The sequence below is a fragment of the Mustela nivalis genome, assembly GCF_964662115.1.
Source record: "Mustela nivalis genome assembly, chromosome: 11".
NCBI classification, from domain to species: Eukaryota; Metazoa; Chordata; class Mammalia; order Carnivora; family Mustelidae; genus Mustela; species Mustela nivalis.
The window spans coordinates 81,708,327-81,780,415 of NC_139030.1; the positions used below are offsets into that span (position 1 = coordinate 81,708,327).

Here is a 72,089-nt window from a genome sequence, read left to right on the forward strand (position 1 = left end):
ATCTCTGGGTACTGTGCTGGTTTTGAATTCCACCCAGGGAATTCCTGAAGGTGTGAAACAATAGTTTGCTAAGGAAATAAGATCTCAGTTGAGTTCTGAAGAAATGGAAAGGGCTCGCCAAACAGAGACGAACCAAGGGCACGTAAAGCCATAGGAACTGTGTGGGCTTCCAAGTCAGTTACTTATTTTAGGGGTTTTTCTTAATACCGAGAGGCATTTTGTGAACCAGAGATTTCCTGGAGAATGTCCCTCAGCCTGACTTGTATTTGTTTTATCAGCTCATTTCCCTCTTTTTTTTTTTTTTTTTTTTAAAATATTTTATTTATTTATTTGTCAGAGAGAGAGGGAGAGAGAGCGAGCACAGGCGGACAGAATGGCAGACAGAGGCAGAGGGAGAAGCAGGCTCCTTGCCACGAAAGGAGCCCGATGTGGGACTCCATCCCAGGACTCTGGGATCATGACCTGAGCCGAAGGCAGCGGCTTAACCCACTGAGCCACGCAGGCGTCCCAGCTCATTTCCCTCTTTACTACTTTTTCTCCCCCACCTCCCATGACAGCAAGTACTTAACACAAAAGCTCCTTAAAATGTTTTCCCCCTGTGCATTTCATTTTTTGTGATAAGATCTCTGCAGGTAAAATGGCTCCTGGTGTCTTCTGTACACTGGAAAGGGGAAAGGACCCCAGGACAGGTACTGTTCTCATTCCCCACCTCCCCCTATGGCTGCAGTCTCTTAGAGTACTCTGAGACTCTCTTGGTTGTTTGACCACCCCCAGTGCCTGCTCCTTTTGAGTGTGCTGCCTGTGATTCCTGTCTCCTGAATCTGTTGTTTGCATTGACCGAAGTCCAGCATTGAGTTTTGAGGATTTAAAAAATGGGTTTGCCCTCTTCCTAGGTCATTCCTCTTTTAGGAATTCTTTTCCCTTCCCATTTGGTGGAGTTGCATTCATCCAATCAATATGCAAATTCATTCTGTTTGTTCTCCAGGGTCCACAGCAACTGCAAGCAAGTCTTGCTTTGTTAATTAGAGGTTAGATTGCATCTCTCTGTCAAAGACACACAATTCTCTGTTTTAAAGGAATATGACTCCATGTTCATAGCAGTTACAGCTAGGAATTCTGAGCCAAACTCAGCCAGTAGTCCAGTAACAGGGTTGCGGGGGCTGCTGATGTCTTTCAGAAACCAAAAGAAGATTAGTGGAATGTGCTTTCTAAGCTGTGCTCTTCCTTCCGATAGGTGTCTCAGCACTGATTTGAATGGCAGTTGACTTCTCTGTGAAGACATTCTTAGTCCTTCATTTGGTGGAGTCTCTATCACATTTTTTTTTTTTAAGAATTTATTTATTTATTTGACAGACAGAGATCACAAGCAGGAAGAGAGGCAGGCAGAGAGAGAGAGGAGGAAGCAGGCTCCGTGCTGAGCAGAGAGCCTGATGTGGGGCTGGATCCCAGGACCCTGAGATCATGACCTGAGCCGAAGGCAGCGGCCCAACCACTGAGCCACCCAGGCGCCCCTCTCTATCACATTTTTTATACACAACGCATGTAAAGAGGGGGCTTCATGTTGTGCTCAAGATGACACATCTTGTGCAAAGTGAGCAAGTTGTGACCTTGGGATAGATATTTAACTCTCCTTGCATCTGTTTCCTGATCAATAACGTGGGAACAAAAATAGTACCTATCTTACATGGTCATTCAGCTTAGATAACCATATCTATTGGAGAAATCTAGATTGTTCCCTAGGATCTGATCACACTGTTTTGGGAGGACTAGGGGATGTCTCATAAGACCATCTTATCAAGCTCAAGTGCTTTGGAAGGTGTGGTTGGAATATGTTGTGTTATCTTGTGTTCAAACAGATATGCCCCCATTCTTAACCAGCTTGGTTGGGGAAAAAAAGTTAATTAAGCCAGTGTTTGGAATAATGTTGATTCATACTAATTTTCTTCAAGAGAGTAACTGGAACATTTAATCAAACCCACAGTGGATTTTGTTATAAAAATGGTTGGGAAGGGGTACTCCTGTGCTTGAGGAGAGGAGACACTCAACAGATGTGCACTGAGGTAAAGTGAAGACTTCAGGGAGAGTCACTGGCTTCCCTGCTCATTGTAAGACATTGCTGAATGAGAGTCTAACCCTGGGCAGTTTACCTACTAACCAGTCAGCATGGATCGATTACATGATCGGTTTTTATTTAGATATGAAACCAGCCATACGCAGGGTTTTGTAATAGTTCTTGTCCTTCTCACTATGTCCACGAAATCTTGTACACTTCTGCCTTTGCATTTTGGCTCAGGCATCTAAGAAGTGTAAATTTAAAAATATGCTCAAGTCAGGTTATTTAGGTTCATGACTAATTTTCTACTGAGATTGAGGTAGATATTAGTAGCAGAAGAGTGATCAGATTTATTGGAACGATTCACTTACAAATGATCAACAATCTCTGCTTAAAGTTAGATCTTTAAAAGTGACTTACGTTTCATATTTTGTTTATGTATGTGTGAAGTCTTTTACTCTAAGGGTTACAAAATGTCATAATGAAAGAAATTCTTTTCTTGTTAATTGCAGAATTCATCTACCTGGTGTAAATAAGGCTAGGCTACAATAAATATTTTTATTCCTAGGTGCCTTAGTACACACCCATTAGAGCAGCCTAAAAAATGCAAAAGTTCTGTAACTTCTAAAGAGAAAGCCAAGTTCTATTTCTTTTTGTCTTCGTCAAAAACTTGACTCATTTTATAACCTTGCTACTGTATCTATTACCACCTAGAATAATATTCTCTGGTTCAGAAGGCCAATAATTAAATTCTATGATAATCAATCCAAATATCCCCTTTAAGGAAACATTGAACAGTTTGGTTTTGACTGATTGCAGCCCTCCCTAAGAATTCTTGAAAAACCAATCCTTTATCTCATGTCCTTAGCTATTTTCCCAGTGTTAATTCAGACCTTGACTGGTAGGTAAGTGATGGCAAAGATCTGCTAAGTCGCCCTAGTATTTACCTCTTTCAAACTCAAGTTGCCTGATACACCCTGTAATGAAACAGGTGTTTTTTCTTATTTACCACCGTGTACCCAACACCTAGAATGGTCATGTACCTAGGGGCACTCAGCATGTTTTTTTGAGTAAAAGGATTTCTAGTCATGATAGTCCCTCACTTACCCCTCCCCTTCTCAAATACCAAATTTTAATGTTTCCCCATTACATTTGTATAATTACTTGTTTCAGAATTCAAGGCTAACCCTTACCTTACTCCATCTAAATACTTAGTCTCATTCTCATCTGTCGTATTCTCTCTCTGCTTCTTTCTCCATGTTCCAGCTGAACATCACCCTCATACCCTTCTCCCTTCCTCTTTCCCGAACATACTCCTCTACTGCCCTGACTTTTGCTCATGTCCTTTTCATTGCTTGGAATACTTTTTATCCTGAATCCCCAAGTTAAATGTTACCAACTTTTCAAGGCTCAGCCCACATAGCACTTCTGTGTTCCATTGCTGTCTTTTACTTCTTCTGGCCTTTTCACCTCACAGCACACCTGCTCACATACATACAACTCTCTTCCCTAGGCTGCAAACCCCACACCTTGTGTATCTCTGCCTCTGTCTAACTGGCTCATGAAGTCAATGAAGACCTCGAAGTTGCTCAGATCAATGTTGTTGAAAGGAGTATCTCTCACCAATCTTTCCAAAAAATCTCTCCATTAAATTCAAATCTTACAGGGGGCGTTTGGAGACAGTGGCTTTAATTAGACAGTGGCTTTAATTAGTGGCACCATGTTGTTTTAGATTCCCTGGGAAGCGTGTCATAACGAATGCATTAATATATCACTTGGGATTCGTCAGTTTGATTGAACAATTCTACATTTGGAAACACTCATGTGGAAACCAGATCTTCCTGGGATTATCTGCAGTAGGGAGTTTCCATACGAGGTAATTATCAAAATCACTTAAGATATGTTGAAAATCTAACTTCCTGGAGGTTCTTATTTGGGAGGTCTACAGACAGGACCAAGAAACTGTGTTTATAAAAAGATCGCTAGGGATGTTGGTGCTAAACTGGTTTGGGAATGAAAAGGAAACCAGATTTGATGAAAGGAACACTTCTCAGAGTGTTTGGGTAGGAGCAACCTAAGAGAACTGAGTATGTGGATTTTAGGGATGGAAAGGAGGCAGGAGAAAGATCAAAGAGAAGGTGAAGGGGATTTCACTCACTCATTGGACAAATCCTCTGAATTGCCCAACCCAGTGGGAAAGGCTGGGGATATCATGGGGAGCAAGGACTTTGTTCTCACTGATGTTGCTGTGTGAGGAGGAAAAATGATTCAAGCACTACAGAAGGAGCCATAGTATGTGGTGCTTTTGCAGCAAGTGGCATGATCATCTCAGTGTGTGTCTGAGCAAGATGTGGGGTGAGGGAGGACACCCAGAAGACATGGGACCTAGGGGACATGTGAAGTAAGAGTCAGCATGAGACAAGGGCTGAGGAGGGAGAAGAGTGTCAAGCTAGTCAAGGAGGCCATAACAAGTCAGGTGTACTTGAGAAACAAAAAAATTCATAAATGCTAGAAGTTCGGGGAGAGCGGGAAGGGGCAAGGAAGAAAGGGGGTGTAAGAATTGCTTAGGGTAACATGATATGAACATTCTGGCTTTGAAGTAGATGGGCAGAGGGTGAAAAAACAATCTGAAAAGCCGGTGATGCCATGAAATACAAAATCAGAGCGTTTCGTTGAGGTAGGAGTCAAGAGTGATGTACCCAGTGACACCAAGAGTCAAGGTAGGAGAGAGATTGGAAGGTGGCCCCAATGAAGTGATGAGGGATGTAATTTGTGAGCATGCCCAGAGTGCTTTAGTGAGCCCTGGGAGAAAAGGCCAGAGTTAATGGTCTGGGCTGTGAGTGGAGGCAAGGAGGAGGTGACAGGAAACTAGTCTTTCAAGAAGTTTGCCTGTGAAGGGGAGAACAGAAGGAACATGGAAGTGGGTGAGGATGTAGGGTAAAGGAGGTATTTTTTCCTTAAAAATTTTTTTTAGCTATGGGCGCCTGGGTGGCTCAGTGGGTTAAGCCGCTGCCTTCGGCTCAGGTCATGATCTCAGGGTCCTGGGATCGAGTCCCGCATCGGGCTCTCTGCTCAGCAGGGAGCCTGCTTCCCTTCCTCTCTCTCTACCTGCCTCTCCGTCTACTTGTGATTTCTCTCTGTCAAATAAATAAATAAAATCTTAAAAAAAAAAAATTTTTTTTTAGCTAAAGTTGAGCAGGCTGATAGAATCATATTTTATTAGAGTTACATTGGTGGTAAAGAAGAGTTTGAAAACCGAATAGAGAGAAGGATCCTGGAAAAGAGAAAAAGGACAGGATTCATAATAGAGGTAAAAGGATTTACTGTATGTAGGATGAGGAGCAATTTTTTTTTTTTCCATCATCACAGAAAGGAAGAAGAAATAGCTTGGGGCAGATGTTTGTAGAGCTGATTTAGAAAATTCCCAGAGCTCTTGTCTGATGATCACCAATTTTCACTGTAATTTTTAGGTAGTGAGGGGGGATGTGTCAGGGAATGGAGCAATGTAGAAGTTTAAAATACCCTTTCCCCTTTGGGCAGACATGACTACATGAATTGTCAGGAGGTGTTAGCATCCTAATTGTCAAATTGTCATTAGTGAGCCCCCCTGAGAAGAGCCAGCAGAGCCTAGCGGTCAGGCCGAAGGAAAGATAGATGGTTAGGTTAAGCAATCAAAATGATTGATTGCTTACATCATCCTCACCACATTTTCCCCTTCTTCCTTCCTGGTAGAACCCCGTTTTCGTTTTGGTCACCACTCTCCTCAAATTAGACATGCTCTTCAATGGTCACTGGTCCACCCACTGTCTAGGGAGGCTGGCCCTGATTCGTCTAAGCCAACCAAAATGGTCCCCTTACCAATGATTGATTTGCCCAAGGGTGTGAGTGCCTGATACAATTCCAGACAATGAGGGGGATTCCACAGACAGGGCAATGTCTTCTTGCTTCACAGAAGAGACAGAAAGAAGAGATGGTCTATTTTCCACCTTGGGATGCTGTCCTGCTGGCAGGTGAGGATTGGTGAACTAGTCCAAAGACAAGGTGAGGAGCGCCTGGGTGACTCAGTGGGTTAAAGCCCCTGCCTTTGGCGCAGGTCATGGTCCTGAGGTCCTGGGCTCGAGCCCCCCATTGGGCTCTCTGCTCCGTGGAGAGCCTGCTTCCTCCTCTCTCTCTGCCTGCCTCTCTGCTTACTTGTGATCTCTCTCTGTCAAATAAATAAATAAAATGTAAAAAAAAAAAAAAAAGACAAGGTGAGATAGAAGGATTCAGGGTTGAAAGACAGAACTTGGCTCTTGACCACATAATTGAACTAGTGGTCTTGCTTGGTGGCAGAATTACCTTATTGCTTATGTCATTTTCGGTAGGTGTTTTGCTATTTAAATCGGAAAACACTCTACCTGATACATTAAAGGAGCACAATGGAAAGATAATGGCAAAAAAAAAAAAAAAAGGCTTTGGGGATATTGGTTAAATCCAGCTTAAGGTGATTGACCCTCCAGTTTAAGATGGAGAGGGAAGGAACTGATGACAGGAGGGGGGTGGCTCAGAGAGCAAGTGGAGGGCTCTTGGCCGGGAAATCACAAAGAAGTCAAAGGAATAATGTCTGGGGAGCAGCTGAGTAAGAAAAAGGGAGAAACTGGCAGGAGGGGAAGAACTGAACTTGTTCAGAATCTTTGGGATTTTCCTAGCATTGTCATTTTTAGGATCTGTTTGACTCTCTCGTTCAGCAGCTGTGAGTATCTCTCCAAAGGAATTAATATAGATTCCTGTCAGCAGAAGGAGGAGAGGCAGGAGCATCTTGGCATTTTTTAAATATGTTTTAGAATTTCAGAGAACATTGGCGCTTTTAATAGGGAGCTGCAAGTTGTATTTTCTCCCACCCCAGGCTCCATGCCAAGTGGAGGAGATAGTAATTAGCAGGACACACTGTTGTCTATTCTTATGCATTTAATAACCTCAGCTTGATTCACAGAAGCTGCAACACAGAGTAGTTACTGTGAACAGAACATTTTTATGTGGGGCATTTATTTTGAATGGAAAACTTTGTGCTACAGCATTCACCGTATAGCTGCCTGACGGTCCCTGCCTCCCCCATTTCTTTCACTCATGGCATGGTTATAGCAGGTTATTCTTCTGGAAATAGCGCCCAATGGTTTTTTATTTTATTTTATTTTTTATTTTTTCAGCGTAACAGTATTCATTGTTTTTTGCACCACACCCAGTGCTCCATGCAATCCGTGCCCTCTCCAATACCCACCAACTGGTTCCCCCAACCTCGCACCCCCCGCCCCTTCAAAACCCTCATTGTTTTTCAGAGTCCATAGTCTCTCATGGTTCACCTCCCCTTCCCATTTCCCTCAACTCCCTTCTCTCCAGTGCCCAGTGTTTTATTCATCCTTTAGCTGAAACAAGGAATGCTGAGTTCAGAAGGAAGTTGTGTTGTGCTTCTGATGTGGGTCCTGTAATTGTACCTTGTGACACAGAACAACCTTTTCTGTCTTCCCACTGCCATTTGGTTGCTTCCTTATAACTGGCATATCTGACGCCCTGTTTCTTCCTCTGGACTTTTCTGATTTGCAAGATGGATAAATAAGACTGGTAATATTCCATAGACAAAAAGAAAAAAAAAAGCATTTGGTGCACTCTTTTGGACAGAGTTTGGAATCTTTCTTAACATTGTAACATTGTGAAGGTATTTTGGCTTTCTTCTTTTTAATTCACCTTTCACTTATTTATTTATTTATTTTTTTATTCCCAGAATATTCATATCCTGATTGTCCCAAATCCACCTATTTAAGCTACCCACCCAAGGACCTTTCTTGTCTCCTTAACCACAAAGAATTCAGTAATTTAGCAATAAAGGAGCCCAGAATGTACTCATGTTAAGCTACTCCTGATAAAAAAAGTTTATAATGAGTTATTCTTCTTAGAAGTATGGACATTTAGCAAGAGAATAAATGGAGATATCTATGATCAAAGAAAAAATTATCAATAATTGAAGAGTAGCATAATAAGTGTTTGGGGTGGGGAGACTTTCTGGTGCTCATTGATGCCCTAAGGTAGATTATAAATGACATGATTTAATTCCCTAAGGTAGATTATAAATGATATGATTTAATTTGTCCAAAGTACAGTCTAAGTTTATTCAAAAGAGGATGTTTAAATTTTAAAAAGTATATATATATTATATATTACATACACATATATGTATAATATTTGAGTATGTAATATATAATATATTATGTTTCTAATATAATATAATATAATATAATATAATATAATATAATATATTATATTATATTATATTTCTGGCTTAGAGGCTATATCAAGCAAAACAGTCAGGCCATGCTGCAATAATAAATAACTACCTCAGTAATAGATCTATTTCTCTATCAATGGCCACTGAGCAAAAGTCTCTACCAATCATAATCACTCAATGACCCTACATGATGGAAACCATGTCAACAACATGTACCTTAATGATCACCCCAGTTGGGGAAGAGAGAATGAGGTTTATCGTGGTTGGGCTCTTTTCTGTGGCCACATATAGTCTCAAGGTCATATCTAACTTCAAAGGAAATAAAATCATACAATTCTGTATGTGCTCAGAAGACAGAAAGCCAGAAATGTTTAATGAACAGAACTAAGAAGAAAAATAGGGGTGCCTGGTTGGCTCAGTCAGTTAAGCATCTGCCTTCCGCTCAGGTCATGATCCTGGCTGGGGTCCTGGGATGGAGCTCTGTGTTCCTTGCTCAGTGGGGTGTCTGCTTCTCCTTCTCCCTTTGTTCCCTCCTCATCCCGCTCCACAGCCCTGGGTTGGTGCTTTCTCTCATTCTCAAATAAATGGGTAAAATCTTTTTAAAAAGCCTAGAAAGAAGAAAAACAGGTAAAAACAAATTGTCTTTGTCTGCTTGGACTGCCAAAACCAAATATCATACACTGGGTGACTTAAACAAAAGACATTTATTGTCTCACAATTATCAAGTCTGGGAAGTCCAAGTTCAAGGTATAGGTCAATTTGGCTCCTGAGGAGAGAGGTCTTTCTGGCTTGCAGAGAGCCACCTCTTGCTATGTCCTTACCTGGTCTTCCTCAGTGCATGTATGAGGTAGGAGAGAGGAGAGACAATGAGCTATCTGCAAGCTCTTCTTATATGGACACTAATCCTATCAGATCAGAGCTCTTACCCCTATGACCTCATTTAACCTGATATCATCCATAAAAACTCAAAATCAATTAAACACTTGAACTTAAGCCCTGAAACCTTAAAACTTTTAGAAAAATACATAGGAGATAATCTTGATACTGATCTTAGAAATGAATTTTTTTTTTGAATTGACACCAAAAGCAGAGGCAGAGGTAAAAAATAGGAAAATGAACAAGTGGGACTACATCAAACTAAAAAGCTTCTGTGCAGCAAAGGAAACCATCAGCAAAATGAAAAGGCAAACTATGGACTGGGAGAAAATGTTTGCAAACCACATATCTGATAAAGGGTTACTATCCAAAATATAGCAGGAACTCAAACAACTCAATAGCATAAAATACAAGTCACCTAATTAAAAGATGGGCAAAGGATCTGAATAGTTATTTTTCTAAAGAAGACCTACGGATGGCCAGCAGGTACATGAGAAAGTGCTCAACATTATTAACTATCAGGGACAAGCAAATCAAAACCAGAACGAGACAATATCTCAGATTAGTTAGGATGGATGTTTGTTATGAAAAAGACAAGAAATAACAAATGCTGGCAAGTTTGTACATTACTGATCACATAATTAAGTACATTATACTTTTGCCAGTTATACCTCAAAAAGCTGAACAAGAGGGTAGAGAATTCAAGACGAAAGGGGAAGCTTGAAGAGAAAGTGGTTTCTCAGACATGGTATCAGCCTTGGAGGTGACCCTAGGGCTGGAGTTTGGTATTCAGTGCCTGCTGGAGAACAGAAGACAAGGATTAAAGGTAGAGCTGTAAATGAGTCCATCTGTGAAACGAAGACAGAAAATCTTTAGCTATCAGACTTGAGAAGTGATGAGGAAACTAGCTATCCACATGGCAGATGGGGAAAGTAGTTTGCTCTAACAAATGGAAACTTACCTCTGCACTCCTGGCTGCTGTGTGATCAGATCTTATCCTCTTGGTTCAGGACTCTAATCATAGAAATTAACGTAAAAACTGGTCTAAGTCACAGAATTCTGGGTACCCAACAGAGGGATGTGTAAATTACTCTAAGAGACCTGGCCTAATTACCTGGGGAGGCCTATTGAAATCTCATCACCCAAAGACAACATTGGTTCATATATTGCTAACATAGTCACTAAGGACTTTTCTACATACAGATTTTGGCTCTTACATAGTTGCAACCCTAATATTTTGTGTAACAGAAAGCAAAGTTTGTTTTTTTTTCTTTTTCAAAGGAACGTAAGTCATTGAACATCACTGAGTTACTCTAGTCAATGTTTTCTCCGAGTTGCAGCATTCCCTCCTGACACGGGAAGTGTTTTGTTTCTCCTCTATGCCTCAAACATTTGGCTCTCTCCTGCTGTCAAAAAGGGGCAATGAAGAATTCAAAGCAAGAGAAGGGTGGATGAATCTGCACTGCCCACAAGAGCTAACTCTGCCTTTCGTTCCCCCTTTAGGCCAGACATTCAGCACTCTCCCCCCACACCAGTGGGTTCTAACCAACTGAAGGCATGCCCAAGGAGCCAAGAAGAGATTAAAATGCAGGATCTACTTTTTAAATAGTAAAGCTGGTCTGAAGAATTCCACAGAGCCCCTTCTGTCTCCAAATCAGGGTTCCAGACTCACAGGGCTCTGATCTCCCTACCCAGTTACCAAAAGAGAAATGAGAATAGAAACTGCAGATTGCTTTCGGGGCCACCAAGTCAGCTTATTACACCGTGGTGGACATTCCTGGTGCTCAGGACTTCCCCTTCTTCTTCTCTTCCTTATCACGTAGGAGGCAGTGTTGGTTCACCTTCTCTGAAGTTGGGCAGAACGGTGTGACCGGCTCTGGCCAATGGATTGTCCATCGCAGGAGCTGAAATATGTCATTTCTGGGCTGAAGCAGGAAAAGTACAATCCTCTACGCTCTCTGTGGAGTCCCCTTCAGCCCGCAAGCCCACACATGACAATTTGGCCCAGTCCCTGGTAATCACAGAGGCTTTTCTTGGGCAGGCTTTGTGGTGGGGGGTGGGAGGGAAAGCTGTGCTCCTCATCTTAACTTTAGTGCACACACAGCGAAGGCACTGTGGTCTCCGGAGGCAGTAGTATTCTAAGAGTAAGCCCCCTCCCCGCCCCACCCCCACCCCAGCCTCCAGGTGGCCTGCTTGTAGGCAAATCTGTGTTCCCAGCCTAGGCACCTCCTTTTGAAAGCCTCTCCAAAAGAGGTCAGAGTTTGAGGATACTTTTCTCCACTCTGACTAGATAATTTTCCACTTCTAGCCCTTCCCCTCCCTCTGCCTAGCCCCTGAGCCCAAAAGGTAGTGGTAGTCTTCTGCTGAAGGGTCTTCTTTCCCTCACCTCCCCCACTAACCGTCTGTGATGTCTGTCATCTCTCCCCAGCCTGGTGCTGTTCCCCATGGAAAAAAGGAAGGTGGCAGGCTTTCCTATTTGGCCTTATAGTCTCTCAGAGAGTGAAATCAAGTCTTAACTGTTACTTTCAGTTTGGCTTATTGTAAAACCTCTGTTAACTGAAACACCCAGGGTGTGCAGTGTTCTGTTTACTAACCTTCAGTTTACTACTAAAATCTTCCTCAAGTTCATGTGGATAAAAGCATGCGTCCACTTTTCTGCTCTAGTTTTAATATAATGTCATCATTCCAATTAAATCTTTCTGTGATGATTCAGAGCTGTATCTCAAAGTGCCCTTTATTTTCATTGAACAACTGTGTAAATGTCGGTGTAAAAAAACCCAGGATGAATGAATACAACCTGCTAGAAGAGAGTCCCTGAAATCTATCTTAAAGAAATATGTAATAACATTTTTACCTGTTACTTTACCTTAAAAATAGCATTTAGGAAACAAAACAAAATTCACCTGTCTTTAGATGACTTGAGATATAAACATGAAAAAAAAATTTCCCCAAATGGAGCTGGCTGGAGATCTGGGTGTGAGGCATCCTTTTTAAAATAATCTTTTCTTCCCTTCCTCTCCCCTTCTTTATTAAATATACAGATACATTTTAACTCCTCACTTGCAGATTTTGGTAAGCCTGTTTTCAGAGAGCCACAACTTCTGGTGTATTTCTCTTGTTAATGATTGTTTTTCTTTTTTATCTTGGTCACTGTCAATTTCCTCTGGACACATGTAGGGCTGTTTCAGTTCAAATGCAGAACGTGTTCTGTGTTTTCGCAGTAAGCGCTCTTATAGTTAGGAAACTGCTTTGGGGGCCTACCTGTGGAGCTCCTAAAAAGAAAGAACAAGATTTAAGAAACTGACAGATGTTTTCTTTTTCAAGGGGGAATTCGATTCTATGAATATTTAATAGATTCCAAAGCGATTGATAAAGTTTATGGAGAATTTATTCTTTTAACTTTAAATCTTTTGCATTTCTTAAAACAAACCAAGTATTTTGCTCAATACACACTTTTATAAAAGGTGAAATAACATTGATAAGGAAAGATCAATAAGAAGAGCTATTAAGGGGCACCTGAGTGGCCTAGTAGGTTAAAGCCTCTTCAGCTTAGGTCATAATCCCAGGGTCCTGGGATGGAGCCCTGCATCAGGCTCTCTGCTCAGCGGGAGCTTGCTCCCCCCCCCCCCCACACCTGCCTCTCTATCTGTCAAATAAATAAATAAATAATCTAAAAAAAAAAAAAAGAAGGTATTAAGGTATTAAGGTATGACTTATTTGAGAAACAAAAAATGTAAGGACAGGTCAGCTCTGAGCACTGTAGACTTCTACCACAGGCAGCTAGCCACCCCCTTGACTTATCTTTAGAAATCTCTTGATTTATCTTCTTTTATTTTAGGGGTTTATTTAGGGATTTCTTCTGAGGCCATTTTGGCTTTCTCTGAAGTTCTCTTAGACCAAAGCCCCAGCCTCCGCTGAAAACCCTTGGCTCCCAATGCAGCCTTCTGAATCATTTTTGAAAAGTAACTATTTTGCATCTGAACACCCTCTGGAAATGCCACTGAGGGTTGACTATGGTTTTCAGAATTCCTTTCCCTGTTAGAAGGGAGCATTTGAGTTTGCAACTCCTGTGTCTTAGTATGGGATAAGCTATTTCTGGCACATCTTAAAACGTGGAGCATATGGAATATTAGAGGGAGGAGGGATCTTGACAGAGTGACTGGTGAGTTGGGATCTGTGAGGGAATCAGCAGAAAGAGAAGAGAGAAATGAGATGGAGTAAGCAAATTAATACCAGCCTATTTAGAAACTTGGTTTTCACAAGAAATAAACTCATTGCACCAGGCAGCTTCCATGCCTAGGACATATACAGTGAACTCAAGCGTCTGTGGCCTGGTGTGCTTGTGCAGTGCGTAACAGTGGTTAAGTGCATGGATTTCCGTGCCAGCTTGTTTGGTTAAAATACAGTTCCATCACTTACTATGGGTGTGCATTTCCTGATCCGACAGATGGAAATAATAGCGCTACTTGCCCCATAAGCTTCTTGCAAGTACAGAGTTAACAGTTTAAAAGTCTCTGGGGGCGCCTGGGTGGCTCAGTGGGTTAAAGCCTCTGCTTTCGGCTCAGGTCATGATCTCAGGGTCCTGGGATCGAGCCCCACATTGGGCTCTCTGCTCAGCGGGGAGCCTGCTTCCCTTCCCCTCTCTCTGCCTGCCTCTGTGCCTACTTGTGATCTCTGTCTGTCAAATAAATAAATAAAATCTTTAAAAAAAAAGTTTCTGGCACTTAGGAAGTACTAAGTGTTGACTCTTATTCACTCATTCAATCATCCAACCATTTATCAAGCTTAAAAGAAAATTTTCTATGTCCTAGGCACTGTGGTTAAGTCCTGAGTATTCAGCTTTGAGCCAAACTCAGCACCATTCTCCCAGAAGCTCTAAATCTCATAGTATGGGCACCTGAGGCTACCAAAACTCAATGCAAAGGCTAGTCTGAGCACTGGAATGGGAGCCTCATCTCTTCATACTCGGTGCCATTTCTTTAAAAAGCAAAAAACAAAAACAAAACCAAACTGTAAAGGGTTAAACTGGCAAACATGTTTGTTTTAGTAATGAAATGTATTTTTCTGTGTGTCTGATAAAATAGTTAAAACTGAAGGGATTTTTTGAGAAAATCACCTGACCACTCACTGTGAGTACAGACTTGATGAAGCTTCTATTTCTAAGGACATGGCCTACTTCCCATATGGAAATGTGAAGGACAGTGAGTGCCTGCTATTTTTTTTTTTTTAAAGCTATATCCCTTTTTGGTGCAAAGCTGAAATGCGTTTAATTCCAGGTTGTCATATGCAGTTAGGTAATGTGGGATGGCACAGAGACAGTGCTACGAAGAGCTTACAGCCTGAGGTCCTTGTTTCTTCGCACAGCAGACAGAAAGCTCCCCTGGCCCAATGCTTAGCACAGACTGGCCACATGACTCCAGACAGGCCAGTTGGGGCTAATGGGATTCGATTCTGGGAACTGGTATGTATTAGCCGAAAGACCCTGTGTCTATAGGACTGAAAGTTGGAGCCTGCTCTGTTATGTGAGTCAACGTATTCCGGGTCTGTAAGCTTAGGAGGCTTGGGTTTGATGCTTTTGTAACCAACTTTGGCAGACTCCCTGAACTTTTTTTTTTTTTTTTTTTAAGATTGTATTTGTTTATTTGAGAGAGAAAGCATAAAAGGGGAGAGGTCAGAGGGATTAGCAGACTCCCCACGGAGATGGGAGTCCGATGCGGGACCCGATCCTAGGAGTCTGGGATCATGACATGAGCCAAAGGCAATTGCTTAACCAGCTGAGCCACCCACGCGCCCAGACTCCCTGATCTTACTAGGTTCAAACAAATGTTTTAAAAATAAACGTCTAGTGGCTCAAAGATAGAAACCCATCCATTTGCCAGCAGTCAGACTCACTGGTGAACACCTGCACAGACGCTGTCCTATCCAGAGAATAATTTGAATCATTGGCTTCAACTTGAGTTAAGGAGGATAAATGAAAACTGTTTCTATTATGAGGCCTGCTTGAGTAGGCTTGAAGGTGCTGCAAGAAATTCAGCTTGGAAGGAGATGATGGAGTATGACTAAATCTTCCTTCATAGAAGCCTTGTGCTGTGGCCATGATGGCCTGGGGACACACTGCCTGGGGGTGATTCCTGTACCGCCACTTAGCACTTCCAAGACTTTGGACACATGATTTCACTTTCCTGTGCCTCAGTCTCTCTATTTGTAAAGCAGGATAATAATAGTGATACTATAATAATAGTGATACTAACTCTAATACTGATAAGGGTTTTCACAAACCACATTGGCAGAATGCCTCCTAGGTACCATATTCTTTTACAAATTACAAATATAGATGGTAATGTATTGGACTATAAGTGCCCACGTAGCGCTTCCCCGACTGGAAACTACTTGGCCTGCGATGGAACGTGAAGCCGTGAGCCCACAGTTCTGTGTTCCTCTGACTCTTCCTTCAGAGGACCTGGGCTACTGAAAATATTAAAGTTTATGCATTCAAGAGCCCAGTCAATTCACATCACTGCATCATGTGATCTCTGAAGCCAACATTTTGCAAGGCTTGTGTGCTGGTTAATTACTAAGAAACAGTGAAAGCACCCACAGTTGAGACCACTGGTCATTTTTACCTGGGCCAGTCATGGTGGCCTGACTTGGCTCAAAAGGAATAGAGTCAAGGCTCAAAAAAAAAAAAAAAAAAGTTTGAAAAGAATATTTTAATAAACTCAAAGATTTGTTTTTAAATTCTGCTTAGAGTGTCTTAGGGAATAATAGATGTTTTTATTATCATATGCAGGTTTTCAGCATGCTTTGACATTTTGATTTCATTCAAAGAATGAAGAACCCATTTGGCATTGATAGTTAGACTCTCTTATCTTTCTTTTTACAGGTGTCATTTCCCTTTGTGGGTGTCAGATCCCATTTTGTTTTAACCATTGAAAGAAAACAAAGCATTGGTGACCATGAAAAGCAGCCTGAAGTTATTTTCAACAGTGTGTTTTGTTCCTGGATTATAATCAAGGTAAACAAAACTCAACAAGTACAATAGTATCAGAAAGCATCTCACAAGATCAGCTTCTTGCTGGAGCAACCTACAGATTTAAAAACTCTTTACAAAGTGCATAAAATAAATGCATTTGCCATTAGGTTTTTGTATTAGACACTTAACATCCATATTTATACTTAAAAGAGCTATCAGTTTATAAACTGAGAAACTGTCAAGGAAAATGGAAGTAGATAGTATGTTTTTATTGTTAATAAATGGTTTCAGCTATGGGGTCAAGATAGTCTCTTCGTCAAAGTGACTAAGGTTATTTTTTTCTGGTTATTTAGACTGGCTTTCCTGGACTTTATTTTATACTCCATTTACAGAGGTTAGAAAGCCGAAATATGACGTCACCCTGACTGTCTTTGCATTTAGGGTCCTGAATGCGGAATAGATTCAGTCATTTGAAGGACTTTGGTGAGATCTGACAGGCAGGAGGATGGGGTAGGTCATCTGTCAGCAGAGTGTACAGGGACAATTAGATCTAACAGAAATACATTTTAGCAATAATGGGATTTCACAACCCACCTTGGTCACTGGCTTTGAAATTAACACCTGTGGTGACGGCTATAGCAACTACTGATCTCTGCATCACATTTACGGTGATAGAAACTTGGAACCAAACCTCTCCAATCTTTAAACATTTTTAAAAAAAATTTAAATTCAGTGAGCCAACATAAAGTATGTACTTAGTTTCAGATGTAGTGTCCAATGATTCATCCATTGCATGTAACACCCAGTGCTCGTCATATCACATGCCCTCCTTAATGCCCATCACCTACCCTATCCCCTCATTTGCATAAACTTTTTTTTTTTTTAACTTGAAGATTTCTTTGTTTGAGAAAAAGAGCTTGTTCACAAGAGTGGAAGGAGAGGGAGAGAATCCTTAAGCAGACTCTCCTGCTGAGTGTGGAGTCGGTTGAGTGTCTAACTCTTGGTTTTGGTTCAGGTCATGCATGGTCTTAGGGTCCTGAGACCGAGCCTCACGTCCTCAACCGACTAAGCTGCCAGCAACCTAACCTGTATTTTTAAAGTCCTTAATCTTTTTAAGTGTGTAATTCTGTCTTTTGCACTGAATCGTAGACTTGATAACAAACATCAAGTCATGTCTGTAACTTGTGCACATTTCAGTTAATATCCTTAATTTGTCCCTCCCATACTGCCTAGCCATTCAGAATGCCATGAAGAATGTGTGAAGCTGCTGGCTATGTAATTCATTGAAGAGTGCCTTCCTATATGTTCTTGATTTCATTCCCCCCACAAATAGCTTACCAATACCTATTCTTTGTCAAATATTGTTGTAGTGGTTGGAAATGGCGTGGTGAACAATGTAATAGACTTTGACCATGAACAGTTCACGATCTCATGGAAAAACCCAATGAGTAAGTAATGCCAATAAGAGCTAGTATGTATTCCAGCTACCCCCAGGACGTTCTGACGCAGGAGGTCCACATACCAAACTTGAAAAATATATAATCACTAATCTCAGGAAAGAGTAGACATAGAACCAGAGGGCATCCTCTGCCCTGACCTATGGGATTATGAAAGAGTATATGACTGGGATATTGTTGTACATGATGGCTTTCTTGATGATTATTTCATTTCTAAGCATCTGCCTTCAAAAGGCTCTCCCTACAGTCTCATGGTACAAATTTCATTGTTTTTGTTGTCGCTATTTAAGCAGCCATTTTCTTCCTCAATGGCAAAATGTCACTTTTAATAAGAATAGATAAAATGTTTTGCTTTTGAAAATCTGTATTTGCTAACAGAAACCAATATTCAGTCTGACCAAAATGGAATTTTTACAGTTAATTCTCATATTAAATGCTTATAAAGTTTAATGTATTCTTTTCTTTTTTTTTAAAGTTTTTATTTTAATTCCAATTAGTTAACATACAGTAGGATATTAGTTTCAGGTCTACCATATAGTAATTCAACAACTCCATACATCATAATGTATTATTTAAATAAAAATATGTAAGTAGAGGTTCTTATCAGCAAAAATTGACTGATGCGGAGTAGCAAAATCTGCCTTTAGAAGGACATGTTCTAATATTTTCTTCCAAGCTCTAACTGATTGTCTCATACACACTGTTGGATGTGTCCAGCCATCTTTGGAAACCCATGGCTTAGAGGACAATCTCTGCTGGCCTGCTACTTTACCTTTTATATAGTAATTTATGGTTCTTGTCCCTACAGAATAACCCATTTTTAATAATCTTAATTTCTTACTTCCAAGGACCACTGTTATCTTCACATTTATTCATTCAACAAATACCTCTAAGATCCAACTCTATGCCAGGAATAATTCTAGGCTCCGAAGATACAGAAGAGAACAAAACAAAATTCCTGCTCTCCTGGAGCTTGTATCCTGGTGGATGTGAAGGGGAAACAGACCATAAATGCACAAGTATGTAAAACATCAGGTGAGTGTAGGTAAGTGTAGAGGGAGAAAAGCAGGGTAAAGGAGAAGGGCGTGCTGAGTGCAATGATGTGGGCTGCGGTGACATGCATGAGCTCTTAAGAGCCAGTTGTCAGTGTTTGGTGATATCAGGTTGACAAGTGGTACTGGCCACAGAAATTAACAAATACTAGAAACCAGGACTTTTTTTTTTCTTTTCTTCAGAGAGCCAATAGTTAAACATGTACCAGCCAATTACCAGGTGAGAGTAAGGGTCTCTATATTTATAGGGTGATTGGAGAACATCTCACTGGGCAGAGACGTGAAGGAATGAGGGAGTGAGTCCTATGGTCATTGGAAGTCAAGGTGAAGAGCATTCTTGGAGGAGGGAACAGTAAGATCTTTGACATATAATTGGGGAAAGCAGGCAAGGTGATAGAACTGGAACAGTGTGAGATGGAAGGGAACAGTGGGAGTGGGAATAGGCCAGTTACCTAGGGGCAGGGTTATGTGGAGTCTTGTGAGTCAAGATAAGGAGTATGATGCATCATAGCAATAATTGGCTGATGCTGAGTAGCAAAATTTGCTTTTAGAAGGACATGCCTTCTTCAGTTTGTAGCAGTTCCCCTTCAATCTGTTTCACCAAGCCCACCTGCTTGACTGATGTAAGCTTTCTACCTGACCTCTATACATATATGCATTTCTCTCCCTATTCAATAGCATTTCCTTCTCTATATATTATAGCACATATTTTATGTTGCCTTGTTTTACATTATTTTATATTTTATTTTTAAAGTAGGCTCCACACCCAGCATGGATCACAAGGCAGGGCTTGAACTCGTGACCCTGGGATCAAGACCTGAGCTGAGATCAAGAGTCAGATGCTCAACCAACTGAGCTACCCAGGCCTCCTGTATTTAACTTTTAAATTTGTGCAAAGACTTTCTATAACTGAACTAAAAAAGACTGTCATTTCTCTTTCTTAGCACCTGGAACAATGCCTTTCATGTAATAGGTTCTTAAGATGTGAGTGTTGAATAAAATAGGATGAAGAGTCTATATTTTTGTTGGCACTTTCTTAGGGTATGTTGAACAATTTCTTTCTGTTTAGTGAAATCCTTGTTTCCTCCCATCATTCTGAACGTAAGCCTATCATGCAGGTTTCTTTATCATTTACATATCTTTAACTTGTTAGAGTCTACTTCCAAGTGATATTATACCACTTCACACATAGTATAAGAACCTCCCAATAGTAGAATCTTTTTTCTTCTTGCCTGACCTCTGCGCTATTGCTACCTTTTACTTTTACATGTATTATAAGCTCTGCACTGGGTTGTTGATGTTTTTGTTTAAACATCAACTATCTTTTAAAGAGATTTAAATAATGAGAAAATAAGTGTTGTGTGTTTACTCATGCGGTTACTATTTCTGGGCTTATTCTTTAGTGTGGATTCTTTCTTCTGCATTTCCATCTGGTGTTATTTTCTTTCTGCCTGAAGGACTTCCTTTAACATTCCTCGTAATGAGGGTCGGCTGATGGTAAGTTATTTCAGCTTTTGTAGGTGTGAAAAAAAGATCTTTATGTTGCCTTTGCTATCTCTGTTCTTAAAGTGGCTGAGTTTCGTTTGCTCTGGTATGAGTAGACTGTTGGATTTAAAAAAAAAATTATTATGGTAAAATATACATGACATAAAACTTAAAATTTTAGCCATTTTTAAGCATACAATTCAGTGGCATGAAGTACATTCATATGTTGTAAAACCATTACCACTATTTCTGGAACTTTCTCTGTAAAGACTCTCTACCCATTAGGCAACAAGCACCCATTCTTCCCTCCTGGCAGCCCCCTGGTGACCTCCATTCTACTTTCTCTCTTTTTGAATTTGCCTACTCCAGATATTTTTTATAAATCGGATCCTGTACTATTTGTCCATTTGTATCTGGCATATGTCACATAGCATCGTGACTGAAAGGTTCACCCAACATGTGACATGTGTCAGAACTTCTCTAATATGGGAGGATGAGTGTGTGTGAGTTATTGTCTTAGTTCATTCGGGCTGCTATAATAGAATACCATAAACTGGGTGGCATATGAACCAGCAGGGACCTATTTCTCATATTCCTGGAGTCTAGAAGCCCAAGAACAAGGCAGCACCAATTTGGAGTCTGGTAAGGGCCTGGGATATTCATCGATGCTATGAATCTAGCTCTAGATTTTTTTTTTTTTTTTTTTTTTTTTACTGCATCTTCACATGGTGGCAGGGGTGAGGGAGTTCTCTGTGATAAAGGCATTAATCCCATTCTTAAGGGTTCTGCTCTCATGACCTAATCAACTCCCAAAGGCCCTGTTCCCAAACATTATCACTGGAAACCCAGTTTTAATACATGAATTGTGTGTGGTGCGTGTGTGGAGGGATGCAAACACTTGGCGTACAGCGTTCCATCCCCAGGCCCCAGAATTCATGTCTTTTTTGCATGAAAAATACATTCATTCCATTCTAATAACCCCAAAAGTCTAAACTTATTCAAACATCAACTCAAAAGTTTAAAGTTCAAAGACTTATCTACCCCAATTCACTTTTCCTTTCCTTGGGGGTAAATCAGAGGGGGAGATAAACTATAAGAGACTGTGGACTCTAAGAAACAATCTGAGGGTTCTGGAGGGGAAGGGGGTGGGGGATGGGTGAGCCTGGTCGTGGGTATTAAGGAGGGCAGGGTTTGTGTGGAGCACCTGGTGTGGTGCATGAACAATGAACCTTGGAACACTGAAAAAATAAAATTAAATAAAAAAAAGCAACAACAACAACAAAGTCTTATCTAAATACCCTCTAAATCAAAAGTGTGGGAGACTGGAGGTAAGATTAATCCCAAGGCAAATTCATCTCCAGTTATGAGCCTGTGAAACCAAACAAATTACATGTTTCTAAAATACAATTATGGGACAGGCATGGTAGAGACATTTCCATTTCAAAATAGAGAAATAGTAAAGAAAGAAAGGGTAACAGTTACCAGCTAAATCCAAAAGTTATAGGGGCAACAACATTAAAACTTGAGGCTTGAGATCATCTTCCTTGACTCCATGTTCCACTTTCTGGACTCACTAGGGCTGTGGCCCTGCCTCCACAGTTCTCGTGAGCTAGAAATCTCATGGAGGTGGCTCTCCTCATTCTGTCCCCATGACCTAATCACCACCCCCCAGCCCCCCTCCCACCCCCACCAAACACCATCACATTAGAGACCAGGTTTCAACATATGAATGCGGTGTGGCGGGGTGCGGAAGCACATTCAGTCTATAGCAGATGCATTTTCCAAGAAGATTTTCTGCTGTCAAATTTTATGTTTTTGTCTTTATTGTCATCATCATTAATGAATTATTAAGACTGAAATAGAGAAAAATCATCCACACGACCATGCTGTTGGTGTCTTTGCACATTATTCTTGAAGTATGAATGAAGGTGCTCAGACAACCATGTCAGTAAATGCTACCAAGGGCGACACGTGGAACAGACGGGTTATCTAGCAGAATACATTTGGGCAACGCAGTCTAGACAGTCTGGCATGAAAGAGTGATATAACAATTTCCCAATCTTGTCACACCTTATGGGAGACAGTTCAAAGGAGACAAACAGCTCCTCAGTATTGAATGCAAGTAGCAGCTCTGAGTTCAGTTCCAGGGAAGAGCTTTTTCCACTCCCTGTCCTGACTGCGCAGGAAGTTAGGACTGCAGACTGAGCATACTCCCGTGCCCTTATCATGCCACCCAGCCATGGATATAGGTTGTCCAGAATGGGCGAACCAGAATGGTACAGAGGCTGCCAAGCTGGATCGTCTGGGCTCAGGTTCTGGCTTCATCACTCACTAGCTTAGAATGGGTTACTGACTTCTCTGGGCCTCAATTTTCTCAACTGTGTAATGGGGTGATACTCATATGTTCCACAAAAGGTGGTCGTGAGGACTGAGTAAAGGAGTCAAATAAATGGCTTGACATTGGGCCTGGCATACGTGAGGAGCTCAGGAAATGTTAGTTGTGAATCAAGAGTGATATTTGAAGTGTTCTAAGTGGGAGGACACGAGTAGAGACCGATCTGAATTGTCAATGCCTGGAGGTCCCTACTGTATCAGATGGTATAGCTTTAGTAACTGGATGGTGAGCAGGCCCAGGCGTACTGGGGGTAGGGGTGAGGCAGAAAACCTTCAGGAGACTCGAGGGAGCCACTATTATCAACTGGTGTGGAAGTATTTAAATATTTTAATAACTTGCATGACCGTACCCCTGGGTATCAGGCTTGTTTGTTAGTCTGATGATTATTCTTGCAGAATAGTATTCTTCTGGAGGCATGACTCTGCTCTTCACATTAAATAACTTCTTTATGCTGATGACTCACAAATTTGCATCTCCAGCCCTCTTCTGCTCTATGGCCTATTTGACATCTCTACTTGGATGTCTTATGGGCATATCAAACTTAACATTTCCAAAGCAGAATTCTTGATTTCCCCTGCAGAGGTTCTGCTTCACTCCGTGTCTTTCTCATCTCAATTAATGGTGCCAGGGACCTGGTATATCTTTGAGGTCATGATTTCTCTACATGTAAGAGGCTCTATTGCAGAGTGAATTGAGTTCAGTGGAGCCAGACCGAACTAGACTCACTCTCAACCTTGTCATTAGTTAGCACCGGCCTTGAGCAAGTCACCAAACCTCCACGACCAAGTCATTCCCCTGCCTGATGAGTAAAATGACACTGTAGGATTATGGTGTGCATTCAAGGCAATATATTAGAAGTGACCAACACACAGAATGTTTGTTATTAACACTTGATTGATTTCCTGAGTCAGATAAAAGGCCAGGAAACTCCAGGGTAGTCAGTTGGCCAGGAAGTGAGGACTCTTACCTGTTTCATCCCTTCCTCACTCATAAACTCACCATCTCTGACCTCGAGTTTCTTACATTGTACTTAGTTCCCCTGTGTTTTCTCAGAGCATCCTTCCTTCAGTATGTTCCCTCCCATCTGTTTCCATGTTACAATTTCTTCACCTTGAAGTGGAACAGATAGTAGTTTACACTTATCAAGATGGAGTGTTTGGAGAGTTAAGAAAATTACCTAAAACTTGGAAATAAACACAAGGCATTTGCTATGGACTGAATGTTTTCATCTGTCCTGTTCAAATTCATATGTGGAAGCCTTAACTCCCAGTGCGGTAGAATCTAGAGATAGGGCCTTTGTGAGGGAATTACAGTTAGATAAGTTCATGAGGGGGGTGCCCTCACATTGGGGTTTATGCCCTTGTCCGTAGAGATTCCAGAGAGCTGTCTCTCTCCCTGAATGCCCAGAAAGAGCTCATATGAACATGCACCAAGATGGGAGCTGCCTACAAGTCAAGGAAGCAGAAGAGGCCTCCAAATGAAACTGACTATGCTGCCACCTTGATCTTGGACCTACAGCCTCAAGAACTCTAAGAAATAAATGTTTGAAGTTTAAGCTGTCCATGGTTGACTTTCTCTCTTTTTTCCCCTCAGTATTACAAAGCGTTCTTTCAGTGAAATGTTGCATGTTTTTACTGGGCCCATCCATCGTGGGGATCTTCCACTTTTCCAGGGTGTTATAACCTACTTGACTTCCCATTTACCACTGATTAGGCAATTTTACAACTCTGCAAAGGTAGAAATTAGCTTAAATCAGAAAACTGACAGCAATGCAAATTATGTTTGTTTGAGGGCAAAGCAAATAATTCTTGTCCATAAACTAAGTCACCCTAATGGTTACAGTTTATTGGCTAGGAGGATGCTTACTGGTTTCGCAACTACCAGCAAATGCATTTCAGTTTTATATGGACTGTCTGGTTCAAATTCCCTTTTAAACCAGTCTTAATATTATGAGTGACTTACCAAGTCACTCATTCATTACTGAGTTGAATGGAATATTTGAGATGTGTTCATTTTGTATTTATATGAGAATCATGTCTTAAACTGTTTTGGAAATTATACTTCAATGGGAGCATTAATGAGTTAGTGTTTAGAGAACAATAAATCTCCAACTAAAATATGTTGTTCCATTGATAAGCATTACAAGAAAGAGCCCTTGTAACTGTCAAGATTCCTTCCTGAAGTGGTTCTACATTTCTATCTTATCATTTAGCATCTTTCATGTACTTTTGTAGCCATACTAGACATTTTCTCTTGAATAACACAGAATGAAAATCTGGGTTGTTATTAAGGCATATTCTCCAATAGGCAGTAATGTGGATCAGGTACTTTTTGACTTTTCAAAAATCACCTTTGCATCCGTGGTTGTTTCTTTTCAGGGCAAATAAATTTAGATTTGAATTAGATTGAATGTACTGAAATAGGACATTCTGTTCACTGCCAATCTTCTAGAATGCTTAACAGATAAAATGTCGCCAGGGTAATTTGTGGTCGTTAAATTTTTTTATTTCTCTAGTCCCACAGATTAATGGAAATAAACCAGATGTCAGCCACCCTTCAGGTATCTTATCCCACCCCAGTTGAGCTATGAGATGCCTGTCAGGATAAATTGCAGAGAAGAGTAGTGCTTAGTGACATGGTAGATTATGATAATTTTAGTCCCCACCCTCCCTTATTCTTCATCACCATACGGAATTTATAGGTTTCTGCTCTGTGTCAGAAAAGAAAAAATTTGTGAAGTCAAGTTGGAGCAGTCAATTCCTTACTGCTGCATTTCAGGTCCAGGTTATAAAAAGTTTCTGGAGTTGAACTATTGTCAGAAGGTAATTTATTAATCCTGTGTAAATAGTTCTCTTTACACAAATATAACTTTCGTGACTTTTGGTGGTTAATAGTAAATTAGCTCCTCTCACACCCAAGCTATTCTGAACCAGCTAAACCTGTCTATGACCAGAGGCATTAACAGAGTGACAGCCTCGTACTGTCAGTTGAGAACCATTGAGCAATGGAAATGCATTCCCTATGATATTGTTTCCCATATAACCTTAGTCATGATCTTCACCTCTACGGAGGTTATTTTAGAAGAACACATAATCATCCAACAGATAATTGAAATTCTGAGGAATGTCTGGATAAGTTGTCCAGAACGCTAGGGGATAAGGCCTCTTCTCTCAGGCTCACAGCTTCTTATATGTTTCTGTCATAGTCTCTTTCTTTGCCTCTTTTCCTTCACTCCGTTGCCCTTAGTTATTAATCAGACTTTATCCAATGCCTACTACATGATCAGCACTGGGCTGCCTGGGAATTGTGAATGCCCTGATCTCTGATGATTAATAAAAGAGAAACAAAGTCCATAACAAGGATGTCTACACCACAGAGAATGACAAAGTTGCTAGACACAATGGATATAGCTGATATATAGCAGGGTACAGAACTCCACCAATTCCATGTGTTATCTTCAGCTAAGAAAGAGAAGAACATGAGTCAAGAGGTAGGACGTGAGCCAGCAAAGAAAGTTGGAGAGAAGGTAGCTCAACATTTTATTTAATGAAGGCAGTTTGCATACCTGTTATGTGCCAGGAGTTGGTCTAAGCACTTTAGAAATACTAACTTCATATAGTCCTTGTAATACCCCTATGAAATAAGTATTATCAGGTCCATTTTATAGACAGATCCAAGGCACAAAAAAGAGGCTAAGAAGCCTGTTTAGGTCAGGTAACTGCTTGGCAAGTCAGAATTTATACCCAGGAGTTACAAGTGGGTAGTAAGGCTCCCCTGATTTGCTTTTAACCACTATACCCTCCTGTCTCCCCAGCATCAACCAAGGCACAACATTTAGAAAAGAAACTAGCTAGCTGTGGGGGATCAGTTAAACTATGGGTGTGTTGAGATGATGGGACTTCCAAGTCAACATATCAGGTGGCCACCTTGGCGTGCAGAGTGGGGATTGTACTGAGAGGAGCAACCTGGAATTATGGATTCAGTAGTGGGTCATCTGCCAAGAGGCTGTAAGTGAAACAAGGGGTATCTTGACTAGAGAACAAATCTTAATTGTTCTCAAATGGGACACTTGCTAAATTCTACCTACCTGACAGTCCTTAAGCAGAAAGGAAATTTTTCTGTTTCCTAGTGACATGCCACTAATTAAAAGATTGCCAAAGTGAAGAAGAATGCAAAGATATTGGTAGTTGTGACATGTACCCAGTTCTCCACTGTATTTCTATATCCAAAGTCATCAACACAAGCATACACTGTCAGGGACAGACTGTCTTGGAGAAACAGAGAAACCTCTATTTTGGATATTTCTCATTTTGCTTTGGGAGCAGAGCATTAAGTTGTCGAAGGAAATGATTTCAGAAATGGCTTTTCCAAGCCGATTGCATGTCAAACCGTTTCGGAGTGTTGAACTGCCGCTATCATTATTCTGATTAACAATTCAAAACCTGATTTTGAATTATTCATGGTGTTTAAATAACTATCATCATGAACAAAAGTAATGTGAAACTGTTGCAATTAGAAAAGCTTACTTAAAGCTTGTAGACAAACATCCTTAATTAAGTAATATTGCCTGCTAGAGATGGCATTTCTGGGAACCTAAGAGGAACTGGGGAAATAAATGGAAGACCAAGAGGGTCAAAAAAGTGTGTGTTGGGTGGGGGGCATGTTAGCGTCACCTCATGGTTTTAGAATGTTGGAGGAGGCATTAAGTAGAAATCTTGGCCAGTTTATTTCTGCCTTAGGAGAGGCCAGTTAGTTATTTAAAAACAACAACAACAACAACAACAACAACAACAAAAAACAACACCAGAAACAAAAACAAAAACAGAAATAGAAAGTATGGAATATGATATATTCACCTTTCAATTTCTTGCTGGAAGACTAATAGGAAAGGTCATGCTGACACAGACATATCTAAAGTAGTAGATAAATTAGGCTAGGGATGGGATTGCAGTCTCAAGCCAGCTCAAGAATGTGGCATCTGAACACCTAGGAAATCCTGAAGATTCCTGGTTAGGTTTCATGTGCTTTTCCTACATTCCTCTCAGAACCATATTCTCCAATCAGCAAAGCTAAGGAAGAAGTTTAAGGTAGATGGGAGACCATTCTACTAATAAGTATGTTAAAAAACTTTTATCATATGCTACTGAGATTGAGTCTAGCCTCCAAAACCAAATATTACCAATTTTTTGTCTCTTAGAGAGCTCACAGGCATGCAGGACTGCAGAAAAGCAGATAGAGGGTTATGGGTGGGGCAGTAAATCTTCGCCCAGGATACCAAGGAAGCACAGCACAGGGACAGAGCTGTTGTAGGGCCCAGAGGGAGGGAGACCCTGAAGAGATTCAGGGTCACTAGTATTGGGGGCCCACAAGGGTAGAATGGATAAATGAGTATGCCAGTTATTGCTCTTAGTTTCAAGCAACACATATCAATGCTGGTGAACTTCAGCAACACTTAATGGAAATTAAACAATGGAGGACTGCAATGGAGCCTCCATGAGCAGACCTGGCAAATGAGTAAAAGTGGAGGAGTTTGGAAGATAGTCTAGTGTGGATAGCCACAATTGACATTGTCCTAGGTAAACTTGTCACTGTGTCACTGGACTCGGCTCCACATCCTTGAAAGCCTCCATCTGTTCCTGCTTCATTGAAACACTAAGATTCAAAGTGCTTCATGCTGATTGGCTGAGTTCAGTCACATGCCCCAAACCTAGAAGCCTGAGGGCAAAGTGGATACATGTCTCATTTCTCTTGTTTTGCAAGGTAGGGCTCCTTCCCAAGCCTGCTTGCTCTTATTCAGAAATTCTCTCAAATGGTAAGGATGTTTGGTGGGTGACCAGCCTTTTCACCAGCACTATCCTTTCTAGGTTAGAAACAGGTATCATCAAGAAGTAGAGTGCATACTGGACATTCGGGGTTGAGGAAGCATGACCAGAAAAACTACTATGACATCTTTGAGAAATGTCCAACAGACCATGTATTCTAATATTAGTGCCATAAAATGAGCAATTAATAAGAAAAGGGTATGAAAATAAATCCCATATATAAGGAGACTAAATATCTTGGTATTAAGAAAGGAAGTCACTTTGACTTAAATTATGATGAAAGCATTAATCTCAAAGGCAGGGGGCTGAGTCAGTTAAGTATCTGCCTTCGGCTCAGGTTGTGATCCCAACATCCTGGGATCAAGTTCTGCACAGGGGTCCTTGCTCTGCAGGAAACCTGCTTCTCCCTTTGCCTCTTTCTGTCTGTCATGAAAAAAATGAATAAAGCCTTAAAAAATTAATATCTAAGTTGTCAGGCACATCTACAGAAGTACTGAGAGGGAAATATGTAACCTTAAATACATGTATCAGGAAAAATGAAATATTTAGTATTTCACATGAAATATTTAGAAATAAATGGGCTAAGCTTTATGACAATGAAAAAAGAAGAGTAGAGCAAATAAATAAGAAAAGAAAAGCAACAAGGAAAATAAGTTAGATGTCAATGTAATGAGGATAAAGAATAATAAAAAAGATAAATGCAAAATTGACTCTTTGGAAACATTAATTCAAAGGAGACCTTTGGCAAGAAAGAATAAGAGAAAAGAGGGAAAACATCAAAAAGGTTAACATGTAGTACAAAAGAAGGAGAAGCAAACACAGACACAACAGAAATTTTAAAATAATAAGAGACTGCTATGCTATTGATATCTTATTTATTTGGTAAACTGGACAGAGTCAATGAATTCCTAGAAAAAAATCAAATACTAAAATTAATATAACAAGAAATAGAGAAATTAGTGCACCCATAATTATTTTATTTTTTAAAATCAATCAATCAATCAATCAATTAACTAATTTTTAAATTAATATATAATGTATTATTTGCCCCAGGGGTACAGGTCTGTGAATCATCAGGCTTACGCACTTCACAGCACTCACCACAGCCCATCCCTCCCCAATGTTCATAACCTAACCACTCTCTCCCTACACCCTTTCCCATCCCTCCAATCCTCAGTTTGTTTTATGAGATTAAGAGTCTCTTATGGTTTGTCTCTCTCCCCAACCCATCTTGTTTCATTTTTTCCTTCCCTACCCCCAAAACCCCACTTTGCCTCTCAACTTCTTCATATTAGGGAGATCATATGACAATTGTCCTCTGATTGACTTATTTTGCTCAGCATAATACCCACTAGTTCCATCCATGTTGTTGCATATGGCAAGATTTCATTTCTTTTGATGGCTGCATAGTATTCCATTGTATGTATGTGTGTGTGTGTGTGTGTGTGTGTGTGTGTGTGTGTGTATCTCGCATCTTCTTTATCCATTCATCTGTTGATAGAGATCTAGGTTCTTTCCATAGTTTGGATATTGTGGACATTGCTGCTATAAACATTGGTAGGCACATGCCCCTTCAGATCACTACATTTGTATATTTAGGGTAAATACCCAGTAGTGTGCACCCATAATTATTAACAAAACTTCCCTTAGGGTCTCACTCACTCCCTGTCTGCAGTCTCTGCACAGAAGTCTTCATGGGTGCTCCACAGGCTTATAAGGAACACTAGATACCTAGTTTATGTAAGTTCTTCCAGAAGATAGTAAGACAAGAGCAAACTAGCTTATCTTTATGAGACTGGTCTAATTTTGATCTCAAGCCAGATAAGAAAAATTGATTTTTTATTTTTAAAGATTTTATTTATTTGACAGAAAGAGAGGGCAAGCACACAAACAAGGAGAGTGGCAGGCAGAGGGAAAGGGAGAAAGCAGACTCCCCACTGAGCAGAGAGCCCAGTGAGGGCCTGGGCCCCAGGATCCTGAGATCATGACCTGAGCCAAAGGCAGATGCTTAACTGACAGAGCCACCCAGTCACCTTCAGAAAAGAAAAACTTTAAAAATGGGCTCATTTGTCAATAAAATATAGACTAACCAAATCTAATAGTGTATTTTAAAGATGTCATGATCAACTAGGGGTTTCTCCCCAAATGCAAAGAAGATACAATGTGGAAAAAATTTAATAATGAAATGCTTATCTTAATAGACTAGGGGAGAAAAATCTTATCATTATTGCAATTTATACACAAGAAAATGTTCAGATTTAAAATTTCTTTGTAAGAAAAATTCTTCAGAAACTAGAAAGATCAAGGCATTTCCTTAATATGATTAAAGTTATATTCCAAAAACCTATGACAAATATATCTAATAGAGCAACTATAGCATATTATGTATAAGACCAGAAAAAAGATCTCTTGATGCCAGCACTTCTGTTTTCAGAGTACTGGAGGTCCTGACCCAGGCAAAAGTAATGTAAGCTTTTAGGAAAACAAATAAAACCATTGTTATTTGCAAGTGGTATTACCTCTACTCTAAAACAATCCAACAACAGCAACATTCAAACTTTTGGAGCTATCAAAGGGATTCAGTAAGTTTAAGGCTACGAAATTAAACCCCAAATAACAATAGAATTTCTCTATACTTGCACCAAATATAACAAAAATTAAGATATTGTTTATAATTGCAACAAAACCCAGGACATATTTAGGCATTAACATGTGCAGGAAGATGTACACTTTATAGTTCTAAGTACATTGAACATTATATAAATAAATAAAGGGACATTTATTTGGATGTAATGACTTAAACTCTCACAAAATTCATCTTTAAGCATAGTGAACATTATTCAGCATTCCAGCTGGACTTTAAAAAGAACTTGATAGATTTCTGAACATCATTTAGGAGAAGGAAGATCACAAAATATCTAACCTTAAAAACATTAAAAATAGGAGTAGGTCCTGACAACAATGATGAAACCCTTGAGGAGCCAACCTATGAAGAGGCTGTAGTTTAGGAATCCCCGTGTGACCCCCCAAGGGTTGGATCAACACCCCTTAACCCCATCCCCAACAGTGTTGTAATCCCCCAGGACTTGAGGAGGGACAGCCTAGACGTCAAGAGGAGCTGGATAGAGCCAGACTAGAAAAACAAGTGGGCTAAGAGGGGTCTATGACCCCAGAAGCCTGGAAAAGCTCCAATTAGCTTTGACTTTGGGGACTAGGGGTTGTAGCCACTGTTCCTGATCTGCAGAGCTCGGTGGTGTGATGCCTCCCAAACTCTAGCCTCTCAGTCCACCCACTGTCTAAGATGTCAGCTTTGGTCACTCTGATGTTGACGTTTTATGTGAAAATAACTGGACAACCCCCTTAAAGACTTTCCAATGATATATTCATCTCTGCACCAGACCCATTCATTCATTTGACCAACATTTCCCAGCGCCTACTATGTGTCAAGAACTGTTTCCACTTGGAGAACTTAACACCGAGGGGAGTCAGGCTGTTGTGAGTCCTTCCCAGCTGAGATGTAGGTGGCACAAATTGGGTCTTGAGGTAACACTCAGTGACCTACCCCGTATCTGATATCTTCAGGGTTAGGTGGAGGGTGAGGGGAGGGGTGATCCAGAGAATCTGGAGAAGGAGGAAAAGAAACTTCTGAACAACTGTTCTGGGTGCTCTGCCTCTATTAGCTCTGTTAGGCTTCCTAGCCTTGTGAGGTGTTGTTAATATCTTCATTTGAAAAATGGAATTTCAAGGGGGCAGAGAAGCTTATGTATTTGCACAGGGGCACTCTGCAAGTAAATATCCTAAAAATAATCTTAACTCCTCAGATCCCAAAGCCCATTGTATTTTCAATTCAAAGTCATCCACAAATCTTTCAATCTCTGTTTTGGACAACTGCTGGACAGAGGTAGGAGACTTCCTATAGACAGAATGGTGGACCAGTTGTGTCTGCAACCAGTGTGGCTGATGTGGCCAGGAGTGTGCCCAGCCTCTTTGATGAGCAAAGCTAATCCAAGCCATGATAGGCCCTGCTCCAAGGAGTGAACAGTTTCTGCCCAAGGCCTCAAGAGCTGTCTTCAGTGCAAGGTCCCCATCCTATGGGAAAGCAGTGGAGAAAACTGCCCCAGGGGAAGGGACTTCCAATTTTGAGATGGGTAGGTGGAGGTCAACAAGGATAAAACATAAGCTTGGAGAGAGGTGGCAGAGTATCTAAGGCTCCTTGAGACATTTATGAGGTGCAGGAACCAGTGGCACAGTGTCTAACCATGTAAGCCTCACCCCTGTCCTCTGACCACAGGGTTTACCGCTGTCCCTGGTCCTGTTTCCTTGGATCCCAACAGAACATCAGATTTTCTGGAATTGTGCTGTGGCAAGTGATGTAGGTTTTAGCCACTGGGAGCTGCTCGACCATCACTGACCCAGTCTCCTGAGAGGTGAGCTCCCCACTTAGGTCTTCATTCTCTGTGTGGTCTCTGTCTAATGCATTCTAGTGCTCTTCATGTTCTCCTTACCCTGGCCCCAACAGCTCACATTCAATAAAGTGAAAAGTCTGGCCCAAACAAAAAAGACCACAACAAACAAACAAAACAAAAACCCCCGTGTCCTCAAAACTCATTAAAAGTATATTCTAGCTCTTACAGAAATCAAAAAGCCTACAAAATCATTGAAATAAAAGAGTTTAGCATATGTTCAAGAACAGATACATATATCAATGAAGAACTCAAAGACAGTCCTATGAATATACAGAATTTCATATACAATCAATGTGGCACCACAAATCAATAGGGTATTGACAGTTGGTTTATTAGGTGAGATTGAAAAAAGTGGCTCACTGTATGGAGAAAAATAAAATTGGATTCTATTCATACCACAACTGAAAGTGAATTTCAAAGGAATTCAATACCTTATTATAAGTAGCAACACTATAAACTTAATAGTAGAAAAACGTAAAATATCTTTGTGACAAAGAAGTAAGGACAATCATTTGAAATGAAACCTTGAATGACTACTTTAGGATAAAATATGATAAATTTCATGACATTCACATTAAGGTTTCTGCTCAATAAAGGATGCTATAGACAAAACTATTAGATGCTAGAATGGGAGCAGGTAGTTGCAGCATCTAAGACTAACAAAGGATTAATAGGAGGACTCTAGAAGAAAACAACCACAAAAGAAAAATAGACAAAGTATATAAATAGACAATGTAACCAGAAGAGGACATCCTACAGGCCATCAAACATATGGAGGAGTGTTCAAATTCATTAGCAAGTGGATAAAAACAAATTAAAGGAATGAGATATTACTATACATATACTAGGTTGGCAAAAAGTGGGAGGCTGGAAAATGCCAAGTGGTGAGCCAGGATGGGAATTTGAGACTAGAGGATCTGTCAAGAGCCTCTGGAGAGCAATCTGGCCCTTAGAAAAACAAGAATATGCACGGATGTAAGGGGTCATGCACAAGGATGTCTTCTGCCACATAGTTTGCAACGGTGAAGAGTTGGAAGCAATTGGAACATCCATTGCTGGGTCAGTGGCCAGGTAAGGTGTAGACATCCATACTGTGCACATCAGATGTACACCTAGCAACTAAACTAGAGAGGTGTAGTGATGAATGACAAAAGGCGTAAGAAATGAAAGGAGGCAGCTAACACAATCCAAGTTACATAAATTAAAAATACATGCACGGAGAACCACAAGGAAGCCCATTTTGCAAGAATACAAACAAACAAAAGAGATCCACATTAAACACATTAGCATGCTTGCCTGTGGGGAGGTGGTGAGAAGTTGGGGAATGAGCATGGAGAATGGGGATAAAAGGAGATTTTTTTTTTTTTTAAACTTGCCTTCTGGGACAGGCAAGCTACTTAATTGGGTTTGGAGGGAGGATCATTTGATGCGATGCTCTCAGGCTGTCAGTTACGAAACAATAGGCGAGGTGTTTGGATGCGTCAGATCCCTGGGCTCATCAACTCCAAGGCTGGAAATAGAATCCAGAGCTCAGGAGCCTGCCTCCCACAGATGGGGTCAGAGGTGCTAGATGCTGGGCTTCTAATTGGACACGCTGTGTCAGAGAGCAGAGCAGGGGCTTCCAACACACTGCACAGGCTGCATGTTTAGACTCTGTGACGCATTTTAGAGAGAAAGTGAGAAACAACAGTGACACTTTCGCATCCTGTGATTAAGCCCCAGGAGTCAGCTATCGGTGCTGTTATTTTACAGTTACAGCTCTGTCAACTGTCACTCAGATTGTGTTCCTAAATGCCCTTGGGCATCAACGGACATATTTCCAGAAGCACTCTGCGATGTCCTCAGGGCGTGCTGAGAACACAGATGCCTTCTTTTAGACAAATATGAAAAGTAAGCTCCTATTATAGTCAACAAGACTGTATTATAAACTTCAAAGTTGCTAAGAGACTAGATCTTAAAGATTCTCGCCACAGAAAAGAAATGATAATTACGTGGCTCCTTAGAGGTGTGAGTTAAGGCTGTGATGGTAATCACATCGTAATATACAGATATATCAGATCAACCATTGTACACTTTAAACTTACACAATGTTATATGTTAATAATATCAGAATAAAAAATTAAACAGATAAATGAAAACAACCCCCCATCCACACACATAGTTTCTGACCACTATAGCTTTCTTCTTGGCAAGGGGGAGTCCCCATTTCCTGCCCCCTTGTGTATAATTTTACCATTCCTGTGTTGTCTAGGTGGTTGAGAACCTAGGTAAAGCAGGTGGCCTATGGAGGCTCACTTAGGGCGGGGCAAACCAAAATGCAGATTCACTGGTCAGTCTGACCACCTCTCTCCAAGTCCCCAGATCCACTCAACAAGTTATTGATGTCTTTGGCATACATACTAGTGCCTCAGACCTAACTGGAATTGAGCCCATCTCCAGATTATGGGCTCTGGAGCTAGTTCTGCTGCCACTTACCCAGTATCCTCTTTGTTAGGAGAGCTCAGGGTTCCCACCTGGATCTGCATGTCCTATTTCCATGTTTGGTGTGTCAACCTTGTTGTTATGACCTGTTTCTGCCTTACTCTTCCTGTGTAATTCTGCTAGTCATCATGGAACTGGGAATATTTGTTCTTTTTTAAGCATCTCTCCAGAGCTAGGTACAGGGATAAAAAGGTAAACACAAACAGATCTGGAACCTTCTTTCAGGGAGGTCACAGTCTTGTGGGGGGACACATAAGACATTCATAGAAATGACTGAAGAAAGTCCTGTGACATTGTTTTAAAGTAGGTTAGGGATTTCTTTTAGTCAGGTATAGTAAAATTTGACTGATATATATAGATAAATCCATCTATCTATATATGTATCATGAAATTACCACCGCAGTAAGTTAAGCTAACCTCATCTTATATAGATACAAAAAATAGCAAAAGAAAAAATTTTTTTCCCAAATGTATAAGAAGTTTATGTTTACAGCAACAGGAAATACCATACACCATGCATAGTGACAAGGAGAAGAATCAGGGTCAGTCAGGAGGCAGAGAGAGGGAAAGAACAGAGCATGGTCCAGGGCCTTTACTGGGGTTTTGGTGGGAAGGAGTGGGCAAGCAGGGCAGGTGTTCTGAGTAAATTTAGGATTGAGCAGTTTGAATAATTGCAGCAGGCTCTGGATGGTAGGTCCCTAATTGTCTAGCACCTGGCCCTGGGGTGATTTAGTGCAGGGGGAATTCAGTGTGTGAAAGTTTGATAAAAGAGATAGTATGGGGGTGCCTGGGTGGCTCAGTGGGTTAAGCCGCTGCCCAGGTCATGATCTCGGGGTTCTGGAATCGAGTCCCGCATCGGGCTCTCTGCTCAACGGGGAGCCTACTTCCCCTTTCTCTCTCCCTCTGCCTGCCTCTCTGCCTATTTGTGATTTCTCTCTGTCAAATAAATAAATAAAATCTTTAAAAAAAATAGAGATAGTATGGTGTAGGCTCTGGGTTGGTTGATTTCTATATGAAATGCATCTTGCAACGGGAGTCCTTTACCATCTGTAGGAAAATATCTGCCTTGCAAGAACCAGTTACTTCAACATCAAGGTCTCAAAAGCCAGAATATCAAGAATACAGAAAATAAGAAAATATAGTCAATGCAGTAAGCAATTAAGTTCTTCAAGAGTTTGTAAAAAAGGAACTGTTTTAACCTGGGTCAGGAATGGCTTCTGTAAGGAAATGATGAGGAAAGTGAAGGCTACAGACTGAATGGAAGTTAGCTAGGAGGGGATAGGAGCCACATTTGATGTTGAGGAAATGGCATGTGCAAAGGTCCTGGTGTGGTAGCAGGCCCTAAGGGGGACTGAGGAACAGACAGGTAAGACTAGGCTGAGAAGAGGTAGGACTTGGGAGACAAATAGAGACAGACTCTACAGGAACTGATGCATAGTGTTAGGGATTGGGATATCGATTTGAGAAAAATGGCTAATCATTGAAGGACTCTAAGTAGAGAGTGGTCAAGATCCCACGTATTTTGTTGGTTTCTCATACCTGACCTGGGCATGAACAGAACCTTCCTCTGGGTAAGTGGATCCTGTTGCTCCCCCTCCAGCTACTAGGATCACCATCAGTGGAGTATGGCTACTCCCCTACCTTCCCCAGCAGATGGAACGTCCTCAGACAGTCGGCTGCCCAGGCATGCTTGTGTTTGTTTCCCCCAGCTGCTTTGTTGCATAGCCTGGGCCAGTCCCTCAGTGCCCACTCTCTAGCTCTTACCTTCCTCTCTTGCCCATATAGCTGCCATTCCTGTGAAGGAAGGGGCATTCTAGTGGGCTATACTTCAACTAAATTCTGCAAAAATTGGAAGGATTCAATGAAAAGTTGCTCTTCTGCCGGGAAGCAGACTCTCTTCCTACTGAAGGAGAGATTGGTGTGCAGAGAGGCATAGAGCTGAAATCAGGCCGGCTTCTTCCCATTAAAAATGCAGGAATAACAAGTCAGCAAGGCTTTGATGCGAGTATGCAAAACCTAATTTGGAGCAATTAGATATAAGGCAAATAGCTCTATGTGTCCAATTATGAATTTGTGGGAGAATTAGTTCCACAGTGATCTTGAGATTACTTTCTTGTTCTTAGAGTCCTGTGTTTAAAATACAGAAGGAACTTATGGAATGAATAAGTCACAAGGATGAAAGGCACAGCTTAGGGAGAATAGTGGTCTTGTAATAGCATTGTGTGGTATAGAGTTGTGGTTAGAATATCATAGCCTATAGATTCGTCCAATCTGTATGTTGTACAGGCAAACCAATATAACATTGTGTGTCATCTTTGCTTCAATTAAAAAAAAAAATTACAGCAGGGAGGTGCCTGGGTGGCTCAGTGGGTTCAGCCTCTGCCCTCAACTCAGGTCATGATTTCAGGGTCCTGGGATGGAACCCATCAGTCTGTCTCTCTGCTCAGCAGGGAGCCTGCTTCCCCTTCTCTCTCTGCCTGCCTCCCTGCCTACTTCTTGTGATCTCTTTCTCTCTGTCAAATAAATAAATAAAATCTTAAAAAAAAAAAAAAATACAGCAGGAAATGATCTTCTGCATCTGGTTAATTTGCCTTCCCAACCTGACTTGTTTCATTTGACTCTTCCCTGGGTACTTTTAGATTACTGGTTTTGGTCCAAACTTGGAAGAAAAACCAAACCAAAACAGCCAAATGGATGAGAGTGGGAAGCAGTGGGGCAGGGGAGGCATGTACTTTAAAGTAGTCTGGGGGTGACAAGGAGGGCCTGAGTAAAGAGTAATTATCCTGGGGAGCCACTGCTGGGGTGGGGGGTGGGTGCTAGCCCTGCTCCGGGCCTGCACGAATTCAGGAGAGGTTGGAAGTGCAGTCCTCAGCGGGCTGCTGGCGAGCTGCTGCTAGTTTAAATATTGGGAAGTTTAACCCTGAGTCACACGGTGGAAGGAACACAGGACTTGGAGACCAACGACCCACGTTTGGATCTCAGTTCAGCCACGTTCTAGCTGCGGGGCCTTGGGCAAAACAACTCAGTTTTTCTCTTTCCTTGTCTGTAAAATGAGAAGATTGATGTAAATGACTTCGTCTGCAAGAGATGGGGGTGGATTGCTCTCCGTAGCGCTGCCTTCGCTACCTTCGCAGGACGTGTGAGGGTCTCTTTAAACTGATGGTGGCTCCCACCCTCAGCGACGTCTGGAAGCTCTTCATTAAAGGCTCCAGCTTGAGGCGGTTAGCGCTCTCATTAAAATGCAAATTAATTCTCCACACAGCTGCCCTAGTAGTTTTCCTTGTGTTGTCATTTATTTCCTTTCTCTACTTAGAAAGTGTGACGGTAATGAAGCCCAAACTCCTTAACCTGGCATTTCAAAGTCCCCCCTAACCTTGCTCTACACTATGCAGAGGCCAATGTGGGTGCGCCGTTAGGAGGCTGGCAGTGTGGGGGCGTGGTTGGGAGGCAGAGGCTGTGGGGGCGTGGTTAGCAGGTCACACTGGCCTGGGAATGTCTCAGGGGCTCTTAGTAAATACCTGAGCTTGGCAAAAACACGCGCCTTCAGGGGCGTCTCGGTGGCTCAATGGGTTAAGCCTCTGCCTTCCGCTCAGGTCATCATCTCAGGGTCCTGGGATCCTGGGATCAAGCCCCACATCGGGCTCTCTGCTCAGCCTCTCTCTGCTTGCTTCTCTGCCTACTTGTGATTTCTCTGTCAAATAAATAAATAAATGTTTTTTTTTTTTTATCTGCCTTCAGTTTCCTTCTCCGTAAAGAGGGAATAATAAGAGTACCTATCTCATAAAATTCTTACAAGGATGAGTGTTATAATTTATTTAAAACACTTAACCCTGTGCTTGGAACAAGGTAAACATTTAATAAACGTTAACTGTTGTTGGGGAGAATCGAATTCCATTTTCTCCAACAGATCTGTTTTCTCCCCACTCTGTACCTTGCCCTTGTCATTCACTCAGTAGAGCCTGTTCTTACGTAATATTTTTTCCTACCTGAAATCTTTCTTCAAGAACTTGTTCAAATACCACCATACCCATGAAGGCTTTCTTAAGCTTCTGGGAGAATTAATTACTCTTATTCCCTCTTGGCCCTATCCTTGTGCCTCTCTGGAGAATGTATTTTATTCTCTTTTATCTGACGATGATTTATGCATGTATCTTTTTCACTCCATTCCCAGCCACCATCCTGTGAGCTCCAAGAGGGCATGGAACACAGCTTCTTCTGTCTTGAATAATTCAATCAGTTCAAGATACATTTGGTGGAGAAGCAAATGACCGAATGAATTCGTAGTGGATGGTTATTCACATGGCACTTTCTGTCATTACTACAGATTGATTCTACCAGAGGGCAGGACTTCAAGTAAGGTAAGTTCCAATATGGTTGGTGATCACAGGGCAAAGGTTGAAGTGTGTGATGCGGCCGTGGAGAGACAGGTCTGTGTGGGGCCAAAGAAGATGTATGATTCCCAGAGAAGAGCTACTTCCTTTTTAAAATAAAAAAAACACCGGGGTTGGGGGGAGCTCTGTGACCTTGGTTTGAGTTGATGGTGATGAGTAATTACATGAGAGATGATAAACAAACATGCACAAAATGATGTAAATCTGAATGTAGCAAAGCCCATATCCATCTTGCTGGATTTTGCACCTCTAGTTAAAAACCCCTAGTGATAGTGGTTTTTGAAGGAGGGAAATGCTTCTAGCAAAGGTTAATGGGAATCATGTGGGAGGAATGCACCACGTAGCTTATGTAAGACCCAATTATACAAAACTGGGTTCTAACAATCCCAGTTAGCTTTAGATTTGTCTAATGGAGATTCTACTTGTTTAAAAGATGATGATCAAATTCTCAAGTTTAAGTTTACTTCACTTAAGTGATCACACTTTCAAGTGGGATAAAATAGTGGGATTATGTAGGTGAAAGTTGTCATCTCAATATGAATAGGGGGTTGAGAGTTTCTATACCTGTCCAGCATGATCACCAGGTACCTCACTAGACCTGGGGCAGCAGAGAGAAGAGAATAGTGGAAGAAGATTTTTGGGAAGTCTTTGGAAATCTTTCCATTACCATGGCCTCTGGGAAATGACACAACCAACAGGATGCTCTTGACATTTTACCGCTTTTACTTTCTGTGTTCTTTTCATGCTCCATTCCAGTAGTTTCTGTCAGCTTCTCAATATTCACTTTAATCAAAACTAGGAGTCTCATCCCAAGTCTCCAGAAACCAAACAAAAGTCCTCCCTCCCAAGTTTCCTGACCTTGAACTCAGCGATTGCTCCAGGTTCTACCCATCAGAGTCTTTAACTACTTACTCAGACTCTCTCTCTTGTCCAGTTCCTTAGCATTCATGATTGATTTAGGATAATTTTGTTGTTGTTGGTTTTTTTTCTAGCCTTGTGTACAACTGGTACCTTCCATGTGTCCATATTTCCAGATTCTGGAATTGGGACAAGCAGAGCAAGCTCTTGTATTCAGCCCATGGAGGCCATTTCCTCAACCCCAGCCACCTGATTACATGGGAAATGGGGTCATGGGAAATGGGGTCAGTCTATTTGTTTTCTCTTTCTCCCTTAAGGAGTAGCTAAGTTGCTATAGAAAATAAATCTCATAATGTACCAGGAACTTTACATTTATTATAGCTTCCATTTAATCCTTGTAAAGGTAGGAAATATTACTAAGAGGCAGAGTCAGACATCATACCCTGGTTGTCTGAGCATAGGTCATTTGTGTTTATGACACTCTGAGGCTCAGTTTCCTTGTCAATAAAATGGTGATGATACTAGTTTGAATCACAGAAAATTGTCTATATTCAACCATTTTTAATACAAAAATGTCAATTTCAGACGTTCAACATGTAGTATAAAGTTAGTAAAGATAGAGTAATTGTCAAGAATGTGACACATAGCAAACATGATTAACATTAGCTATTATAATTGTACCATGTGCTTCATTTTTAGTTTAACTTTGTGTGTGCATGTGTAGTTTCCTGCTTCCTGAGTTATAGCTATAGTGCTGTCCCTAAAACTAGGCAGATAGTAAAAGCTCCATTAATACTTATTGAATTGAATTGGAATTGACTGAATTTGTAAACAGAACAAAACAAAACTTGTCCTTTTTCTATGAATTTCAGAGTGGAAGTAATTTTTGACCAAAAACCATATTCATTCCATCTGTGCCATCGTTGCTGGTGGATGGTTAATAGGTCCTGATTTAACTTTTCTTATCTAAGAATTCTGAAAAATGGTTTCTCATTGTCCTATTGTAGCTAAAAGCTACGAGATCCTATATCAAGACCCAAAGACCAGGATACCAAGTCTCTTTCTTGTTTTAAAAAGAGACCCATTCTTTTACTAGGCTTAGTATCTTTGGGTTTGGGAGACATAGCTAACCTCTGGAACATGCAATGTATTCTGGAAAAGCACAAGTGGGGGAAAGAGGCTCTGGACCTGGAGGGTCTAGAACAGTCGCATATTTTGTGAATCACATGAAGGGGGCGGGATCAGCCTGTGTTTTGGACAATTGAAGAAAGTGCTGTGTAAAATGGCAGCTGCCTGGGGGTGGGGGGGTGGGGCATGGAACAAAGTCTTCTATTCTTCTCTTGGCAGTTTTCATCCATCTTAGCCAATTTCCAGGTTTCCCGGCTGCCTGAAATCATCTGCATCCCTCCTCTGCAGAATTAATCAAGATCTCCTCCACTGCTCCTTGAGAACAGTCGCTGACAGCCCATTGCATTTAGGTTTGTATAGATGGTTTCCTCAAAAACCATTTTCTCCCACTAGACTATGTGGGCAGCCCTCTTATGAATCTTATTCATGTTGGAACATTGTTGCCTAATGCAGTGGTTGGCACAAAGAAAATATCCCATAAATGCTTGCTAATAATGATAGCACAATATTTACCGAATGTTTATATGTTCTGATTGAGTTTGCACAGAACCCATATGCACCGTGATCGTTTCTATTCTATAGGGGGAGGAAGCAAAAACAGACAGAATAACCTGATCAGGCGTCCACAGCTCGTGAGGGGCAGAGGAATGGTTCAAACCCAGGCAGTCTGGCGCCAGAACGGGCCTGTTAACGGCATCTTTCTCCTTTTAATAGATGGAGGATTCTTGACTTTGGGGGAAGATGAAGAGTAATGAAGCGATTCAGAGGAAGGAATTCACTGTTGTGGGAGAAAACCTGGATTTTATGTCCCGGAGCTTTTGACGGATATTGTTAAAGGACCAGAACCCCGACTTGAGCTGATGGGTGCTAGGGAGGGAGACACAGGGAATTTAGAGATTTCAGAGTTGAGGTCGGGGAACAAAAATGCCCAAAAGGGACTCTGAAGCGTCTCTTTCACTAAGAACACTCGAATTGGCTCAGCAGCCAAGATGGCTGGGAGCCTTCGGGCTGGCAGCGATTTCGGGGTTAGCTTTAGAGGCCCCTGGCTCCTCTGACCCACGGCTGCTGCGTTGAGGGCATCTTCAGCGTGGTGCTCTGGACACCCACGCGTCGTGACATTTCAGCCTTGTTCCCGAGTCTCATTAGGACAGAGCCAGGGGATGACGGTAATGAATGGCTGCGCCTCCGTGAATCCATAATGTGCAAATTGCTTCCGCCGTGCGCCTTGGTGCAGAGCTGCGCGGGGAGACTGATGATTAAACCGTGAACCTGGCCTCCGGCTGGGGCGCCGGCGGCTCGCGCCCGGAATGAGGTGTTCGCTTCCATTCAGATCTGCGGCCGATCCGCCCGAGCCTGTGGGCCCCAGCGGACCGTGACTCACGTCTTATTCCCTGGAGCCGCGTGTGTTTTGACTTTCAATTCATCCGTCTGACGCCACGCCGGGGCTGAAGTCAAGACAGCCTGTGGCAGAAGCAGCTTCCCAGAACAAATTCCACCCCCGCCAGAGGGAGGCTGGAGAGGCGAGCTTGCTCCCAGCAGTTACGCAAACACTCCTTTCTTCCCTTTTCTAGTTGTGAAGAGGCTGCAAATGACTTGCCTTGCAGGGGCATCCTGAAATTCATTGTAATCACATTGGAATAAAGGAAATTATCTTTTAGCTTGGTTACAGTTTCAAAATTCAGATATGGCTAGCCCGGTTTCAGTGAAATTCTCAAGGATTGGGAGGTGAATGATAAACAGTCAGTAGATCTGCAGAGTGCCTCAAACTTGCCAGAGCATTTCTACAACTGTTACATAACTGGATTCTGGCAGCAGCTCTCTTACGCCCTTATCCCTGGTAGCAACACTGTCATTTGGCAAATTAAGAAACGGGGGCTCAGAAAGGTTGAATAATTTTGCTGAGGTCATACAGCCAGGTGGAACATCAGGGCGGAACCCAGAAGCCCACCTTCCCTCAGACATAACTGTTGCCTGTTGGATTCATTCTGAGGCAAGTTTTACTGAGGAACTAAAACGTCTTTATTTTTATTTTTTTTAAACTCTTTTCCTTTTTTTTTTTTTTTAAAGATTTTATTTATTTACTTGAGAGAGATCACAAGTAGGCAGAGAGGCAGACAGAGAGAGAGAGGAGGATGCAGGCTCCCCGCTGAGCAGAGAGCCCGATGCGGGGGCTTGATCCCAGGACCTGAGACCATGACCTGAGCAGAAGGCAGAAGCTTTAACCTAGTGATTAACTCTTTTGGTAATGGGAGCCCTTTGAGGAAAGCAGGACAAATCCTCATTGCCAACTTGCCTCACCAATGACTGTAATTCAAGTTATAGTACTATTTTAAACCAGTTTATATCAATAGTTGTATCAATCAGTTTGGGCAAGGTTCTATGTAGTAACAAAAAGTCTCCCCAAATCAATTACTTAAAACAACCTTATTTCTTGTTCACACTGCACGCCACTGAAAGGTCTGGAAGGCAACGCTCCACCTTGCAGTCAGTCACTCAGGGACCAGGCTGTGTGGGCAGCCACGATCTCAAACCTTGCCTGCCACTGTGGTGAAGGAATGTGAGCTCTGATATGTCCACCTAAGTTCATAGGCTAGAACTCAATCATGAATCCAAGAAATGTAATTATTTTATATGCTCAGAAGAAGGGAGAATTAGAAATACTTAGTGAACAGTACTAAGCATTACCACAAAATTTTAAGATTACATACTCACTTGAGCATCTGTTTATAGCTCTGGAGCTGTCTGGTAAAAAGCATGCTGTAATATATACATAAACATTTGCATTCAATTTCATGGGATTCAGTGGACCCCAGGTTAAAAATCTAATGCTCTAATAAGTGGAGTAACTGCATGTAGGGGCTAGGGCTTGATCAATGAAGGCCTCCCTGAGGAGGCGAATTAACTAAATTTTGTTTTTAAAGAATCACAATGGTGAAGAAGAGAGGTAGACTATTTTCTGGGCAAGCAGAAGTATATGGCAGCAGAAGAGCCTGAGGAGAGTAAGTACAGCTGCTGGTAAAGAGGTTTATATAATTAAAGCTAAAAGAATCCAAGAAGTTGGGACTGGAAGGTATGAGAGAGCATTAAGGGAAAAAAAAAAAAAATCAGTGAAAGATCTTGAACTATGTATGGAAAGTTAATCCAATTTGTTCCAATTCAGCAAAAAAGCCTCATAATGGAAAAATGTTGAAAGATAACTTGCTTCTGTATTTCTAAGGATCAAGCCCCATGGTTTGTATTTAGTAGACAATTCATATAAATTGACTGTGATTTTTTTTTTAATCGAATACTCCAGTCATTCAGGCAACAGTGTCTTCTGAGTGGTGGCTCAGAAAAAAGGAGAAATTATTTCCCTGAAGTTGCTAACTTCTTGGCAGAAAAAGACATATGAGAAAGATCAGTGATTAAAATCTGGAGAGGAAAGAGATTCTGAGAAAGACCAAACATAAGGGGGTGTGAAGAGGCTGTGAAAATGGACAAATAAGAAAAAAACAACCTGAATAATTAACAATGGTTAGGGAAGGAGGGGTGGATAAGGGAGGGAAGAATGAGCTGAGATAATTCCATGGTTGGAATTGAGGGTCAGGGATTATAATTGATCATGTGAGGACATTGAGAAGGAGGTAAGTGATTGGGAGGGAATGGGGTCAACTTGGGTCTTGATATGCTTATTAGTAGGTGTGACTATTTTTTTAAGGTTGGTATGGATGGCTTTTGGGGATAGAGGAAAGAAACAAAGCAAGATCCCTGACCTCATGTCCAAGAGATTATAGTCAACTGGGAAGAGAATAATCTAAGAATCTCACAAATAAATGTTATATTACAACTGCAATATGTACTAACAAGGAGAGCTATGTGGTCCATAGAGAATACTCTGGTGAGAATGTGCTATGTCAGGGAAGTCAGAGAAAGTTCTCCAGAGGAAATGGTAACGGAGCTTCCTTGGAAGTAAGAGGTTCAAAGGGAAAAGCAGGCAATGTAGGGTTGGGGAGATTTTCTAGGCAGAGGGACCGGGAGGAAGGATATCTGCTCTGAGTTAGATGCTGTTTGGAATTTTGAATTAAGACAAAGAATGTGCTTTGGGGATGGGGACCGGAACCATGACTCATGAAGAAAATTCAGTAGAGCTATTGCAGGAGAAAGAGTTGGGGAGGAGGCATGATTCTGTTCATAGGAAGAGGATTGACCAGCTCCACAGAGCCCTGAGTTCTGAACTGGGATCCATACTGAAGCCTATAAGAGGATATACCTCAGGTCACTACAAAGGGGAAAAAACCCCACATTTAAGAATAAAGTTGTCCAAAGATGGGATAACAAGTGGCATTAGTACACAGTGAGTTGCTTGTCATTGGAGGTATGTAAGTATAGACTGGAAGGCTGTTTATTAGAGATGTGATGGAGCAGATGAAAGCAAGAGACTAGGGTAGAGTCGATGATATTTTATATAACTTTCCAATCATAATAACCTATGAACTAGCTTGTACTCAGATAAACTCATCTGTATTTATTCAAGAATCAATTTAAAATGAAATCTTTTTAGGTTGAGAAAGAGATGTTCTTAACAAATGTCAGCAGCATTTCTATAATGGGAATAAACAATGGACTAGCAAGCAAATCTCTAGAAAAAATGTAAAAAAAGTCAAATGTATTTACATTTAAATTTGGTTTTATGTTTAACGAGCATTTCTGATATGAGGAAAATTTAAAGGTGTGAGAAAAGGAAAAATTAGTTTCATTATGCCATCTGAGAAAGGTATGGAAATAACCATATCTTTTGATAGAGATAGAGAATCAAATTTACTATAGTATTGTTATGACTTGGTTTGACTAATCAAATTTTTAGTATTCTTCTTTATACCAGATGTGATGTATGAAATGGCCCTGGAGTTACTGATTCCAGTCTACGCCCCTTGGGCAACTATCCTGGGGCTATTTCATTTCTCATGTTTAAAGCTGCTGAGACAACTTCTCCAAATACTCACAAAAGACCAATGGTACAGATGTATTTCATTTTGTTAACGTTTGCTTGTGGGACTCTAAGTATTTTAGAGTTATTAAGGAACATTTAAGAGGGGCTAGTTAAAACAAAACTGTAAATTTATTAGCCATGTCTCTCTTTATTATTTTTTACTTCAGTTTTTGCTTCCACACTCCCCATTGTCAAGGTTCTTACCTCTATTTTACAATCTTTATTCTGGCCTTTGAAGAGTCTCAGGGTCTGCCCTATAGCTCCTTTCCCAGACTTTCTTTCTTCCTTTTTAAAGATTTATATATTTATTTTATTTTTTAAAAGATTTTATTTATTTATTAGGCAGACAGAGATCACAAGTAGGCAGAGAGGCAGGCAGAGAGAGAGAAAGGGAAGCAGGCTTCCTGCAGAGCAGAGAGCCCCACACAGGCCCGATCCCAGGACCCTGGAACCATGACCGGAACCGAAGGCAGAGGCTTTAACCTACTGAGCCACCCAGTCGCCCCTATGTATTTGTTTTAGAAAGAGAGAGCGTGTGCACACAAGCAGGAGGAGCAGAGGGAGAGGGAGAAAGAATCTCAAGCAGACTCTCTACGGAGCATGGAGCCTGATGTGGGGTTCAATCTCATGACCTTGAGATCACAATCTAAGCCAAAACCAAGAGTTGGGTGTTTAACCAACTGCTCCCCCCACCACCACTCCCAACCAGGCTTGTTTTCTTATGCTGTAACTCTCTGTCAATCAAAACATAACATGCATTAGAATTGCCTAGAGGAGTTGTAGGACCTCCATCACTAGGATCCATCCCCAGAGTCTCTGATTCAGTAGATCTGAGTGGGGTCTGAGAATTTACATTGCTGTTTTCCAGGTGATGCTGATTTGCTGATCTGAAATCACACTGAGAATCACTGCTTTAACAGATGCTTTCAATCACCCTACGTGTAGCATGTCCTCTTTTCTTCAGTGTCAAAGTAGTAAATGGTTTATGTGCTAATTTCCAGACTCTATACCAAAAGTTCAAAAAAAAAAAAAAAAAAAAAAAAAAGCCTGAGATGTAGAATACAACTTCACCGGCTTTCTTTGGAGGAGGAGATTTTAGGTCGGGGAGACTTTTTTTCAGCTCCTGACTTCATATTACACATGTGAATGCCCTACTTCAGAAGTGATATACTCAATTTTACCAAAATAGCACTCTAAAACCCCAACAAAGGCTAAGTGAACTGTGAAAGTCATCTGGTGAATCAGTGGGAGTCCTGAACACAAAACGCTAAATTTGACCATGAAGATGCTAAGCTTTGACCTTGAAGACTTTCTTACATCTCCTTGAGCTTCTGGTTAAAAGAAGGTATAGAAATGCATAGTTGAGTGATTTCCAAACAGAAAATATCCTTGTTAAAATGTTTGTATGCATATACTCAAAATGTTGATTCACAAAACAATTATGCCAGGAGAATCTGAAAGATTGAGATATTCAGTGTTGTTTTAAACAAAGTAATTAACTTCTAGTGCATAAACTTCTTTCCCCAAAATCCATTGAGGGAGCAGATGCTTAAACATGCATGGTATTAGATTAAGGGAATGGTACTTTCTTTTCTTCCAAGTACCAGATGGTTCTAGAATCCAAAGGCAATGGAAAAGAAAGCCTAAATTTATTTAAGTGGCTCTCATTGAGACTTTATGAGAAAGATCATATTTTAATACCTAGTAGGCAAATGTAAAAATAATTTCACAACCAAATCCCATTTCACAAAGAAAAAAGGCATAGTGTTTCTGTCTCAGGATTAAAAGGCACCTTAAATGTTACCTAGTCTATCTAGGGCCACTAGCTATACAGTACTTTGATAAGATGAAGAAAGAGAAGAAGAGGAGGAGAGGGAGGGTGAGAGGAAAATGAGGAAGAAGAAGAACAACCAACCCCCCCAACAAGAATAAACAAATACTAGAGTTATAAATGGCTTATTTTTCTTATGTACGGTCTCAAATTTTAACTCAAATACTGGAAAAAAAAGTTTTATAAAAGAAGGGAAAAAGTAGAAAAATAGAGTGAAAGAAAATTTTTCTTAAAAAAAAAAAAATCTATACAGGGGTGCCTGGGTGGCTCAGTGGGTTCAAGCCTCTGCTTTCTGCTCAGGTCATGATCCAGGTGTCCTGGGATTGAGCCCCACATCGGGCTCTCTGCTCAGCGGGGAGCCTGCTCCCCACCCCCTTGCCTGCCTCTCTGCCTACTTGTGATCTCTGTCTGTCAAATAAATAAATAAAATCTTAAAAAAAATCTATACATAATTTGCTAGCTGTGCCCAAAGCTCACATATTAAGGCAGTTCATTTGGCTAAGAATGCTGAGAGGACAAAACCATGCCAAGATGGAGCTTTGACAGTAGAAAGGAGGACATGTTAACTCAGTTTTATGCAGCATCATTTTGGTCAACCATTAGGGCAAGGCAACGGGGTAGGCGTGAGGGTAGAGTGGTAGAAAACAGAGTTCCTGCCTCTTAGAATTAGTGGGCTTGGTCTGAGAAACTAGGTAGTTACAGTAATAGATGTAACCAGTTCCTGATTTATATGCTCTTTGAAAGCAGTTTCGTAGGCGCTGCCTTTGCAAGGGAAGCAGTAAAACATTTCATTCTTCTTTGATAGGGAGTTAAAAAACAAGTCATCTTATGACAGGAACGTTTATTAATAAAGGAAGTATACCACAGCTAAAAGAAAAACATTTAAATAAATGTTGGAAGCAGTGCATCAGGGAGGCAAAGAGTAAACAAGGAGTATAAAGAAGGAAAAATAAACAGAAGAGACAGGAGGCAGACATGTGAGGAAAGAGCAATGAGAAGTAACCCAGGCCTTAAGGGGCCTGGGGAAGACATTGCAGACCAGCCTGTTCCCCTGGCAAGTGCTGGAGGACCTCAGGTCATACATATATGCTGCAGACTAGAATCCTCCATGGGTCTTATCTCCCAAGGGAGAGAAGGATGAAGGAGTTAGGAGACAGGGAAGAAGGAGGAGAGAAAGAGGAAAAAGAAAACACATTAGCTTCTGAATCTTAATTGCTTTCATATAAATTGAAGCAAAATGGGAAATGTAATGGAGTGGAAGAGAGACACATTTCAAATTGAGAGATTACTAAGATTGCTTGTACAAATGACAAAAAAAAAATCAAAGTCTGCTCTAAATGAAATATGAAATTGAATAGCAAAGAATGAAATGACTAAGATTTAAGAAAATCTGATCATAAAAACAAATTAGCCCATTTTAATTACTTAGATTTGAATTGTGAATGATTGGCTTGATCTTACCAGCACATGGTGAGGATTCAAGCTAATTTAGTAAAAACCATTATCATACACAGTACATAATTATTTTGAAAATGTTCAAGATATAGAGCTTTGTTTCTCAGGAGCAATGATAGTTAGTAATTTGGACCTAACAGAAAATTAAAATTTTGTAAGGAATATTTAAAATGATTTTATCTCAGGCTTAGAAATAAAAAGATTTATAGGTTATCTATAATAGATTATACATGCTCTAAAAGATTTCACATCAACAAAAACACTGCTTTCTCTCTATATATTACATTTTAACTTCTTCAGATAGATTTCTATTTCAGAAAATAGTTTCCTTTAGAAAAAATAACTACTGGCAAAAATATTAATGATTTCTGGAGCTATATTAAATATAACTCATTGAAAAATTTATAGAACACAGACTGTTAGTGAGAAGAATTTTCCAAATTTCAGTAATTACTCTCTTGTTTGGAAGACATTATAATATGTCAATTAAGTGATCTAATGTCAACACTTGTTTTCCATTTTTGTTGTCCCAGATAGGAGTGTGGGCCTAGGCCATCTGGAGTGACCAAGAAAAGCAACTGGGACAACCCCTGAGTATTTTTGTCAAAGTGACTACATTCTTAGACTTGGATCTTTAATGGTTCAATCCATGACATACTCACTTCTCTATTCCTACAATCCAGCAGAGTGTCTGATTCATAGTCTTTATTATGGAAATACCTTTGGGAAGAACTAGGTTCAAATCATACCTCTACCAGTTATGAGTGAGGAAACAGGAGCTGACTTATGTGTTTCTGAATTTCAGTTTTATCCTCTGCAAAATGGAGAAAAAAACCCATCTGTTGTAGTTACATGAGGATTAAATTAGGTTGTAAAAGTTCCAACCACAGTGCTTGGAACATAATGGAACTCAATACATGATAGGTACTTATCATAGTATCATACAGTAGGCAGGAATTCAGTTACCTGCATAGGGCTCATTACTCTTCCCACACCTGTAGCTGATGCCAGGTCCATCCCAGCAGCTGCCTCCTGACATCTTAACTGGAATTTTTGAATGAGGTTCTATGTGGATTTTAGATGATTAACTTTAGGAAAGAGATTGACTTTGGGGCCTTAGACGAACAATAGCCTCTGGTTCTTGTCAAAAAAGTTCAATTGCTGAGCTAGCCTTGTCAAGAGTGACTTCCTTGAGAGCTCTTGAGACCAATTCGTTGAACCAATTCGATCCTTCAAGATTAAACTTGCAGAATTTTCTCAGGGCAGTGTTGGTCCTGGTTAGTTCAACTGGCCACACAGAACTACTAGAAAACAAATTAGGTCAAACTCAGAGTGACTTAAATATTTATCAAGATTAAAGAAAATGTTATTATGTATATAAGGCTAACAAAAATATCAGCAAAAAAGCTGACATCATTGAGATAGTGGTTGAGAAAGGCATGGGAGATTTCAACCTTTTCTTTAACCTAGCACTTGACCTTGCTCTAAAAACTCATTATGGCACATGAAAATATTGGATGAATTGGCCATAGGATTTCAGTCTCAGACTGAATGAGCTCCATGTCAATCCATGGTGGTCTGGTCATTTAGAAAAGTCAAATATTTTCAATAGGAGAGCAGGGAAGGAAGGAGGGAAGGAAGGAAGGAAGGAAAGAAGAAAGGAAAAGTCAAGGTTCATTTTCCCAAAGATTGTTTTTCCCTAATATTTTAAAGTATTCCTATTTCTTTGAGGATTTCAAGAGTACTGTGGTTTACCTAATATAGTTAGAAATCATTTTAATAAAGCCCAATAATGAGATATCTTAGGAAAGCCTTCTTTTCTCAGGAGGCTTTTTTCCCCTTGAAATTTTTCACTTGAATTTGTAGATAGAACTCAATGGCTCGCTACAGTGCTTCCTAAACACTACTGGCTAACCTCTTTCTTAGTGCTTTCCAATTTATGTAAAAATAATCTGTTTGTCATCGCCATCAGACTAAAGGGTCCTCAAAAGTATATATAAAGAGCCATATATATAGTCATACATATATGATGTCATAGAAGCTTTCATACATACATATGTATATATATGATGTCATATATAAGCTAACATACATATATAATTCATCTTTGTATCTGGTGATTAGTAGGCATTGCAACTTATTGAACAGACAAATCAATAGCTGATTATTCATTTAACCAAGATATAAAATCTTATACAGTAAGATTCTTTTCATACTTGAAGTATATTTCAAAACACACAGGTTTTAGGAAACACATCTTTTACAAAATGGTTAAAAATTTAGACCTACATGAATTATTAAAATAAATAATCATGTTATCTAGCAAAGCAGGACACTGGTCATGAATTACAAATCTAAAAGGTTGGGCATTAACTACTATATTATTCCCTGGATTTGGCACATTTCTGAAAGGTATTCAATTCATCTGATTCCATAGGAAAATAAAAATATTTATAGCTATTCCTCTCAATACAGTTGCATCCCCATTACATATGTGTCGCATTTTTCTCTAACAGTAAAAAAATCCATTTTTTATTTAATGGAAGTATTTTCATTAACATTCAACCTTTAAGTCTCCCTTTTTGAGATAGATATTGTAAAAGATACCAACAGATTCATATAGAATTATCAACTAGTAGACCTGAAAATAGCTGCTTCAAAATTATACTGAAGCTCTAGCACAAAATTCCAACTCACTAGAGCCTTAAAGTTTGTTATCATATAAAAAAGAGAAAAATTTCTTTTCTATTCAAATAAATGTGAGTTTGAAAACACTGCTGCTTCTGTTCATGATATGAAATATGACTTTTCACATTAATAATGTGCCTTCCATTCCTCTTGGAGTATACCAGGGAATGGTAATGTAATTTCTTTGTGGGCAATGTAGAAAAAAAGTCCTTGTGTGTAAAACTCTTTTTATAACGACAAAAACAACAGCAACTAGAAACATTTATCACAAGATATTAGAACACAGATGAGATTATATTTCAATTAGCCATGTCTGTCTGACAGATTTCTTTAGTTCTAAGGGAAATTGTGCAGAGTACTTTATTTCAAGACTCAAAAATTTTGATGGAAAAAAAAACTGCAATTTTTGCCACGAAAAGACAGGTGGCGTAAGCATGCAGCACTTTCCCACCCCTTGAACATATAAAATGATTATTTTCTCTCCGTTCTTTGAAAAAACTCGCTTGTGCTCGGGTTTGTGGCTGAGCCCGGTGACGTCAGTGTGGCAGTGCGGAGTCAGGCGCGGCGGCTCCCTATAAGCCGAGGAGCTGTCCGGGTGCTGAAACGGCCCCGAGCAGCTCACCGGGCGGACTGGGAGGAACATGCTGTGGACCTCCTCTGCCATATAAAAAGGAGGTAAGACCTCTTTTCCATTCAATTTACTGGAAAGTTCTAAATTGCGTGTTTTTTCCTTAATTCCTAGCTAAAAAGAAAAAGACTGTTTGTCAATCTTATATGTATAGAATAACTGAATAACAACCTGCTGCTCTTCAGCCAATGTAAGGACACTATATTTGTACATATAGAATTGAATCTATGATTTATACCACTTGCTGTTGGATATTTATAACCATCATGCTATTTGGATAACCATATCTAAGAAGTGTGGAAAAGTTAAGGATTTTAGTGTCAATACCCATATTAATGTAAAGTTAACTAAGCCTGATATTTTGTTTCTCTCCTTAATGTATTGTTTCTTCTCTTAAAAACTAGATACAAAGCCAGAGACATAATTTATATGTTTAATATTATCAGTAGTAGGTTTCCAATCATTTGAAGGCTATTAAACACATTAGTCATAGAGACAACCAATTTTGGAACTAGTTCTTCTTTTTTCCTCTGACATTTATAAGACCTCAGAATTAATAAACTGTATAAAATTATTTTCTGAACTGATATGCTCTGAAAAGGCTTATATTGTTATTTCCTAGTTTTAGTCCCAGGAAAGAAAGATTAGAATTATCTTGAGAACAATTTTTTTTTTTAAATTCAGGGTGCAATATTATCTTGGGTTAGAGTTTGGATATGACTGTGAATTACAGAGAGTTGATAATTTTGAATTACCATGAGCAAAACCTTTATAACTCTGTAAGCTATTATTATTATGTTTTGGTTGAAAGAGGTTGTGAGGTTGTAGAATATTTTGTTGAGCAAATGGGACATGTTTCTTTTTTTTGTATCTTAACTAGTGGAATTGCTCAAATTAGATATACCCCCCTGTATTTGTCAGGGTTCCAGTCTTAATTTCAATAGAATAGATGTTTTAGCTTAGCTTACAAATCAGTAGTTCAAATTGTACATAGGATATTAGAGCTGTTGAAACCTTCTTTAGTATATAGAAGAACTGCTACCTGGGAAAGAAATCCCTTGAGTCTTACTCAAAGGCAATAACTATGTCATCCAAACTGAAATCTTATATATAACCAGAGGATAGCATATATTAGGCTGTGGTTTAAATACCTTCATTAAGTATTCTGCCCCAATTCCATAGGAAAGCCAATCTACAAGATAAAGATCTTTTATAAGATAATGATTTTAAAGACAAGCACGTAACTCATGTTAAGAATACCCTAAGATAATGGTTTTGAAGAAAATAAGTTCACTAAGGTTCTTAAAATTACTATTTCAAATGCCAATGTTGAAAATAGATAAAAATAAATTCATCCTGAAAAAATATAAAGAAGAAATTATAATGTACGTTTACTTAAATCTAAGAATCTATGAATAAAATTTCATATTGTAAACTTAAATTCATAGTAAATATTTCTGAAGTTTTCTCTGACATGCCTTTAAAGATCTTTTTCTTTCAGTAAATTAAGTCTAATTAATGGAAATTATTTCAATGATTATATGCATTTATGCTAAAGAAATTTCTTTAACTGCAACCATTGTTAGGGTCTAAAAACTGAAAGCATTACTTAAATACCAAATGATGAAAAATGATATTTTCTACAATTGATATCTAAGCTAACAGAATATCATCATACCCACTAAACTAAGCTTATATATCACAAAATCATGATGCAAGTAAGATATCATGAACAAATTTGTGAGCTTTCCTCATATTTATTTGCAAAAAACTGCAAATATTAAAATAGTCTTTCAATGTTAGCAAGCTGAATGTAAAACATGTAAAAAACAATCCCCTTGCTAATTCATACGTGAGATTATAAAGCATTGGAGGAAAAAATGAATGAAGACTTTTAAGTAGGAAGAATTCAACATATCGTCTGTGTTTATCTAAATTGGAAGTTACATAGTGGTTATTTTAAGATTTTCTAACAGTATGAGTCATTTAAGATTTCACAGGTCCACACCAAAATAGACACAGACATAAGTCAAGCTGCATCTGAACACTCACAAGTTCAGAAATAGACTGGTTAAGAAAACTTATGTTCTCTCTGTAGCATCTGTTATTATTTACTATGCATTCTTGAAGGCTGATGAAAAATATAACTATGATTGCATTTTGCAATACAGTAACAAATAAAATGATTAGTAGAAATATGGAACACAAATATTTTAAAAGTTTACTTTTTCAGTAAATTTACACAGAAACTTACTAGGTTAGCCTACTAGCTGGGACCAGAGAATGTTCTGGAGGCTATTAAGATACAGAAATTTTAAAATTGTCAGTTGGGTTTGGTGTCAGAGTGAGAATACATTATTTCTGAAGAATGTATGTATATAGACCATCCACAAGTATGATACAGTATGATTGACATTAAGATGCTGTATTACTTCATCATATATAATATCACTGCTGTGGTATTTCTACAACAAAATTAGATGGACATTTCAGGAACTAAACCACATGATTTTTTATACAACCATAAAGAAATCAGTGTGAGTGTGTGAGTGTGTGTGTGTGTGTGTGTGTGTGTGTGTGTACATGCACGTTTTAAATTAAACCAACTAATTTTTTTTTGGCCAATGATTATAATAAGAATGTCATACAAGAGAACTAAAAATCAGCTTAGAAATTTTTTATTAAACAGCGAATGCATACTAAGAAACTAACTACTTGTTTTGTAAATTAAAAAATAAAATTTGAGAGACCTGATTATCAGTGTTTTTGTTATTATTTTAACAAAGTGAATGCCATGCAAACTTGATGCAATTGAATAACAGTTGTGCTAGATTCTTGTAGTTAGTTGTGGGGGTTATATAGGAAATATGTATGGCTTTTAAAAAGAGTCATCTTAAGTTTAATGTGAAATAATGTCTACTATATGTTTTCCCTCAATGGTCAGTTACTTCTTTTGCTATAGTGTCTTCTAGTTTTTCATTTCTATTAACTCATATTTTCTATGCTTTAAGGACATCTTTCAAACATGGCAGAAGCTAAGACTCACTGGCTTGGAGCAGCCCTGTCTCTTATCCCTTTAATTTTCCTCATTTCTGGGGATGAAGCAGCTTCATTTCAGCGAAACCAGCTGCTTCAAAAGGAACCAGATCTCAGGTTGGAAAACGTCCAAAAGTTTCCCAGTCCTGAAATGATCAGAGCTTTAGAATACATAGAAAAACTCCGACAACAAGCTCACAAAGAAGAAAACAGCCCAGACTACAGTCCCTACCAAGGTGTCTCTGTTCCCCTTCAGAAAAAAGAAAATGGGGATGAAAGTCACTTGCCAGAAAATACAAGGGATTCCCTGAGTGAAGATGAATGGATGAGAATAATACTTGAGGCTTTGAGACAGGCTGAGAATGAGCCTCAGTCTACACCAAAAGAAAAGCCCTACACCTTGAATTCAGAAAAGAACTTTCCAATGGACATGCCTGATGATTACGAGACTCAGCAGTGGCCAGAGAGGAAGCTCAAGCACATGCGATTCCCTCCTATGTATGAAGAGAATTCCAGGGATAACCCCTTTAAACGCACAAATGAAATAGTAGAGGAACAATATACTCCTCAAAGTCTTGCCACACTAGAGTCTGTGTTCCAGGAGTTGGGGAAACTGACGGGACCAAACAACCAGAAGCGTGAGAGAGTTGATGAGGAACAAAAACTTTACACAGATGATGAAGATGACATCTACAAGGCCAATAACATTGCCTATGAAGATGTGGTTGGGGGAGAAGATTGGAACCCAGTAGAAGAAAAGGTGGAGAGTCAAACCCAGGAAGAGGTAAGAGACAGCACAGAGAATGCAGAAAAAAATGAACAAATCAATAATGAAGTGAAGCGCTCAGGGCAGCTGGGCCTCCAAGATGGAGATGTCCGGAAGGAGAGTAAAGACCAACTCTCAGATGATGTCTCCAAAGTAATTGCATATCTGAAAAGGTTAGTGAATGCTGCAGGTAGTGGGAGATCACAGAATGGGCAGAACGGGGAAAGAGCAACCAGGCTTTTTGAGAAACCACTCGATTCTCAGTCTATTTATCAGCTGATTGAGATCTCAAGGAATTTACAGATACCCCCTGAAGACTTAATTGACATGCTGAAAACTGGAGAGAAGCCAAATGGATCTGTGGAACCAGAGCAGGAGGTTGAACTTCCTGTTGACCTAGATGACATCTCAGAGGTCGATGTAGACCGTCCAGACCTGTTCCAAAATAAAATGCTCTCCAAGAATAGCTATTCCAAAACACCTGGTCGAGCTGTGGCAGAGACCCTACCAGATGGGCTCACTATTGAGGACATTTTAAATCTTTTAGGGGTGGAGAGTGCAGCAAACCAAAAGCCTCCATATTTTCCTGGTCAGTATAACCGAGAGAAAGTTCTGCCAAGACTCCCCTATGGTCCTGGAAGATCTAGAGCAAACCAGCTTCCTAAAGGTGCCTGGATGCCAGATGTGGAGAACAGGCAAATGGCATATGAAAACCTGAATGACAAGGATCAAGAATTAGGAGAGTACTTGGCCAGGATGCTAGTGAAATACCCTGAGATCATGAATTCAAACCAGGTGAAGCGAGTTCCAAGTCAAGTCTCATCCGAAGATAATCTACAGGATGAGGACCAAATCGAACAGGCCATCAAAGAGCATTTCAATCAAGGCAACTCTCAGGAAACTGACAAACTGGCCTCGGTAAGCAAAAGGCTCCCTGTGGGGCCTCCAAAGAATGATGATTCCCCAAACAGACAGTACTTGGATGAAGATCTATTAATGAAAGTGTTGGAATACCTCAACCAAGAAAAGGCAGAAAAGGGAAGGGAGCATATTGCTAAGAGAGCAATGGAAAATATGTAAGAGTTCATTAATTGCCCTACTTTATTCCTCCAACCCCAAGAAAACCCCAACATTTCTCTTTAGTGTGTTGACTTCTATCCTGTTAACACTGTAATATCTTTAAATGATGTACAGGCAGATGATTCCATTACACTGGGGTATCTGCTTCACTTACTCTGAGCTATTCTCTTGTGTATGGATATGTGTCAATGTTATGACTTCTGGATAAAAAAAATTTAATCATATTCCTTATTCAAGAAAGATATCTGTGATAGTGTTTATAGTGTATTTATTGGCTGTGGCATTGTTGATGCTCACTTATGATAAAGAGTGTCCTACAATTCTCTTGAAAGTTTTTAATATCTATTGAATTATTTTGTTACTGTCTGTAGTGTTTTGTGAAGTTCTGGAGCAAAAAAAATAAAGCATTACAAATATATAGTTTTATTCACAAGGCCTTTTCTATTCTGTGTTTAATTGTTGATTAATAAATGTTATTTCTTGACAACTGTGGACTATTCATTCTGGAAACCAGAGACAAGGACTATGGAGCCCAAAGAGAAGATCTTTATCTTCCACAGCCAATCCAGGTAAGAAATAATTGTAAACATATTATTATGCTATGTGCTTATAGAATGCAATGTCCTCTAACAGCCCACTGCTTAACACCTGCCTATGGTTTTTCTCACACATATGATTTATGGAATAAGACTTCTATTGTCATAGTTATACCTTGCACCCTTGATTTAGAAATAAATAAATACATTTAAGTCTTCCATACCCATAACCAGCTTTGGGGGGGGGGGAGCTTCATTCAGGGCAATCAGAAATAACTACAGACTTGGAAGGGACCTACCTATTTCCAGATCACCCTGGTCCTCAGAAGACAAGGCTGCTGCCTCTTTTGTATGATTTGAGAGCGGCTAAAGGACCCTCAAACTGTCAGGTAAGTGAATGAGTACAGGCACAGTAGAAAACACCAGTTGCCTTCTCTTTTGTCTTAGTCCTTGAGAGAATCCTGAGGTCTATGCAGTTTGTGATTGTTACAATGTATATCATGTTGGGGAATGATATCAGCATCCTAACATATCAACAGGGAATCAACAACAACCACAAAGGCAGCAGCACACAAGAATATTACATAGCAACACAACAGTAATAGTCATAAAAGAAACAAGGAAATAAATAATTACTATTTACTGGATGCCTATTATGTACCAGGCACTGTACTAAACACTTTACCTCATTTAGTCTGTACTGTAACACTGTCAAGGGTCTCTTATTATCACTGTTTTACATGAAGAGAAGCAAAACTCAGAAAGGTTAAGTAACGTCCCCAAAGTTACTTGGTGTTATGAGTTACCAAAGCCTGAGTTCTTCATCACTTCACTACATTGTCTCTATGGGAAGTGCCCTGTCAGCTGAGTTGGGACTTTGGAAGTGGGTTGGTAAGAGACTCATGAGGTCTCAGTGTGGGTTACTTCCAAGTGACACACCTGTGGTGTGTGTGTGTGTGTGTGTGTGTGAACGTGCATGCATGTGCCAGGGGTAGGGAGGGGAGGCGATCCTTGAAGGGTCAGAAGGCAAGAAGAGGGCCTGCATACATTGAGGAAAACAGAATGTAGGTTTTTCTACTTCATAATTTTGCCTAGACTCTTTTCTAAATTATCACACAATTTTGTGGAAGTCTAGAATCTGTTAAGTGGAAGAGATGTTAGAGATAAATTACCTTTACACTGTTTCTAATTAACACCTAATCAATTAATATTAAATGCTTTACTCAAATACTTTCAATATAGAGACTACCTCACTAGACAGTACTACGAATTGAGGATAATGGGGAGATCCAGGATATTTGAGTGGTTTAAGGTTTAGGTAAATACTGTATGCCATGCTTGGCAGATGTCCACATGTATTTTCTGCCCTTTATATATTCTTTTCAACTTCCTGTTTCATGCAGGAAGTCATTCCTAGTATTCTAAGTCAACCCTGTGACTATTTCCATGCCAACCCTAAGCAGGAATAAGAATGTGGTACATGACTCTACCCAACAGAAATGCTTTCACTGATGTTTAGACATTTTATTCAGAGGTTAAGAATTGAACACATGCTCCTGAACATGATACAGTTGTGTCTCCAGGCTGGAATTTACACACAAATCAGTGGGATGGCAAACCCTGCATTCATTATGCTACCATGTGGTACTTTTTTTCTTAAAGTCTCAGACTTGAAATTCCATGATTCTCTAAGATGACATTGTAGGCATCAGGATTGGCCATTGGGGAGCTACTTTAATTTGGGATGTATATTCTTTGCCTGACTTCTTTCTAACACCAGTCAACAAGCAACTCTACCTTTTTTATAATACCATCAAATCCCCAGCTACTGAGTCATCAGATTTATTTCTGATCCAGTGATTTTTTTCAGAAGTGCTTTAGTACATTGCTCGCTAGTGTAAGACAGAAAGCTCTAAGTACCATTTAAGAATGTAAATGACAAATTAATTGGGATTAGAGCAACACAGCCTCTTTGTCTGCCCAGAAGCCTCCTTCAGCAGAAGTCAGGGAGTAGTCTGAGCTCTCCAAACAGATGTCCTCTGCAGGCTATCACTGCAAGAAGAAGAAATTGCCTGGGCACTAAGACTGCACCCCTTGTGGGGGTCCATGCCTCCACTGGAAGTCAGATAGAAGCCTAGCAATCTCTATGCTCTTGCCAAGGTCCCCCACTTTCCAGCCTTCTGTCCCCTTAGCACTCACAGCTGTTCTATACTACCTGCCTCAGGAACAATTAGGAGTAACCTGATTGCACCCTTTATGACAAAACTTCCAAGTTATTCCTCATTTGCCAGACTCAAACCCCATTAAACCTTTTATATCACCTTTTCTGACCCCAGTTCCTATTCTTTTCCATATTATATGACTTTTTTTTAATTATGTCCTTTGATATTTAAGGTCAATCATCAGCAAAATCTCCTGCATCCTCAACATTTTCTCTGAATATTCTCTTTACTTTCTTGCTCTAAAGGAAGTTTTCCTCTCTCCTCTGAGGTTGCCGTTGCCCTTGAAATTCTTCCTTACTCTTTTTTGCTACTTATGAGACATTATTTTTTCAAGTTTTTTGTGTGCGTGTGTGTGCCTGTGTATCTGTGTGTTAATATACAGCTTTCTCATTCGTGAAAATCATCTTAGATGCACATGCTGCCTAGAGCAATCTATACTTTTAATGTCATTCCGATCAAAGTTGCACCGGTATTTTTCAAAAAGCTGGAGCAAATAATCCTAAAGTTTGTATGGAATCAGAAGAGACCCCGAATCGCTAAGGAAATGTTGAAAAACAAAAATAAAACTGGGGGCATCACGTTACCTGATTTCAAGCTTTACTACAAAGCTGTGATCACCAAGACAGCATGGTACTGGCATAAAAACAGACACATAGACCAGTGGAACAGAGTAGAGAGCCCAGATATGGACCCTCAACTCTATGGTCAAATAATCTTCGACAAAACAGGAAAAAATATACAGTGGAAAAAAGACAGTCTCTTCAATAAATGGTGCTGGGAAAACTGGGCAGCTATATGTAGAAGAATGAAACTCGACCATTCTCTTACACCGTACACAAAGATAAACTCAAAATGGATAAAAGACCTCAACGTGAGACAGGAATCCATCAGAATCCTAGAGGAGAACATGGAAGTAAAACCAATTCAAGTAAGATATATTAAAAAGATGAATAAAGGGTCATAAAATCCAAGTAAAGTTCAAGCTAAAATGTTGGACATCTGGAACAGCCAAATAATGGCCTTAAAAAAATGAAATATATTTGACAAATAGCCTTGTATAAATTTAAGATGTACAACCTATTGATTTGGTACTTTGAATGTCATGTGTCATTCAGTACCCACCCATGACCCCTGGTTGTTGCATTCATTCCCTGCTCCAGGTGACTCACTTGTTAAAGATAGTAGTTCCTGCTCCCTTCACTTCTTTTAACACTGCTCCTTCATAATACTTGTCCATTTCAATATCCCTGAAGACGATCTTTCCAATCCTTTCCAGTCACCAGCCTCTATTAGCTATTTACTTACAGGTCTTCTTCTTGGCAATAACTGCGACCTAACCTAAATCTAAATCCTAAACATTCTACTCTTAACGTCTATCTTCTATATTTCCAGTGCACTTCCTCTAGGACCTGAGTTCTAATACACCCACACCCACACATGAGATGTTATCCATGGACCTACCATCTTTCTACTCTCTCCCATCCTCTTTATTCTTCACCGTCCGCCTTGCCAGTCTTAAATATTATGGTTTCATCATTATACTCCTTGTAAACCTTAACTCTCTTGTGTTTCATTGTAGTTTCTTTGTTAATCTAGGAATTCTAGTGAAGTCCAATTCTCTGCCCACTCTTACCTTTTCTCCTACAACTGAACATCACAGGTGAAAGACACACAACCACACTGATATCACTTTAAATTCATGCCTACTGATCTCAAGTGGTCCATAATGCTGTGCTGGAACTCTAACATACCCATGTCTACTCAGGCTCTTTCCCTTAGATAGTAATTTCATACTTTCCCTCTAACCACAAATATTCAACCCTGCCTCCACAATCTATATGCACATGATTACCTTGCTTCCCGTTTCACTGAGAAAAATGAAGCCATTTGAAGAGAAGGTCTACAGAGTCCCATCTCCATTTAAAAAAATATTTTATTTATTTATTTGACAGAGAAAGAAAGAGAGAGAGAACAAGCAAGGGGATTGGCAGGCGGAGGGATAGGGAGAAACAGGCTCCCTGCTGAGCAAGGAGCCAGATGCAGGGCTCAATCCCAGGATCCCGGGATTATGACCTGAGCCAAAGGCAGACAATCAACTGAATCCCCCCAGGCTCCCTATCATCTTCATTTCTGTTTACCTCTCTTCCTCTGTGGTGATACATTCTCTGCTTTCCTGCTCTTGTGGGTAACTGTACTTCCATCTTTATCAAACCTTCCACCGGTGCACTCAATTCTGCCCTCTTGCTTACTTGAGAAACTTGCTTGAGAAATTCTCCCCTTTTTTGTGCACCAGCTTTGTTCTCTCTACTGGATGATCTTTGTCAACATACAAATAGTTTGCAATTTCTTTCACCTGCAAAACCAATGAAACACCTAAGAAGCAAGCAAGAACTTCTGATTCTGCCTGCCCTTATACCAATGCTTCATGCCTATTCTTCCCTGGGGGAAAAAATAAACACCAAAACTTTTTAAAGAGTTGTGTGTACTTAACCAAATTCTTTTCTCACATCTCAAACCTTCAGTCAGGTTTCTACTTCTACTTCTCCACAGAAACGGCTCCTGTTGAGATCAGCAATGGCTTCTATATTGCTAGGTACGATGATCAAGTCAAAGTCCTTATCTAACTTGTTCTAGCAGCATTTGGCATTGTTAAACACCTTATTTTCTTGGTATTCAGGCCACTGCACATGCCTGGCTCTCCCACTACTTCATTGGCCACTCTTTCTCTTATCCTTTACTGTCTTTTTTTTTTTTTTTTTTTTAATCTCTTCAACCTCTGAACATTGGAAGCTGGCACTCAGACCTTGGAATTCCTCTCTTTCCTTCTGCTCTCATTCCTTAGGTGAATCTGTATGTCCAGGCCATAATGTTTCCCTGAACTCCACACTCTTTACTTCAACTGACTAGATGACATCCCCATTGGATATCCTGTAGATATCTCACATGTAACTTGACCATAGAAGAACCCCTGGTTTCCCTCCCCTTGACAGACTTCTATCCCCTCTCACAGACTTTTTTATTTGACTTCTTCATACCCAAACCTATGTTTTTGTCCCTAACTCTTCTCTTTATCTTATAACTCATTCATGAACTGGCATCCAATCCTATTGTTTTGACTTCAAAATAGATCTACAATCCATCTTCCTACCACCTCCATTATCACCAACATGCTATAAATTATGATCATCTCTCACCTGGGTTATTGGAATATCTTCCTATTTGTTCTCCCTGCTTCCATTCTCCTTTCAGTGAAATCTGAACACAGCAACCAACATGACCCAATTATAAACCAGATCAGGATCTAGGTATCTTGATGATACCCAGGAGTGAGAGCCAAATTTACTGCTCTGATCTATCAGTGCATACCTGGTCTGGCTCTGAACTCATTTCCTAGTACTCTCTTCATTATGCTCTCCTTTCTATGGGCACTGGCCTTCTCAGTTCCTTGAATATGCCAAGCATACTCCCACCTCAATACTTTCCCATTTGCTGTTTCCTCTTTCAGAAGTGCTATTTCCCAAAACACCTGCATGTTTTTCTCCCTCACCTATTTTAAGTTTTTGGCAAAAATATTGACTTCTCAATGCCACTCCCCCTCACATTTCAACTTCTACATACTTTTCCTGTCTCCATTCCTTGCTTGACCCTTTCCTTTACCACACACTACATTGAACATTCTTTCCTTTTTTTTTTTTTTTTTTAAATAGGCTCCACACCCAGCATGGAGCCCAAGCTGAGACTTGAACTCACCACCCTGAGTTCAAGACTTGATTTGAGAATGAGAGCTGGACCCTTAACTGACTGAGCCACCCAGAGGCTCTCTACATTTAGCATTCTTAGTTTATAGTGTTATCTTATTTACTGCCCACTCCTCTGCCACTAGAATATGATCTCTCTGGAGGTAGCTGTTGTTTGCTTTATTCATGGTTGCACCTCTAACTCCCCAGAAAGTGCATAGAAACTAGTTATCAATGAAATCAATGAGTTGGGAATGAGAGGCAATAGTCTTGAGCAATAAAACAAGGTAAATCCTAGTTGAAAGAACAAAGAAACAGTTATTTTATTACATCAGTACAGATTTAGGACCCACTGAAAATTTTTAGATAATGAAATTAATGAAATAAAATTCCTGATCCAGATTTCAGTGTCCTTCCTTACCAAGTCCTTCATCTTTGCCTAAAGGGAAAATAACAGGAGCACTGAAGATCAGTTACTTAGATGACTTAGCAGGAAGAGATAGATAGAAGTTGTCAGTTTGTGACAAGTGGGTCCAGAGAGTTCTCCAGCTGAAGCATTATCAGAAGGGCCTATGCCATGATTAGGCAATCCTTTGAGATGGAGTTGTTTTCTAGCACTACAAAATTATAGCTATTTTGGTATTTTTATCAATATAGGTAGGAATTATAGTTATTTTACTCCATAGAAGAAGATTACTGTTATTAGAAATGCTATGGAGATTAGTCACATGCTGATATAAGCTATGCCAGTGCAAATACATTGCTACTACAGCTAAAGCTATTTGTGCTGTGACTATTATTCCTGACATTTGGAAGGCTAAGAAGCCCCATGGGTTTTGATCAGGAAACTTCTGATGGTTGAAAAGAACCAGGAATTGAAACGCCAGTGGAGTTTTCCTGGAGAGTTGAAGTCTTTTGATTTGGAACAAAGATGACAATTTGTCTGCAAGTGTTCAGACAGTATATACCTTTTAGAGGGTTTATTATAGCAATCTTTCGCAAGTTTTTCTGGAGGGCCAAACCTGCATGTGTATTTATAGTTAATTTCCATATCATTTACATAAGCCCATAGCCACTCTGTCTACTGTTCTCAGGACATTTTCAAGTAAGAAATATATTGTCAATAACTTGAGGTTTGTTCTATTGTTAGACTCTTCCCGCCCCACCCCCCTAAAGCCCTTTCATTAAATCATTATCATTGATGTGACTTCTGATCATCACTGGGGAACAGTGGATGATTGGGCAGAAGGGTTGGGTGAAGGAAGGGCTACAGTCTGGGCTTAAGACATAATGATGTAATAACCACCTTGGTTCTTTCTGTTGCTTTGAAATATATTGATATCTCAATGCTTTTGCTTCCTCAGTCTGATAGACTTTTCCAACACTGTAGTCGTTCTTCAAGGTTTAGTGGACATGCTGCTGTCCCATTAAGAGTGCACTGATTCCTCCTTTTCCTCGGTTCTCATAGTGATTTTCGTTTACCTTCCATGTTTATTTCTTTTGTTGTGCCACGTAGCCATGGTTAATCATGTTGACCTGTCTGCCTCATCTGTTGAATTATAAGCTCTGAAATCAGGAGCCTGCTCTGAATATCCTCTCAATATCCTCTACAGTGTCCAAACTCTGTCTCTCTCAAGTGAGCTACTCAATAGCTATGTGGTGAATAAACGTACAGATGTTATCAAGCGTACTTTCTTCTTTGTTGTTTTGTGCTTTATGGAGTCTGCTCACATGCCCTTGTACCCTCAGCTCGTTTAATAGAGAAGAGGGAAGTGGATTTCTTACTGTGCATCCCACATGGTCATTGAAGGGGCTCTTTAACCTTGGTGTGAAATCTCAGAATGGTGCCATGGTTTATGCTTTAAAGAATATCTAATTTAATATTTAACTGAATTTGAGTTTGAGTCCAACCTTAGATTCCCATATGGGCATCCCTTTTTAGCTGGCATATTCCTAATCCTGACACCTAGAGACACTCAAGAGCTTGCTGTTTCAAGCAATTGAGTTTTCACACATGTATGATAAGGTGAGTTTGGACTGCCACATACTAATCTAAGTTTTCTCATACTACCTGGACCATCAATTCCTATATCACAGCTTCAAGCCCATTCAGATTTTAGTTCTAGAAAGTCTTCTGACCTACCTAAGGCCTTGGAACATTTACTAGGAGAAGAGGCTTTTGGGCTAATAAACAAAACAAAACAAAACTGAGTCAAATCCTGGCTTTGCTCCTTCATTTGGTCAGGCACTTAATCTGCTTGGATCCGAGGTAGGGATTATGTTCACCTTGTAGGGCTGTTGCAAGGATTTATCAGTGAACTCTGTGAAGTGGCTTTACAATGCCTAGAACAAAGTAGTTTCTAGATATATGGCAGAACTTCCCAATCAATTAATTAACAACAATTACTAACCATTTGAAATGTTGCAACCTAGTATTAGACATTATGTAAAAAGAGGGATATAAAGAACACACATAATGTATTTACACAAAAATTGACCATGTTGTGAAAGCACTTTCCCTCCATTTACAAACAGGATTACTTCTCCTGCTGCAGCTATTTTTGAAAAAGTGCTTTCTGATGAAGCAACAAGTTCTGATTTCATCTGTCATGGGTTCCAATTTAACTGGGGCCATTTCATGGGAACTGAAATGTTCAGAAGTCTGTAGGTGGCATAAACCAACACTTCAGGTTTATTTTAAGCTTAAAATCCCAATTTATGCTGAAGTTCAGGGAAAACTAATGAGATCAAGTTCGAGTTTCATATGATTATCCTTTCTACACACTGCTCCAAATTCCATCTTTTCTTTACAACGAATTTTCAATGAGATGATAAAGACTTTAATTTTGATTTTATTTGTTCTCTACATCCCACTGATGATGCAATGATAAATTAATTTCTATAGACGTTATACGGATATCTACGAACCACGGTGTTTTGAAAATGCAACGTAGATTTTAAAAGAAACAGCACAATCATTCCTCTTTGGTTGTTCCATTCATAGGTATTGCACAGTGAACTGACTAAAAAATAAATAAGGCAGAAACCCCTCCCCTCTCCCCCTTAGTGATAATCCCACAGTTCAATTCATTTTGAACCAACAGGTTGCTATGGTAGCAGAAGTCAGGGTTACAGCATTGAACCATTCTGCAATGTGAAATCAGTGCCGCGCAGGAGGTGTTTCAAAATTCATGAGCCCGGTGGAAGCAATTTTGTGCTTTAAACTTCAGGCTTCCTGCATTTTTAAAAAAATGAAAATAAGAAGGTGGCAGTGCCCACCTGAGCCTCTGTGGTGGCTTAGCCTCCTTTACAAAGTTTTAGACGAAGTAAGCATCATCTGTACTTTTTATTTATTGAGCATAAGATTTGATTCTGGTAAGACTCATTATTTATGGAAAGTTGCACCCACAGAAAATGAATTAGAAGAGTTTCTAATTTCGTGCTCTTTATTTCTATTCCTATCCAGTTAGAGCTAAATTAAAGGTTTAATTTTTTCTTTTTTTTATGTTGTACTATTTTTTTAAATTTATTTTCAGCATAACAGTATTCATTATTTTTGCACCACACCCAGTGCTCCATGCAATCCATGCCCTGTCTAATACCCACCACCGGGTTCCCCCAACCTCCCACCCCCCTGGCCACTTCAAACCCCTCGGATTGTTTTTCAGGGTCCATAGTCTCTCATGGTCACCTCTCCTTCTAATTTCCCCCAACTCCCTTCTCCTCTCTAACTCCCCATCTTCTCCATGCTATTTGTTATGCTCCACAAATAAGTGAAACCATATGATACTTGACTCTCTCTGCTTGACTTATTTCACTCAGCATAATCTCTTCCAGTCCCCTCCATGTTGCTACAAAAGTTGGGTATTCATCCTTTCTGATGGAGGCATAATACTCCATAGTGTATATGGACCACATATTCCTTATCCATTTGTCTGTTAAAGGGCATCTTGGTTCTTTTCACAGTTTGGCAACCATGGCCATTGCTGCTATAAACATTGGGGTACAGATGGCCCTTCTTTTCACTAAATCTGTATCTTTGGGGTAAATACCCAGTATTGAAATTGCAGGGTCATAGGGAAGCTCTATTTTTAATTTCTTGAGGAATCTCAACACTGTTCTCCAAAGAGGCTGCACCAACTTGCATTCCCACCATTCTCTTACGCCGTACATAAAGATAAACTCAAAATGGATAAAAGACCTCAACGTGAGACAGGAATCCATCAGAATCCTAGAGGAGAACATAGGCAGTAATCTCTTTGATATCAGCCATAGCAACTTCTTTCAAGATATGGCTCCAAAGGCAAAGGAAACAAAAGCAAAAATAAACTTTTGGGACTTCATCAAAATCAAAAGCTTCTGCACAGCAAAGGAAACAGTCAAGAAAACAAAGAGGCAACCCACGGAATGGGAGAAGATATTTGCAAATGACAGTACAAACAAAAGGTTGATATCCAGGATCTATAAAGAACTCCTCAAACTCAACACACACAAAACAGATAATCATATAAAAAAATGAGCAGAAGATACGGACAGACACTTCTCCAATGAAGACATACAAATGGCTATCAGACACATGAAAAAATGTTCATCATCACTAGCCATCAGGGAGATTCAAATTAAAACCACATTGAGATATCACCTTACACCAGTTAGAATGGCCAAAATTAGCAAGACAGGAAACAACATGTGCTGGAGGGGATGTGGAGAAAAGTTTAATTTTTTAAAAATGTGTATGTTTGGACATACTCACACTTTATGAGGATTGGAACCACTGAAGAACAGAATTCAGTATAATTTAAAATGTTCACCTTTGAGTCTAGCAATTATGTGAAAAATACCTTTTAATATGATATATGTAAATATTTGATATATGATATATAATATGTGTGACAATGTACATGAATATGTTATATATATGTACATTAAAAAGGTCACATAATGAACAGACTCGTGTGATATACTCCATGTATGTTAATCTTACATGTCCACATATGTAAATATACATTAGTATACTGATAATTTGTTCTACATATTTAAAATATTAGTAAGTTTAATAATTGCTAATATCACCTAATATGCCTTCTGCATTCTTTCTTCGTATGGAATTATTTTCTTTCCTTTACCTGACTGAAATAATAACTTGCATCTTATGCACGAAGCTGTGGCTTTGAAGTTAAAGAAAAATAGCTATGAAGAGCTAAGTAAGCCTGATTTCTTAAATATATAGTTTCTTCTTATTTGTTGTAAACTGGAAGTATTTGGGGACTAGAGATGTGTGGACACTATGCACATGGAGATGCTCCAGTAGGGATTTCAGTGGAGGAAGTATGTTCCATGATGTTTCATATCTCAGTCACCTGTCAGACTCCATTCCCTTCATCTGGATGGTCCTCCGTCTTGTCTTTCTCCCAAGCTTCTGTTCACTTTTTGAGCTACAACTTTGTGAAGACTTTCCAGATATTGTTTTATTTTATTTCCCTCCTCATACATGTTGCCTTCACCATCCTCCCAGGGTCAGTCTTTTTTCTTCTTTGTAGTAACTACTCCTTCAATAGCACATAGAGCATACTGTTGTAATTTCCTGTTTATGTGTAACTCTATGATGAAATATTGAATTTCTTAAGGACAGGGAATATATAGTGAGAAACTATACTTTTTTTTTTTTTGTTATTGTATGCTTAGCGTCCTATTTCCTCTTTCTTCTTGTCATACCACCACACTTTGCTTTGGGGACTGCCTCTCCCCATTTCCTGGATATGTGTTGGGCCTAATAATTGTGGTACCTTCTCACTTACGACCACAAAGCCATGTGGAGTCTTGAGTTTTATCAATCATGGTAGCCAATCTTCTTGTTTTTAGTGATGGCTCAGGGACAAGTATGTGATTGAAGTCAAGCTAATCAGAGTTTTTTCCCTAAGAATATATAAATGGATGCTATGAAATAGAATTTCTTGGAACTTTGAATATTTCATGCCTGTATATATCTATTGCCTTATGGGACTGTCAGGTTTGAGTCCATGAAAGACATGGCAGTCTGGGGGAAGCTGAGATGAGACTGAATTATTACCAGAGCAGTTATTAATCTCTGAAAAACTTGGAGAGATCAGACTGAGAGTTAGATCAGCCTGGATAACCAACAGGGCAAGTGGCCTTCAGTTGGGCAAGTGGCTTTATTCCAGAATGTCAGAACAATGCTCCAAGAAGCAGACCCCGAGATGGACGTAGTGGTACAATATGTTCATTGGGTGTTACCTCCAAAAGAAAAAGAAGTGTTGGTTTGTACGTTTTGGGGCTTCCTGGGTAAAATATGAAACTGGCCTCAGCAAATGCAGGGCAAGGAGAGACTAAAGGAGGCTGGCCACTCCAAACTGGTAGGTGGCAGGTTTAATAAGCAAGGAAACTTACAAACAGGGCTTGTCTTGGGCAGTGAAATGAGTAGGTTTCTGCATCTGCTTGTCAGAATCTTAAAAGATCATATAGAGACCTTGACCAGGCTCAGGTACCGTGAGTCTGGATGGTCTCAACAGCACCTAACTCTTTGAAGGCCATGTCCTGGGAACAGCTCCCACTGTGGGAACAGGAGGCAAACAAAGTATACATTCCAAGAGCAGGGTAGAAAGTGAAGAACCTCTTACTGCCAGGTCCATTCATGAGTCAGCAAATGGTTATGACCTCTCATCTACCTCCTCCAAAAGGGAGGAAGCAGGATGAGTAGGGGAATCTGCGAGACTGAGATACAGATATGAAAGTCACTGCTGATCCAGTGAAACACTTCAGAGAATGCCTTCTCTCTTAGAATAGTCCTGCATAGGCAGCAGTGGCCAGGACACCATACCATCTTACTCACAAACTGGCAAGGTTATTTCCTGAAAAGACTGTTAAAATTATTGTATTGAACATCAGGTTAGTTTGTTTTTCTGGTGACCCAGTGATAAGGCTCAGGAAGATGAGTGGGATAGTTAACAGCAAAATATTTTATATTTTCTTATTTTATATAAATGTAAATTGAATTTTGTGACCCTGTCATTGGTGTCATTATTACTTTTATTTATTTATTTTTTAAAGATTTTATTTATTTACTTGAGAGAGAGAAAAAGAGAGAGAGCATGAAAGGGGAGAAGGTTTGAGGGAGAAACAGACTCCTAGTGGAGCTGGGAGCCTGATGTGGGGCTTGATCCCAGGACTCCAGGATCATGACCTGAGCTGCATGTAGTTACTTAACCAACTGAGCCACCCAGGAGCCCTATTATTACTTTTAGAGTCATGATGTGCTGTCAGCAAATAGCTACAAAAAAAGAGCATTTTTGCCATGAGTTTGTCAAAGTACTTCTACGAGATGGTTATTTTTAAGAGTTTACTTTTTTTATTACTTTTTTTTTTGTGGTTGTGAGTGTTGTGGGAAAGAGAAAAAAATTGCTATTTCCCTTCCCTTTCCTTTGATA

General features: G+C 40.0%; 1 protein-coding gene and 2 long non-coding RNA genes across 3 annotated transcripts; all 3 read left to right on the plus strand.

The window, feature by feature from the left end:
* Positions 1-6,018: 6,018 nt before the first annotated feature.
* Positions 6,019-19,653, plus strand: LOC309844487. Its single transcript, XR_014300733.1, has 5 exons — positions 6,019-6,094; positions 16,072-16,203; positions 18,467-18,653; positions 18,919-19,022; positions 19,425-19,653. It is a non-coding gene; the product is annotated as an uncharacterized lncRNA (long non-coding RNA).
* Positions 19,654-34,430: 14,777 nt separating this feature from the next.
* LOC309843595 lies at positions 34,431-43,306 on the plus strand. Its single transcript, XR_014300238.1, has 5 exons — positions 34,431-34,728; positions 39,491-39,677; positions 40,703-40,837; positions 41,916-42,046; positions 42,411-43,306. It is a non-coding gene; the product is annotated as an uncharacterized lncRNA (long non-coding RNA).
* A 9,873-nt stretch (positions 43,307-53,179) lies between these two features.
* Positions 53,180-58,596, plus strand: SCG2 (secretogranin II). The gene is made up of 2 exons (XM_082690259.1): positions 53,180-53,314; positions 56,279-58,596. Exon 2 carries the CDS (start codon positions 56,293-56,295, stop codon positions 58,147-58,149), a length of 1,857 nt encoding a protein of 618 aa, XP_082546385.1. The 5' UTR covers positions 53,180-53,314; positions 56,279-56,292; the 3' UTR covers positions 58,150-58,596.
* The last annotated feature ends 13,493 nt before the right edge of the window (positions 58,597-72,089 follow it).

Coding starts and splice junctions, on each gene's coding strand:
- SCG2 (XM_082690259.1), top strand. CDS start 56,293: ATGGCAGAAGCTAAGACTCACTGGCTTGGAGCAGCCCTGTCTCTTATC.